The following is a 72089-nucleotide window of genomic DNA, read 5'->3' as shown; positions in this document are numbered from 1 at the left end:
TCTGCCTTCTATACTCTCCTGAAAATCATGTATCTTTTTAGCAGTCCCATATCCCTTCCTTATATCCTTGCTGATGAGAATGAGAAATGCTATTTTCAAGACATTAACACGAATATAATTTTTACATTAATTCCAAGGTACAAGAAAATGAATATCTTCAAAATATGCACTTTAATATACTTACTTAGTTTCTTTTTTGGAAATGGTCAGTGAATCAACCACTCCAGAGCTTGTCCTTCACAGAGGAGCTCTTCTCCCCTCAACAATGTCCCTTTTTGTCACAGACAGAATTATGACAGGCTGTTCGTTGATTATAAATGACTTTCTTACAGCCCTTACATTGTCTTTTCTCTTTGATGGATTTATCCATCTTCCGATTTGCCTCCTTATCCAGGAGGCAGGCTCAGTGTTTTTCACGAGCATCAATGCAGTTTTTGTGCAGGTTCATCTGAAAAGAAAAGACATCTCATCTCTCCCTGTGAGCTTCAGCAGTTGTCTTTGTGATGACCTTGCCATTGTTATCACACACCACCTCTCCCTTCTGGAAACACCTGGAAGTCACAAACTTCTTCCCCTTCACAGGATCGTCAGTGATGCTCAGGCCTTCCCAGATTTGATACTTTATCAACTTTTTAATTTGCATGTCATTTGGTGGCAGTCCTGTGTTGGGCTTCCAATTCTCTAGCACTTCGACACTGTTGATACATTGGCTGACCAGTCCATCTTCTTCGTCTCCTTTCACAGCTGCTGACCTGGGCATTACAGCGTAGTTTAGTGAAGTAAAGATGAAACGGCTGATAAAACACAAATAAAATGCAATTAAGGTACATTCCAGATTTTCTTAAATACTGTACATGATTGGAGCTATGCAGGTGGAGGTCTTTTGTTCGGTATTAACATGGATTTTAATTGGCTTCTATGAAAATTGGCCATGGTGTGAGTGAGTCCTGTGATGGACTGGTGTCACATTATGGGTGATACAGTACTTTGCATCCACTGCTTGCCAGGATGGTTCCAGTTCTACCACAACCCTGAATTGAGTGGATGGGTATATCAATGTAGCCATCAACTTGCATGTTCCCCTTCTTCACTAAATGTAAAGGAAGCCAGCTGCTGTTTTAGGTTTTGTGCTCTTTAACAGGAATTATGACCATTTTTGTGCCCACAACACTTTCTTTGCACCCATTTCTCGAAGTGTAATAGCGAGAAAATAAAAATGAATACACCAAACTGTAAAAATCCCATATATGTAATTTATTACTTTTGTTGTATGAAAGTATCCTTACTCTCATGTTCTTTACCACCCCTGGGTGCTGCAGGTGCTTCAGGTGGAGAAAGGCCTGCAGGTAATCCAGTACAAGAAGCTGCTCAGGCAAGGTGATGTCTTGCCCAGTCTGTGCAACACATCTCTCTTTGCAACCATCAACACCTTCCAGCAATCCTTCGTACTTGGTTCTGGACTCTGCAACTGTCTATATCTGTGGGAGAAATTCGTACTCATCAACTTTTTTTGTATTCAAATTAAAAGTACAACTGAAAGAAGTTTTATAATGAAAATGACCTAATTTTAGTAATCTCTTGGCAACATTCTTACTGTTCTTCTTCTGAATATCCTTTAGGATACTTTGGAAGTTGATGATGAGGTTAGCCAGGCTGGGATCCTCTACTTTCACACTGATATCATTTAGGATGTAGCCCGGAAAATGGTTTATGTTCTTAATATAATTAGCAATGATTTGGTGAGACAGTCCAGTGGTCTTCATTTGGTTACAATAATTGTTGTTTTGGATAGGCCCTTTACAAAGTTTAAGGAAGATGCAGATGGATCCATAAAAACAGGAATCTGGAAACATTTTCTACCTGATAAATGTAGAGTCACTATGTTTATGGCTGAGATTTCACATGGGTGAATTTTAAGCTAAGGAGTAAAAACATGTGCTATGGAAATATCACTGCTCAATTTTAAATGCCTTTAAAAAATAAATACCTCCTGAGAGCAATCTGCCACTCCAAGATCCTTGGTAAGGTCCTGTTTAAACCCAGCCAGGTGAGGAGCATCCAGGGAGTGCGTTCTGTCCAGTCCTGCCTGGGTCACCATCTTCCTGAAAGCCTGCTGATGGCTTTTAAGAACTGGGGGGACAGAAGGAATACAAAATACACATTTAAACATTTTTACTTCTAAGACAAACTAGAATACAAGTATAAAACAAAAGATACATTTGGAAAAAATAGAAAGTTCTCCAGAACTCACATCTTCCCCTTCCTCTTCCACTTCAGTCTCTGGCATCTCTTCCTCCTGGACAGCAGCCTCTTGCTCAGGGCATCTGGACCACTGGTATATCATTTTAACATACCCTTACATAAAGGTAAAGGTTAGAAATGAAACAGAAGAACCCTTATAAATTCTAAATATCTTACCTTGCTGATGTGTCTTCAAGATTCCACATAAAACAGTCCATGGACTCCGCCAGTCTCACATTCTCACCACACATGAGCCCTATGCTCTTGCAATCCCCGACCTGCCGATTCCTCAAGTAATTCAACAAGTCCTTCTTGGCCTGGAGTGAGACCTCACTGATCTCCTCTGCTGAGGCTCATTTCATACACACCCTCTTTAGGTGAAGAGGAAACTGGTCAAATGTCTTCAGGCAGGTCTTGCACACCAGAGGAATCCTCATGGGTCTCTTTTGAAAATAAATAACTTTTGTGTAAAGGAACAAGTCAAGACTGTTTCAGTTTCTTAACCGAGCCTTAATTTTCTCTCCAATAGCTTCACCATATTGTTTATTGTATTTTTATCAGAATTATACCTTGCTCTAAAATAATGACTTTATAAAACAACTTAACTCTTACTTGGTCTTGTTCGCAGTCTTTCCAGTAGAAGTCGTTGTAGAATTTAAAAACTGCTGTGATAATTTGATCTGCCCGAGTGTCCTTCCCTAACCCAGTATTGATAGTTTGTGTACTGTAGGGTCCAAAGGTGGTGTTCTGCAATTTCCTCCCATAATGTTTCTTTGATCAGTTGGAAGCAAGTGTGAAAGCTTCCTCCCAGTGGGGAAGCTCAAGATCCTCTAGTTGTATGACAGATTTTCGTCGTAGTGCTCTTCGAGGATCTGCAGTGTGGTGTGAAGCCAATTTTTGGCATTGCTTACCAGCTTCAGATATGTGAGTTTAGATGGCTTGGCAGGTTTTATGAGTTCCTCGGTCTTCCGTCGTAGGCTGGCGGGTGCTCGGTTCTCCCGTCCAATAAAACTGCTGTGTTTTGTAAATGGTGGACTGTTTGGATCATTTTGTAGATGATCCTGGTTCCTTGGTGGAAGGTATCCTGTCTGACATGTTTGTTGTGTAGGCAGTGTGGAGGGTGACCATACGGTTGCTTGCATTGTCAACTCTGGATTGATCCATACTTACCATTTAAATGCCTAAAGCTTCGTTGACACCGTTAGGTTTCCACTGTTAGGCAGCTTTAACTCTGTAGAATCTGTGGCTCCATAGGAAGACTATCTTGCCTTTCTGTGTGTCGCTATGTTTCTGCCTGGGTCTTCTTCAGGCATTGTTCTGGAACACTGTGTCCATGCTGGCTTGTTTTTATCCTGTTTTGTAAGGGGCAGTGTGTTGTAGTTCCTCCTAGGGGGCTAGTTTGTATCCTATGGTCTGTGTTCCTTCTGTACGTTTCTGTTTGAGTAGGTGCAGTTTCAGTTGGTGAATGGGTTTCTGCTTTCCCTGGTGGGGATTATGCATGGACCATTAACATCTCAATAGGCAATCAGGGTCTTTTGTTTTCCTCCCTAGTAGGACTGTGCAAGCTGTGTGAGTTTCCATAGCTGATTGGTTTCAGTTATTCTTCTGTTTGTTGCGTGTTAGTATGGTGAAGAGTTCCAGTCCCTGTAGGATCTGGCTAGTTAGGAGAGGGGAACAAAGCTCCTTCTCCCAGACTTTATCCGAGAGGGGACCATCTGGGACAAGGAGAGGACTCTCCTTCCAGCGACTAAAACCCTCCCGGTTTTTCTGATGTACAGGTCTTGTGTAAAGATAGTATTAAGTCTTTTGATCCACTCCCTTTCCTTTTTCTTTCTTTCTGTCTCTGTCCAGTTGGGGTTGCTTTCCAGTCCCGTGGTTCCTGATGTACCTGTGTTGTGTCAGCTGGGTTCGGATGGAGTTACCCGTTCCCCCCACATAGGTCACCCCGCACTTTTTGCACTGGATGCTGTAGATGGTGTTATTGATGTTTTCTGAGAGTGCCCTTTGCAACTGGAAGATTTCTTTAGTTTCTTTGTTTTGGATAGTTGTTTTCTGTTATGAAATGTTTGGCTCTTGGTGTATATGATCTGTTGTGTACAGGTTTTAGCTTGCTTTGGTCTAATTAATGCTAAAGGTTTTTGTTTTTTTCTGTGTGCAGATATGATTTTGTGCTCCCTCAGTATGTTTGTGTTTTCTAATATCATGGTTTTTGGTTGGTTTTTATGCTGAGTTGAAAATATGATGTGTTGAGGGGTATTTTTCTGTCATCTGGAGTTTTTCTATTTAGAAATGTTTGTGCCACATTTTTGAGGAAACTTTGTGTGTATCTTCTCTGGCATAAAGCTTGGAAGAGTGTTTATTTGGCTTCCTCAAAGTCTTGTTGTTGTGTACAGATTTTGTGGAAGTGTAGGAGTTGTGATTTTACCAGTCCTTTGAAAGTATGTTTTGGGTGGAAGCTATCCTTGTGCAGTAAGCCGTGTGAATGTGTCTTTGAAAAATACCTTGATGTCCAGTTTGTCTGTGTTGTTGAAGGAAGAAACTTTGTATGTGGTGGTGTCTAGGAAGTCTATCAGGCTACCATGCTTGGTGTATTTGAGTTTAATGGACCTGTGGTGTGTGTTGAGGGTGTTAATGATTTCTTGTAAGGCTTGATATGTGCTGCCTATATGTTTATTTTTTATATCTTTGCCCTGTGATGGACTGGTGTCCTTTCCAGGGTGTAGCCTGCCATGTGTCTATTTCTTGCCACATTTTAAAGTGGAGTTATAATCTTACTATTTTTACAGTTTTAAATTGACATTTACAAATGTATATTAAAGCAGCTACCCACCTGAACTAAACTATGTCAGCATGTGTAGTCTGCAAAGGAACAAGTAATAGGTTTATTCCATACTTAAAAGAGAATAGAGAAAACTCAACGTTTCGTCTGTGAAGCCTTCAGGTGTGAGAAAGACAGGGCAGGTTACAAAGATTAAATAGCACAGAAGAACAAAAGCTGGGAGAGGGGAGGAGGCAGGAGCGGCAGAGAGGCCACTCAGGAAGTGCAAAGTGGAGAGAGGTGAAGAAAGGTATGAAGTCAAGACCTGCAAGAGAATAGAGAAGATTACATTAAAATAAGTCAGTCATTGAGAGATCCTGGCCATTTGAGGTGAAAAGAAAAACTATGGGCTTGGAGAAATCTTTAACCTTCCCAGCCCTAATATGTTCTCTGAAGCATTCTCCTAGACTCCTTTCGGTTTCCCAAATGTAGATAGCTGGGCATTTTTTGCAAGCGATACAGTAAATGAGATACAGGATGTTGTCAGGGTTATCCAGAATTGTCCTGTGATGCCCTGAATGTCGTTAGATATGTATTTGCAAGTGATGCAGCGAGTGCTGTTGCAGGGGAAGGTGCCAAGTGCGAGGGAGCTGTGAACAAGAAGCTTATGTGGTGGTCAGCGATAAGAGATGATTGGGCGGTCGGGAAAAAAGAGTACCGATGGAAGGATCGTCCTGTAAAATGGAGTCATTGTTAATGATGGTCCTGGGGATAAAAATTGGGTTAGGGTGGTAGGAAAGCACCGAGGGAATGCGGTTGTGAGACCAGGAGTTCCAGATTGAGTTGATGAGCCGAGGGCTGTTTTTGGCCTGGGAGTAGAATAAAGTGACACCTTTCGTCAAACTTTTTGACAGGTACCACGCCCCCTTTTTCAGGCAATGGGAGGCCACCATGGGCAGATGTCCTGCCCCCTTTTTGGCTAATGGTGCATCATTACGAGTGGATGTCCCGCCCCCTCCAGAGCCAATGGTGTGTCATTATGAGTGTTGTTGTCCCGCCTTCCACTCCCTGGGCCTCAGGGTCCAAATACCCACCATTGCATCCCCCTCAATTTATAAAGTGTATGAAAGTGTATGAAAGCACGTATTAGCGATGAGGGTTGGAAGGTGATCAAGTCTGCCGTAGGTTTCAGCGCGCTCTATTATAACCCTAAGGAATCGGGGCGTTACGGCGGTGTGTGGGGAGTCTGGTGAGGGCCGCGAGTTCCCGGGGTGTAAGCGGCACCAGCCGCAGCCAGGTGTCAGACTGGTTGACCCTGATAGCATGTCTCAAAAAACATCAAGCGCGCGCGCGCGCGCACACACACACACACACACACACACTGAGTAAAGTGGGCCGCGAGATCCCGGGGTGTGGGCTGTTGCAGCCAGGGTCCGGTGACAGTGTGGTTGACCCTGACAGCAAGTCTCAAAATACAGCAAGGGCGTGTAAACACACACACACACATACACACACAAAGTCTCACGGAAAGAACTCGCAGGACAAATAACATGTGAAATGTGAACCACTTTACTTCATCAGTAGGTTTTCAAACACAGAAACATCAAAGGAAACATCCCAGTATACACTTTTGAACTTTTCACACACGTTACAGACTACTGCTTGCAATCACCAATTAAATGTTGGTGCAGAAAATCAGTTGTAGCTATCACCCCAACATTGTTCAGAAACTCAGCAGCATCTGAAAAAGCATTCATAAGGCCCTTTCCCTCGCCATTTCTATAGCCATGAACACCAAACTGGGCAACTCTGTCTAACAGATCAAATAAATTTGCCTGAGTGATCAGAGGGACGGTGTAACCACAGGTTCTATATAAAATACGTTGTATTTTGGAATACACACCGCTGAATCCGCCAGGCTTCAGTTTCTAATCTGAAAACATCAGAATCACAGTAATTTCACTCATGTTCTTTACAAACACATCTATCTCTTTAACAAATTCAAGGACATGAGCATTCTGTTTATTGATTTTAATTTCAAGCTTTGCAGAAAGAAGGGTGTAAAGAACTCTTTGTAAGAATTCTAACGTATATATTCGGAATTCTTCATTCTTTAGACGATGGCTCACCCGTCTCTAAAACACAGCCATGGTTTTACATAGATCTTTTTTTCTCTTGTGTAAAAATAAGTATAATGTTTCTTTTGCAATGCACCAAAAGTCACGTCTAGTATTTTTCCATCTACCTTTTCAAGTAAGGAGCGTACACACCCATATGGCGATCGGTTGTCAATTATGTTTCTCAGCAAGTGTTTTATACTCCGCTCAGTATGATTTGTAATGGTATAGGCACCCAGGCCCCTGGCGATGTACAGAACAGCCGATAAAATTTGGGCTAAACTGAGAGACGTATAAATTTCTAACGCAGCAAACGACACATCTTCGTACCCATCCGCGCACCCGTCAACCAGGCATGTGTGACCCCGTTGACCTGGATGATAAATCAAACAGGCCTCGCATTCATCAATCAGAACCCCCTTTAAACAATGGCTGAAGATGCAACATTCCACCGACTTTACAATCTGATCCATAGCATCAGGCTCATTAGAGCCATCATTAGCTAAACTAAGTTGAACATCATCATTATTAACATTTTGGCGAATACATATGCACAGACACGAAACATTCAAGCTCGATGGTAGTTAGAAGATTGATGCGTCGACCTCTTCGTTATTCTATTAAAGGAAAAAAGAAAAGGAAGGCTTAACAAAATAAATAGGCATGCTTTTTACCTAAACTATTTACCATTTTAATGCCTCTTGTGTGTTAGAGTTTTTCGTTTCCTCCAAACTGCCGCGGTTTAATATTGACTACTTGTAGCGACTCTTTATCATCAGTCGTTGACGGTTCACCAACACCAGATTCCCCGTAAGTGCTCACATGACAGCCACTGTCACACACCACTGAGTGCGGGGTCAGCTTTTGCTAAAAAGAAGACGAAGTGTTGAAAATGATATACGCTAAGCGCAGATTGAAACAACAATTCCATTATCAGAAAAAATATTTTAGCAACTTACCTCTTCAGTTTGCATAGCAGAGGAATCCGATGATTCACTACTCAAAGAAGCCATCTTCGCAGCAGTCAATATCGGGGCCTGACAGCTAAGGTGTCACATTTCAAAACCAGCAAGTCGGCTCATTTAAGCATAAACTCCAAATCCGTAACCATGCCTACATAGCTCAAGACAGTTTTCAAATGGTTGTGATGTTTTAGAATGCCCCACCATATCCCCCTGCCCCAAAATCACACGTGTTTTATCGAGAGCGAAAAGTAATCACGTTGAATTAAAATACGTAAGCTTAATTTTAATGAGAAATTCTCAACAGCTTTACAAAAGTTTGAAATACTTTTCCACATACCGTGAATGTAAAGTCTTTAAACCTTAAAAATATTCACATGCAACCCAAACCTCAAATGATGTGTGTTTGCCTAGAAAAGAAATTACATTGAATCAAAAAATGTAACTTATTTTATTTTTTGAGAAGAGCATTGTGGGGCTGGTCTTTATATTTTAGTGGATAGGTCATAAAAGTGTTAAAATAATTGAATAAGACACATTTAGCAGTGATAACTTTTAAGCACAAGCAAAAAATTGATATTTATAATGCATATAGATTTTAACAATATAACGGACTTTACTAAAATGTTTACTTTTAAAATAAATCCTCACCCAGGCATCTGCCGTTAAAGGTTATGGGATGTAGACCCACGGTATCCAAAGAGGAACAGCTCTTTCCAGGGCACCCCGTCAAGAACAGCTCCTCGGACAGCGCGAAACAGGCCATCCAGCAGATCCGTCAAGCACGCCCTCAAATCCTTCAATCCATCACAACTGAAAAAAAAGAGGTGCAGCAGCCCCTCCGTCCACTTCCTGCACACAGGGCAGAGGGAGTCCTCCTCAGCATGGAAGCGCTGCAGTACCATCTTGGTGAAAACGCAGTTGTGACGGATGAAGTCCAGCTGCTTGCATCTCTAGGGCAGGAAAGGCAGCCTCAGACATAACCAGATTCATGTCGGCTCGAGGTGGCAGAAGATCTTACCACAGAACTCCTCAGAGATTGGCACACTGAACCGTTTCGCCACCATCAGCCTGTAGAATATACTGGTGGTGCACTCCAGGAGGTCCACCCCACGGTCCCCCCATTTCACCCTCAGCTCCGGCCAGGCCGGGCCTGCTGCCCCGTCTTATGGACGGAGCTTCTCCAGCCAACTGTCCGGGAGACCGAGTTTGAGCTGCTCGTAATCCTGATGGATCTTACTGACAGGCAGCTTGTTGTCGACTTCTCGGACAGCGTCGACAATAGCCTGGGTGGGCAGAAAACTGTCCTTTACTTCATAAAGAAGATCCTTGACCTTGGATATGCCAGCCTCGTAGAGCCGCCTGTTCCATCGAGACCCCAGCAGGGGGTTGAGGAACAGAGGCTGCTCCAGAAGCTGGGCCCGGGTCTCCGGCGTGTAGGAGACATGCTGGGACATGAACTCCCCCCACGCCAGCAGGACCTCCCTGTAAAAGGGGGGCAGATGTTTTACCAGCCCCGGAGTCAGCCTCATCAGGAGGGTCTCCTGCCCCAAGCCCCCACAAGTCATCGAGGTAGCGTACCATTAAAAATCTTCCAAATGTCGACATTATCCAGGTCAAGGAATTTCTTCACTACTTTCAGCCTAAAGCTTTTCAGCTTCAGGCCTACATCACACAGCTTCAGCCCACCCCTGGAGATTTCCCCAATGAGGGTGTCATGAGCAACCCGTGGAGGCTTCCCCTCCCACACGAATCCCACCACAAGTTGCCTAATCTCGTTCTCTACCCATTCAGGAAGAGGCATTACAGACACTGGGTACCACAAGAGGCACAGGCACAGTGTGTTAACGAGCAGGACCCTTCCCTTTAGGGTCAGGGACCTGTGTCTCCACTGATTTAGCCTGGCCCTCATCTTAATGAGCTTCTCCTTCCACAGGAGAAGCCCAGTGGCCTGCTCATCAGCGCTAATGTAGACGCCAAGGACCTTCAGGTGACCCGTCTCCACCCTGAAAGGGTAGCCGAGGAGCGGGGCAGGGTCTGCCCTCCCCACTGGCATGACCTCAGACTTCTCCAAGTTTACCTTGGCGCCCGAGGCAGCGCAGGAGGCCTGCACCACCTCCAAAATGGCCGAGATCTCCGCCACCTCTGCCAACGTCAGTGTGGTGTCGTCAGCATATTGGTATATCAACGAGGTGGCGGTGCCCCCAGGCAAGGTGACACCGCACACCCCCTCCTTACTGGGGATCGCCAGACCCAGGGGCTAAGGAGTAGAGCAGAGCTGACAGAGGGCAGCCCTGCTGCACTGACCTGGTCACTGGAAAGAAGCTCGTGAGGGAACCGTTCACCTTGACACAGCTCATGATCCCCTTGTACACGAGCCTCACCCAGGAGATGAAGGCCTCGCCAAAGCCGAAGCTCTTCAAGACCTCAAACAGGAAGGAATGCTCCACACTGTCGAAGGCCATCTCCTGGTCCAGTTTCAGGACGTATCCGCCCTTCGGCTGCTCCCGCTTAAGGTCCACGACATCTCTGATGGAGCACACCGTGTCCGCGATGTCTCTCCCCTTGACGCAGTAGGTCTGCGAAGGCGACAGGATCCTGGGCAGAACCTTCCTGAGCCTGAGGGAGAGAACACGAGTTAGGATCTTATAGTCCGAGTTCAACAGGCTGATCGGGCGAAAGTTTTTCAAAAGGGAGGGATCCCCCTGCTTTTTGTAGACGAGAGATCACCCCCCTTCTCATAGATGGGGTCAGAGCGCCGGTCCTGGCAGTCTCCTGGAACACCTCCAGAAGGAGGGGCCCCTGGGACTGCTGAAAGTGTCTGTGGAGCTCGGAGGAGAGCCCGTCCCACCCTGGGCTCTTGTTAGGAGACGAGCCCCGAAGTGCCTCAAGCACTTCCTCCAAGTTCAGCGCACTGTCACAGAGCTCACGATCGCTCTGTGACAGGCGGGTACTCACCCACCCCTTCGGACCAGAACAAGGCGCTATAAAAAGAAAACACCTCATTCCTAACGGCCTCGGGGGCAGAGAGCCGCACACCGTCCTCTCCCACCAGCTCCTCGATGCACCGCGACACGGAGGGCCTCTCCTGCTCCAGGCCGAAGAAGAACCTCGTGCTCTTCTCGCCCTTGGCAAGATACTGGGCTCTGCTGCGCACCCTGGCTCCTCTCCACTCCTCCTCCAGGGCTTGCAGCTCACCCCTCAGCTCCAGCAAGAGTTCGCAGCCCCCGCCGTGATCTGCCAGGAGCCCGAGCTCTGAGGCGATCCGAGCCCGAAGCTCTCTCTCCCGCCTGGCCTTCTCCCGCCCCTGGGACAGGCCATACGAGATACTGAACTCTTTGATGCCGTACTTGAGATTATCCCACCTGACCAGCTTTTCTGACCTTATTAAAGCACCAGAGGCCGGGGCCCCGGTCCTCCTATGCCCCTGCTAGAGAGAAGTGAAGCACAGCATGGTCGCTCAGGGTCGTGAACACATAGTGCATCCGGCTCAGGCACGGGAAGAGACTCATGTGCCCCTGCAACAGGTCGATCCGGCTCTGTCTCAAGACACCTTTGACGACCTGCCGTCTAGAAAAGTCCCTCCGCGCACCATAAGCCTGACGCCACGCATCCACGAACCAGTGAGCTTCCGCACTGCGCTCCAGGAAGCTGCGAGCAGCGCTGCTCTTAAAGGTCATCCCAACCGCGACATCGAGCGCACTCAGTGCACAGTTAAAATCTCCGACGACCAGCCCTGGCTGCTGAAAGCAGCTCGCCTCCAGCTGCTTGAAGAAGGTGAGCCGCTCAGCTTCCCCATTGTGGGCGTAGATGTTGCTCAGCAGCACGGACTGTCCAGGAAACCCAAGACAGACCTGCAGGAGCCAGCCCTCCGTGTCGCGGTGCAGGAGCCTTACGCTCTCGTACACTCCCCTCCTCACCAGCACAGCCACCCCCCTCCTGCACAGGCTGGAGGCGTTGCTGTAAAACAGCTCCCAGTCCCACTGTGCTCGCACCTTCCGGACACACTCCTCGTCCCAGAAGGTCTCCTGGAGGCAGACAACATCCGTCTGCCCCAGCAGAGCTAACACTGCCCCCAGCTTTGCTCAGTCCCTCAGCCCGTTGGCGTTTAAAGAGGCGAAAGTTGCCATCACGCATGAAATTAATTTTCCGTCCCGCGCGACAGTTTCCCCGCCCTTTCTGCCACATTCTCATTGCCAACACTTGCCGCTTCCTCCCCACCTCCTGTCTCCGCCACCGCAGAGACATCAGGGATGAGTCTGCGGACAACTCTTGAACTGGGCTTCAGGTTGGGCTGAGGCCTGACGTGGTGCCACTGGATCCCAGCCTTCGAGGGCCCAGGCGGTTGTACCCCGGCTTGCCCACTCCCCTCCCCCTCCTCCCTGTCCTCCCTCTCCACCCCATCCATCTCCACCACCTCCCCTTCCCCCTCCATCTTCATGCCCTGTAATACCCCTCCTCCATCCCTGCCCCATCCATCTCCAGACACCCATCCTCCATTCCTACTTCCACCACTTCCCCTACCTCTCCTCCCACGACCATATCCAACTCCCCTTCCTCAGTCTCTGCCAACGGTGCCTGACCGAGTATTGAAGAGGCTCCCTCACCTGGCAGGCCGGTGTCTTGTGGCCGCTGCAGGGCAACCGGGCGCTTCCCCTCAGGCTCCTCTGGGTCCTCGGGCGTCTTTTCGTCTGGGCCTATGTCCACCTTGCCAGGGTCTTTTCGCCGTTGCCGCTACCGCTTGGTCACACGCCTCGCAGCAGCGCCTTTGCTGACCCCAGCAGGCTTCTCATGCCTGGACCCAGAAGAGGGCCCTGCTGGCTCACCGGTTAGCTGGGGAACTGCTGACGGTGATGGTGGTGGTGGTGGTGGTGCCGTCGCCTCCTCCCTCTGCCTCTCTCCCTGCACAGGCTGGGGTGTCAAAAGCCCACTGGTACGCTGAGGGGCCGCCTCTGGTGGTGGTGGTGTCCGTAGGATCTCAGCTGCACCACGCTGCACCGCCGCATGTTGTGGAGCAACCTCCCTCTGCTTCTCTTGCGGCACAGAGGTGCCACAGAGGGACGCAGCAGGATTGTTAGGGCAACGGGGCGCCTCTGCTGGTGGAGATGCTGGCTGGTCCCTGGCTCCTTTCTGCTGCGCTGTACCCAGGATTGGAGGGGCCTCCTCTGCCTCTCCCCCATCACCGGCTGGGGCGTTGCTGGCTCACTGGGGTCCTGGGGCGCCGCTGCTGGCAACTCTCCATGCTCAGCTGCAGCGGCCACTCGTAGTCCATCTTCAACCCCCTCAGCGTTGCGGGCAGCTGCTCCTGCGGCGGCTGGATCTTCCGGCTCCGGTTGCAGTTGCAGCTCATGAGCGCATGGAGTCAGTCCGGGCACTTGGCAGCGGTGCAGCACGGTGGCCTGGCTGTCTGCACTCATAGCAGAGGAACTCAGGGCAGTCCTGGGCGATGTGCCTTTGTTGCTGGTCGTGGAGGACCCTGAAGTACTGCTCCCCTTCTGCCGTGGCGAAGCGGGTGCTGTATGGCAACGAGGCTACATGCTCGGGAAAGCGAATCCGAACAAACCTCGTGCCATCAGCAATGGTGGTCCCGGGGTAGTGGCGCATCCTGATGTCCGAAATCACTCTCACCCCCCAGCTACTCAGCTTCTCCTTGATAGTCTCGTCTGAGATATATGCCGGGAGGTGGAGGAAGGACACCACTACCTCCTTCCGCTCCAGCCAGCGGCAGTAGCAGGGTGTGCCCTGCACATCCAGCCCCACAGCCACCGCGTCCGCATGTTCTTTTGAGTCCAGAGTCAGTTCAAACTCTTTTGGTGTCCGGGGGTGGCAGGCAAAAAGAGAGCCCTCCCCACAGACGCCGTGCACAGCTGCGATAATAGCACCCGCAGACGGTTTCTCCACGCCACGGTTTCTCCACACCGCTCACATCCACCACAACAGTATGCGCCCTTGCAAAAACCCGCCGGGGGAGTCGGTCCGAATTCCTCATCCTTCTCTTTCCTACACCACTCTCCTCCTCCACTACAATAACATTCTCTGCCTCCATGTTTTTTCCTTCCATTAAAACACAAACAGGACTCAGAAAGCAACAAAAAAGCAACAAAAAAAAACAAAAAAAACAGAGCTAGGCTGAAGGGGAGGGCTTCAAAAATCAACCAAAAACACCAAAAAAATCAAAGTCTTACTTAAGACAAATCCTCTGTTCCTCTTCTTCTTCTCCTTCTTATAGAGAGGACAGCTCCGTCACCTCTTTTACGACGCTGCTTTTTTTCCCTTGCGTTTTTCTCTTCTTCCCACGTTCTCTCTCTTCACTGCCTTCGTCCCCGCTCTATTTCACTTCAGCCTTTCACTCTTGCTTCCTTCCAATGAGGACGGAGCTGCGGGAGAAAGGGCGCTATAGAGGATCGCTGTGGAGAGCTGCTGCTGTGCTTTGACATCTGAGCTCTGTGGAAAACGATCTCAATACAATTCTGAAAAACGCGACTCTCCGAACGCCAGCCGAACAAGTCTCCACAGCCAAAGCGCTGTGTCTCTTTTCAGCTGGCGATAAACCTTTCCTCGATCCTTTGCGGACTTGTAAAACTGTTCCTGATCAGAATAAAAAACGCTCACGCTAATACACAAGCACCCGCGTCTCGCCAAAGCTGACAAATAAACAGACGGACAAGCCGCACTGCACGTGTGAACAGGGGAATGAGCGAGCGAGCGGGGATAGGGCGCCTCCTGCGCTTAAAAGCTTACAGCACCTGGTATTCCCAGGCGGTCTCCCATCCAAGTACTAACCAGGCCCATCCCTGTTTAGCTTCCGAGATCAGACGAGATCAGGTGTGCTCAAGGGGGTGTGGCCGTAAGCGAGAGCAAGGCTCGCTGGCACCCTTCTTATTGAGAGGACAGCTCCGTCACCTCTTTTACAACGCTGCTTTTTTTCCCTTGCGTTTTTCTCTTCTTCCCACGTTCTCTCTCTTCACTGCCTTCGTCCCCGCTCTATTTCACTTCAGCCTTTCACTCTTGCTTCCTTCCAATGAGGACGGAGCTGCGGGAGAAAGGGCGCTATAGAGGATCGCTGTGGAGAGCTGCTGCTGTGCTTTGACATCTGAGCTCTGTGGAAAACGATCTCAATACAATTCTGGAAAACGCGACTCCCCGAACGCCAGCCGAACAAGTCTTGAAGTGGAAATCTAATAAGTAAATTGATTCTTAAAATGTAGAGAGCTTTGCAAAAAAATATATTGGGGCTTTTAGATAATATATTTCAAGGATGTAATTGCTGTGCTACAGTACGTGCAGAATTTTAGAAAACAGTGCGTCAACAAAGTACACTGTTTAGGTTACTTTAGAAGAGAATGTACCAAAACAATATATGCTGTCTGGGTCGTTAGAATTAGCTGAAAGTAACTGATAAGCTTTGAATAACATATCTAGTGCTTCTTCTTTCGCTTTTTGATGTAATCTGTTTTCTCTTAGGGAAAGGGGAAGTTTTAGAAGGGACAAAGCGCTGAGCTTTTTTACAGCGCAACGTCTAATAAAAACCCTGTACTGCTTGTAACAAATTGAGTCTCTGGTTGCACTTTGCGAAGTGGCAGCAGGGGTCCCAATATTGCAATATTGAAATAAAAATCTTACTCAGGTGAGAACTCTCTCTTGTGGCTTCCTTGATAGTTATATTTCCATGACACCGGTTTTAATGTCTGTAGATTGTATCTTATTTTTATTTTTTGTTTTGTTTCATGTTCATATTATGTGTTTTCACCCAGTTGACTCCAGTTCATAACAGTTCACCCAGTTAATAGCCACTTTTTATGCGCGAAAAACGGGTGATCTTTCTATCCCGTGATCAGCTTAGTATCTTTCTGTAAGTGTTTTTCTTCTTAATTAAACGTTTAAAATACATGAATTTCATAAAGACAACACACGTTTCGAACAGAAAAAAATCATATTCTGTTCTCTTCCTGGTATGTATAACAGATCAGCAGGTCTTATTTTCCCAATTGCTTTTTTCCACTGTATTTACATATTGGCTAGCCAATGTCCTCTCTTAGCTAGGTAATGTTACTTGTGGATGTGCTTCTGCGTTGCGTAGAAGCACATGTATCCATAGAAAGTGTATTATACTACTATTTGAGCTACAGTACATAAAAATAATTATATCGTTATTAATTTCTTTAGGTACGTGATTCCATATTATATTCCCTATTAATCAAATTCTAAAAGTATGCTTTTGTTTACTCCGATAACGAGCACATTCACAGAAAATGTTAATATCTTATGACTTTTCACAAAGTATATAAACTTAAGATGGTCAGAAGGAGCATGTAAAAACGTTTCCGAAACGTGGTAAAATCTTACTACATGTAAGACTTTGATGCTTAAAATGTTTAGGAAGAAAGTGGAATACTGGTGTGTATTTTTTCTTTAAACTACCAATACCAGCCATATACAGTTTACACTATATGTTTATGTTCCTAAATTAATATAGTTTATGGTGGTGTATCGTGGTTGTAGAGGTTTGATGGGTTTACTGTGACAATTATTAATTGTAGCAGTAATCACGAGGTTGTTCGCTGTGGCTTTTAGAAAATCAATCGTCAGAACAACTAACAACGCACACACACGGGTTCAATACACGAGATACATTTATTCATATAAATTGTGCACCAAACATATACTAGTCTGCCTGGATACGAGCGGCAGACCTTACTGTGAGGGTTATCAATATACAAGGTATATAATCTCGAAGAGATGCCAACACAAAGAGATACACAACAGAGAATATATGTCAATATATATCGTTCGTTTACCAAATCGCTAATCAGTGTTATTACCCACTGTTACTCTAAACTCGGAAGTAAATACATTACTCATGAATTAAATTGATAACAAGTTGTGTTGAGGTACAATTGAATTCTCGAGACACAATGTAGAACATGGGGTTTACTTATCCACTGTGTATGGATTTGGAATTTCCCGGCACGAACACCAAACCAGCTGACAGGCTCTGTTGCAGCCTCTGTTCCAGCGGTTGTCCAATGGGCGTTGTCCCGGCGTCCTCTGGCTACCGGCCAACCAGTTGAGGTACAGCTCGGAGCAGGACGGGCAGAGGAATCTGACTGCGGTGCGCAGGGCAGTCGTTGCTCCGAGGAGATCTACCAGCAGTCCGGCTGGCTAGTAGAAAGTCTCTATGCACAGAGTGTGACCGCGAGTCCTCACAAGTCACTCTTTTGCCTGGGAAGAAGCTGGTTCGTTCCCGGTCCAGCGCTGCTTCTGAATAAGCTATTCAGGTTGTCGACGAGGGTCCAACTGTAGGCTGCCGTTGATCAAGCGGAGCATTCACGTTGGTAGAATTCTGAGTACGTACGGGATCCTCGGCCTTGCGCTTAGAACAAAGTCCAAGTCCCTTTGCAGACAACAGCAGTTGTCACATGATTGTCTCTGAGGATGCGCGAAAATGGCCAAGGAGAGCCCCGATCTGAGCTTGCGCTCCCTTTTTGACCAAGACACAGATGTGTGCTGATTGGTTGAGAGTTTGGCGGGAATTGGAGACCCACGTGGTATTACCACGCCCTGCCAGTCCCTGATTGGTTGATCAAGGTGAGATATGAGTCACTTACTCTTGACACTTAGGAATGCAGTCCAGATGTCCATTTGGCACTCCCTAGACAGATAGGCGCCAATGGATGACCATTGATCATGATAGCCAGGCTTAGCTAAGTGCATCCCCATCTGGGAGCTGTCCCTTATCAAAAGAAAACATCTTAAATCAGCCTGCATGAATACTTTCTCTGTGGCTGCACCACAGAGATGGAAGGTGAGATGGGGCCTCATTTAGGACAGCATACCACCGCTTAATTCTGTCTTATTAACAAGCATTGCCACTACAACGGCATCTCTCCTGTCAAACTTCCTCCTGACTTGTTTGACAGGATCTGGGCCGTGGTGAACAGTGGGAAAGACGCCCTGTGGAGAGTGAGGAACATGGGGCTGTTAAAAAGGCATCGAGGTCCCAGTCAAGGCAGCAGGTAGCCTGGCCCTGTTCATCACCCGAGAGAACTATTACCTCAGAGATCTGTGGAGAGAAGGGAGGGAGGAAGCAGAAAATCTGTGAAAAATAGAGAGCATAGGTCAATATCTCAAGAAACTGTGAAAAACATTATCATGTTTAAGTAAAGAATGTGATTTACACGAGAAATAAAGAAATTGTTGCTATGTAACTGGTACCGTGTCAAAATGTAATGAGATGTGATCATATATACTGTTTTAAGTATGTATATTAATGTAAAGCTTTCTAATTTGTGATGTCCTGTATTTTTTTGTGAAAAGAAAATAAAGTTCTTAAAAAATCGATTCACCCAGGGCGAGGCTCGGCCATTGCACTCTGGCTGTGCTGACCCCTGCGAATTCCCCAAATGTGGGAATCTCGACTGCATAATTTCTGGTAGTGGGGGACTGCGTTCGCGCTCTCCCCTGATGTGCTTGGTCCAATATCGGATACGGAAGAGTTACGACACCACGAGCTGCGATAGGATCCCAGTTCGAAAGCCACTGCTGGGTCCCGGTTTCTTTTAGTTAGAGGTCCGGAGAAGCATTTCAAGCTGGTTACACTACTCCTTCCGGACATTCATTCCCTTTTCAAAGTCAGTCGTTTTGCTGTAGTCTGCATTATTAAAGCCAATTTATTTGGCCATGGGGGCCTCGGTACTGTATGCTAATTCTCAAGACAGTTTCACCCGTTTTCTGATTGCTAGGTTCTGTACCAGTGCAGACATGTCAAACAGTGAATGGCTGTACCTCTATTGTATCTGTGCTCAATGAATGAAATCAGTAATAAATTAATATATGTATAGTTATACGAAAAACAAGTGGTTTATCGACTCATCTTCATTTGCAGATTTAGAGGCAGCTTCGATATTCGTTTTACAAACTGTTTTTTTTTTCATATGGGTCACACACATGCCATAGCAACAAAACATCTCTAGAGATGAGGCTATAGATCACCTTTCCATCCTCCAGGTTTTCCTCCAAAAGCCTAAGGCACCAACGGTGACCCCTGCTGGCCGAGAGAGCAAAAGCTTGCAGCACCTGGTATTCCCAGGAAGTCTCCCATCCAAGTACTAACCAGGCCCAACCCTGCTTAGCGTCTAAGATCAGACGAGATCGGCCACATTCAGGGAGGTGTGGCCGCAAGCGAAAGCCATGGCGCCTAACTCGCTACTTGAAGCTGTGTATGGCTGGGGCTCTGTGCCACCCAAGCGGGACTGAAGGATCGTTCGTGTGCAACTCTTTGGAAAGGAGCCTCTTTCCAAATCGCATTGCATACCTGGATGTTGGCGAATGTGCTCCCTTGTGTTGGCTTGTCCCGCACTGGAGGAGAACAAACAAACTGCACGGAGGAGCACAAGGCAAGTCTTCACAAGACAAAAACCTTCAGTGCACAGCACTCTGAAAAAATTTCTGGGCTGTCGCGTGTTTATTTCAGCACATAAAGCGCACCAGTCCAACACGTCGGCCGGGCGCGCGGCGCCTCCACCCTCTTGTGGCCTTGCCGCATCAGAGCAAGAGGCTCCTTCTCGCTGCCTTTCCGCTGTGTTGCAGAGCCCCGAGAGGGAACCTGGAGCGCACACTTTGTGGGGGGCGGGGGACCGCGTTCGCGCTCTGCCCCCGGTCTCTTGCGCGAGTACTAAATTTCACAGCGCCAGCCAGCGGCCAGGAGACAAGTACAATATCGCGGGACAGGGGGGCCTCGTCATTGATTGTTACATAAGAGACGGGGATTAGGAGGAGACCCCGACTGATTGGTAAAGGGGAACACTAACACCAGAGTGACACCCGCGGCGTCTCTTTTTGAGAGACGCCCTGGGATTTCTTAATGGCCAAGGAGGGTCGGGACCTCGGTTTTATGCCTCCCCCGAAGGACGGCGCCTGTTTGTGCAGCAGAGTGTCGCCATCAGGATGCTGGGGCATAAGAAAGCCACACAGACCGCAGGGTGAGCACTCCCTACTGGTCCCAGTCACACCTCTTGCAGGAGCAGCAGCAACCTGAGCTTTTCCAGGGGGAATCTCCCATCCAGGTGCCGGCTAGGCTCACACCTGCCGGGCTGCCATGGGTGAGCCCAGTCGAGAGTCGCAGGGTGAGATCTAGTCACCGGGGAGAAACGATACAAGCGAAGGATTACTCGGCTCCCAGCACTTGAGAAGACCGACAAATGACTCGTTCCCGCAGGAGCTGAATGTACCTGCATGTGTCGTGTTGTCTTCTTCCCCCGCCCCGCTGTGTTTGCTGTATTGTCTTTGAAGCCGGCCCCCGAGACGAGACGGGCTGTTCCTGTGCCCCAATTAACACTTTACAGGTGCCATTTCCCGGCATTGTGGCCATTGTCGGTGGTCACACGCGATAAGATAAGGTGGAGGAGAGCGGGGCATGCCCAGCACCAGACATTCAAGGAGGGGGCTGTGCGAGGTGAAGTGAGGTGCGACACACCGGAGCCCCGACGCTGCTAATGCGGAGCACTTGTTGAACTGGCATTGAAAGGACGTGTGCACACGGAGCGAGCCTTCCCTGCGGCGGAGCGTGGAAACTTTCTCCCCGCGCTGCAGGAGTTGTGTGCGCTGCAGCGGTGCCGAGAGAACAGCACAAAAGGCAGCAGGCTCTGGAGAGCGGGTAAGAGACGGAGCCTTGTTGGCAGGCGAGCAGGCCCGTTTTTTGGAAATTGCTGAAAAGGCTCCGGTGTTTGTTCGGTGTGTGGCAGGTGCACGACACAAGCTTGCGTAGCGATCTGCCGGTCTGGTGTTATGCAAATGAGGCCGAATTGCATCCCGGGACATGCTGCGAATGCGCAATGGCGACTGCAGATGTGTAGGAAACGGCGCGCTCGTTTTCTCGTTTTGCCCACCCTTTTGAGTGTTAGTGTGGCGTGTGAGTGTGCGAAAGAGTGGGCCCAGCAGGAGGCGGTGGTGTGCGGGGCGAGGAGCTGGCATAGGCTGCGCGATTTGTGCTGTGATTTGTGCCCCTCTCGGCTCAACATCGGAGTCGACAGGGGGTACCTTCACTACCCCAGGATAGGCCACAAGGAGAACACGTGTGACATTGTCAGATGACACAACTGTAACAAAGAGGGGCACCTGGCAAAAACCTGCCGGGCAGCCAAAAAGTGCAATGGATGCTGCGCCGAGGGACACCTCCTTCACTAATGCAAGGTAAGCAAACCTTCATCTGCGCAGGTGGTGGAAGCCGGCCGGCAGAAACCGGTCTCAAGACAAAGGGAGAGAGGTGAGAACAAAGAACCAGCACCTCCCCCGCAGAGAACCGAAACTGCCGAGGCCACACCCCCAGCTGCACCAGTGCCACAAGATGGCCGCCAGGACAACGGACAAAATGGCTGACCGGAGGAAGGCCCCTGGATAAAATCCCAGCAAGAAGGGAAAGAGGATCCACTTTCAGAAGGACAAAAGAAAAGAGTGGTAAGGGAGAATCATTTCCTCGTCCTAGAGGAAACGGAACTTTCTTCCCCCGAGGCCCAGGAACAACCGGAGGAGGCAGCCCAGGAAATGAAAACCCTCCCCCCTGAGGCCCAAAGATGACAGGAAGTGACAGCCCAGTAAACGGAACCCCCCTCCCCCGAGTCCCACGGACAACAGGAGGAGGCAGCCCAGGAAGAGGTTACCCCCTCCCCCGAGGCCCAGGGGCAACAGGAAGAGGCAGCCCAGGAAGTCGGAACCCCCTCCCCTGAGGCCCAGGAACAACAGGAAGAAGCAGCCCAGGAAGTGGAGCCCCCCTCCCCCAAGGCCCAGGAGCAAATGGAGGTCCCCAAAACTCCTGGAGAAAGGGAAGAAAAAAGCCTTCCCGAAGCGGTGGCGTAGAGTATCCTCGAGGAAGACGAGGATTACTTTGAAGCTGCCCTGGAGCCGGGACTGATGGTAGGGCTGGACCTGTCCAGCATGTTTACCTTTCAGTCCCCAGCAAGACCTGGAGGGAGCCCAGCATATTCCCCCCAGGACCCAAACGAGAGGAGTTACATCTAGGCTAAACAGTGCGCAGATGTAGACTCCCAAGTTTTCCACTGTAAGCACAAAGAGAGGAGGTTCAACTTTCACTTGTTTAATCATGACTGTGAAACTTATCTTTCTAACAACTAACGTGAGAGGGCTAAGAGACCCGGTGAAAAGACGGCGAGTCTTTCATGATCTGGCCTCAAAGTCTTTCTCAGTTTGTTTCTTACAGGAGGTCCACCTGAAGGATGAACGCGAAAAGCTGACATTCACCAGGGAATGGACGAAGGGAGAATCATGCTGGAGCGTAGGAGGGGTCCACACTTCCGGAGTGGGAATCCTCCTCGGACGACTTCAAGGCACTGTTCCGTAAAGACTACGCGAGCTGGGTCGATCCGAGAGACGGCTACAGCTCCATGGTTGAATGGTGGGAGTCGGTGAAGGACAGGACCCGAACCCTGGTGCAGATGTACTGCAGACGGAATGCGGCCAGGAAGAGGAAGGAAGCTGCATGACTCCAGAGACAACTAGAGGAGGAGTACAGCTCGGCTAACGGGGGAGGAGCCTTCAATTCAGCCCGGGTACGGGACCTGAAGGAGAGGCTCCGCAAACTCAATCAGGTCCGAGGAGCCCAGAAAAAGAGGTTGATCCACGGCCTGAGACGGGGAGATGGAGAGGAACTGCTGGGCGAGAGCGACAAGGTAGAAGCGGCCACCGCTTTCTACATGGAGCTCTTTTCAGAAAAGCAGACGGAGGTGGAGGCAGGCGATGCTTTTCTGGAGGAGCTGAAGGCACGAGTACCGGAGGAGCTGAAGGCGGCGCTCTTGTCCATGGAGAATGGCAAGGTGCCGGGGCCGGACGGACTCCCCAAGGAATTCTACACCTGCTTCTGGGACACACTGGTGGCAGATCTGGTGGAAGTGGCGCAGGAGATCTTCTGCCGGGGGAAACTCGGAGACACCATGAGGGAGGGCATCATCTCCCTGCTCTTCAAGAGCCCTTAGCAGAGATGGTGAGATGGGACCCTGTCATCGACGGCCTGGAGATACCGGGAGGCGCGGGGGAAACCCTGAAGATCTCCCAGTACGCCGACGACACAACGCTGTTCCTGAGGTCGGACAGGGGGTTGAGGAGGGCCCTGCAGGTCATGGAGCAATACTCCAGAGCCTCGGGGTCGAAACTCAACCACCGAAAGAGCAAACTGAAGTTCTTCGGGCCCTGGAAGCACAGGACGACGGCGCCGGAGGGTCTCGAGCTCTGCACGGCTTCGGCTTCGTCTGGGGCGGCAAGTACGAGTACATCACGAGAAACTGGATGTGTCAACCGGTCGAGGAAGGGGGTCGAGATGTCCCACATTTTCCCCTGAAACTCAACTGCATCTTCTACTGCAACCTCTGTCGGGCGCTCGGGAGCCCATCGGCCCTCAGGAGGAGGACGAAGCGCCTAGTCGCCAAATGGGGTTTCCCCACAGCGAGGGAGCGCTGGAAAGGACTTTGGGCCCTATACAGGGATTAAAGGACAATAGCGAGTGGTAGGTTTGGAGGGACTCTCTTAATTGCGCAAATCCGCCCCCACTTGCAAAGATTGATAACGGACAATCAATCGCCATTGTTTTTTATTACATGGAGTGTTAATATGTGTGAGATGTTCCTTTTGAGATGTTTTTTTTTGCGGAATAAAGTATATTTTGTAGAACAAAAAAAATCTTATGACAAGGTTTACAAGTTATCTGTTGAACTACATTCTAATAGGTATGGTCACAGTCCAGGTCATTTGTTTACGTTTTTGTTTCTGGAGCAACTGTTAGATGAAATGTGCTAATATGTAACCTAACTCCAGTGTGAATAACTAGAAGAGGGGAGCAGCTCCATTCCAGACCAAGGGAGCTTTGAGATTGGCTGGGCCAGATCTCTCATTTGCATATCTGATTTGGAAATACAACACTAAACCCCCTTCTTGCATGGATTTAACTTGCAACCAAGAGTCCCCTACTGTGTATTGCTACTTATTTTTTTATGATAAGTTGTGATTAGCAGTTGACAGGTTTTATTTGTTGAATTATAAATGGTTCTGTATTATCACCCTGAATGGCCTGTACTCAAGGTTTGGTAGGGTATGTGTTTTCATTTCATTTACCAAATGGAATTTTTGCTCTTTTAGTATTTGTCTAGAAGGCTTTCTGAAGTCAGGAAGCCCATTTATTTGGTGAAAAAAGATTCTGTATTAATATTAATATTTCTCATACAACATAAATAGGGTCTTTTAGGAATAAAATGATCTTGCACTTGGAAATCTTAATAAAGCTCTGTGCTTCCATACACTCGAGCAGTTTTGATTCCTAATATTTGACCTTAGGTGTGGGAACGGGTCTTTTTTGCCATTTGATTTCCAATTGATCAGCACAGTATAGAAAATAGACCCATAAAGCAACCTCAGCAGTGACAAATGTGCAAAAAGTGATCACTTGTTTTCGCCCGCTTTCAAACTGAAACCCTTTGGTGTGTTAAGAGAATATGATAACCACTACACTGCGCAAGGTGGGAATGGGTGACTTGCAGAGAGTGTTGAAATTCGAGAAAGGACTTCTCTCAGGAATATATTTCCACATTCTGAAGAGGAGATTTACTCCATTTCTGTAGTCTGACTTCCTCTTTTGCTAGAGAGCTGTAGAATGTGGAGTCACCTATCCAGCTCTGGGAGCAGTGTGTAGATAACAGGTTTGTTACAGCCAGATGAGCACAGTAAATTAATACAGCAGAATAAACACACTGAGTATTTGAAGGGAATTAACAATCTTTTACGTCTCGCCATGTTCAATGCTGCTGTCATTTCTGTAATATTGTGATTATCACGTTCATCACACATGCGCAAGATCCCCTGTTTGAAATTGGGCAGAAACAGGTGTCTTTTTATCTTCTCACATTTTGCACTCCTGCCAGTGTTTTATGGATCTTGTTTTGTCTTATTGCAAGAATTCGAATTTCCTGTGTCATTCATCACATCACATCAAACAGCCAGCAGATCATGTCACCTTTCAGATAGTCACTCTTCTGCTTCCTAAATTTCCTAGAGACGGGTCTTTTCAGCAGAACTGACAAACGTGGCAAAGCAACCTGATAAGACCAGGTCCTAGAAGTCACTACTCAGTCAGTTACTACTGCCGAAATGCAAGCCCTTCCTCCAGCCTGAAGAAGTTGATCCTACATTACTCAGGAAGAAGATGTATCTACCAAACCTCAGAGAGCTGAGTTGGATCACTCCCCTTCTGAATGATGTAACACTCTACCACTCCTCTTCATGCACTCATGCTGGAACTTTGGGAGGCTACTGCAGACAGCAGAGGTTGGATCATACACAGAGGTTGAAATAGCTCAGCTGAGAAAGCCTTAGAATGATGCTCTAAAGGTCCCTGGTTCAATCTGGGGTTTTGGCATTTTGTTTCGTTGCGCCATTTGTTCCTCTCTGCAATGCCCTGTGTCCAAAGTCACACTTCCCTTTCTCAGCCTGAATCCCAAACTAGAGTCTTTGTGTCCTTGAGTCCCTCTTTTACCGACACTGATGAAGTACAGAAATAACTTAACATGTTTTACACTCCTTATGGTGTTTTATGGTGGGACCTTTATTTCTCTATGAATTTCCTTAGTGACAGCCCATTTGTTTTCAATATATTTCTGGTGAAGTTATTACATCGGTCTCCCCTGGTGGCTTGTTTTCATATCCCACTTCTGACAATGACTTTTCTTATGTCACTTTGATGGGAGTACAATTGGAAAAAAAAACTAAAATGTGTGTAGTTGTTTCCATATCAAACCTGTCTTCCATTTTATACAGTATTCCACAGGAGTGAATCAATTCCTTGTTTAATTTTGCAAATGATCCTGCTGTCAAAAAAACTAAATTCCCATGTAGCCAAGGAGTTGCTGAAAAGCAACTTCACTTTGATGTTTTGTGTTGTTATAACTAATTCATCTCCTTTTTAAAAAATAGATTTCTGTAGAAGAAAGGTGTCTCACACTACAGTTTAAATTGTAAACAGGTCATAGAAAAAGCTCCTTAGCTCCCTGTCAGGAATCAAACCCCACTCTCCTGTATGACAGGCAGGGATTCTCACCATGGTTAAATTGCAACCGTAATAATATTGACAACATTAATAAATGCATATATAATTGAAATTGAAAACACATCTAACACAGCATCTTTTCTGGTTATATACCACAATGCATTGCTGATATTTGTTGTTTGCCATTTAGGTTAAATACTGTCATGTTTTTCTCAGCAATCGTCTTTTGATGCGTAAGTATAAATAATGATAATACTATTTGAATACATACAGGTCTTAATATTATTTTGATTAAAAATAGTACGTTAATAAGCAATAAATGGCATATAAAATAGTGTGAAGGTGAAGATCACACAAAATCAACTACAAATGTGGGAATTTTACATTTTTAGGATTATAAATTGCATGTAGCACATTAGCAACACTACAGTAATGCTAATATAACAATAGTGTAAAAAAAATCCTGACCTAATTCCTTACAAATGCTGATACAAAATGTGAATGATTTCAGAGTTTCGGGGATTGGGTCTCCTGATAGAGATCAGAGATGAACTGAGGCATGTGGGAAAGTGTACAGAACTGGTGAACTCCCAATTCCACATCAAGAGGCTGAGCACAATGGAAGAGTCCTGTACACACAAGTGAGTCCTTGACAACATGGACAATCAAAACCTACTGGTATGATATTATATTCTCTCTGTGGTGTAGAAAATATTCACTACTAGTATTCTAGGTTACAGATAGGTCATTATATGACAGCTTACATCTGATTAATAGGATCCATCTCTGGCATACATTCTTATTTTTAGTTTATAATGTATAATCTTGCTAATGTTTTAATGCCAAAATAAAGTGTTTTATAAAAAGCTTCATGTTCTAAGAAATTACTACAACTTTTGAACTTTTAAATATTGCCACTTTGTATTCTAGGACTTAGCAAATACTGCAGAAAAGTGGAGTTAAAATGTGAAAATGTGTAATGGGTATGTCTGATTAGTTGATTAGTGAAGATCCAGTAGTAAAAATAGCTTCTAATATTATTTCTAATATAGTATTATTTCCAGATCAACCAACTTTGGAGAGTAGGCAACAGTGATTTCAAAGAAAGTGTGTTCACAGTGTTGTTAAGGTATTGCTTATAGATTTTTTAAATGTTTTTACATTACATTTTTACTTTGATCAAGTTAAAATATCCACAAAATTTAGCTTAAAGATACCTTGGTAACCACTGAATTTGCAAGGTGTAAAACTGCTAAATTGTCTTTTAAAATATAAGGATTACAGTAGTACATTTGATACTAAATATTTGAGTAAATAAACATTGAGTGAAAACTCGCTTGAGAAATGTCTAAGCTCAGGCATAATTTGGTTTTCAGACTTAAGACAAATTAACTGATGATGGAATTCAACTTCGCTGGCACAAACCAGAAAGATCAAAGACAAAAGAGGTGCCTGGGAGACACAAATCTTTTTAGAGCAATTAAAGTTAAGAACTTTAATTAAGAACTCTTATTCTATGTTGTACTTTCAAACTTTGGGTACTCTTTAATTAGGACAGACTTTATTGCTCAATTACTATGATGCAAGCTAAACTTAATACACTGATTAAGCTTTGATCTTAGTAAACCTTAATGGTTCTTTTTGAGATTATATTCAAGAAGAGATTAATCATCATTTGTCGATCATTTGTTCATTTGTTGGAGAACTTGACAATCTTTGACAATTATTATTAAATGAGCATTATACAAATGTGCGTTGATATTTTTAATATGTACCTTAATTGTAATATATATAAACACAATTGGTTTGATATGGATGTTCATTTGAAGGATTTGAGGAAACTATCAAGGATCGCAGAACAACCAAAGATACATTTGGGTCTCTGCTATTGGTAAAGATGAAAGAGTACCGTAAGTGTGAAGCTTGCATACACACGAGAGAAAAAACAGTTTTAATGCACTTCATTAAACTGATGGTGTGCTTATCAATCGTGCATAAAAAAATACATAGCAGAGGATGGTTTCGCTCCATCGACCTCTGGGTTATGGGCCCAGCACGCTTCCGCTGCGCCACTCTGCTGACAGCTGTCACAGTGTGACTCAACACAACTGCTCTATCTTTGCTTTCTAAAAGTGCGCCCGAGATGAAAAGTTTCAACGGCAAACGCAGACGTCACTTTGAGCACTTGGTCTTTTATAGTACAAATATCACACGCTGCACTACATGGGCGTGTCTTCAAGATCGTTGAGAACCAAACCTTCTGCTTTCCGAGGGAACTGATTCTTTCCTTGTTAATTCACAAATCTTCAATGAGAATCAGTGAAACGAAAACCAAACACATGTACACACTCGCGTCTTAGCCTGAAAGAAAAATGATGGAAGCATTTGAGGAATAACAAGAGTAGTCTGAACAGCTCCAGTCTATCAACTGCTCTACAAAGTGATCGCTACTTCCACACCCAGTTTATAACACTGAAAATGATTCAGGAAGCACAGCACAGTTCTAAAAGCAGTGGTTACAAAGCGTCTAGATACATAAAATGACAATTTCTCAAAAGTAAAATCTCCAGCTTTTAAATATTGTCATCCATATATTTTCGTTTTTCTCTTTTTTACATAACACGCTTTCGAGAAATAGACTGTCTTGTAATGAAGGCTGCATTAGAACGTGTATCTACATTAAAATCGGGTTTATGACTTTTGCGTTATTCAGCTTTCTTAGCGCTTGGGTCTCGATTCAGATATCGCAATAAAAGCAACAGGGGAGTAAGTTTTCCTTTTCTAAATCAAAGGTGATCTGCTCACAAGGAAGTATAAAAACTTCAGCGTTTACTTTTTGAAGACCGCAAATTGTCGAAACACTATTGCTTCATAAGCTAATAAGTAAGGTTTCTGAGCACGCATTGTATTACTAATGCTGTTATTAATTAAAAAAAGCTTAAATTCACATAATGGAATTTGGACGGCTCAAAGTAGTCTATTCTTTGGACAACTTTACTTGCCCGCTGAGTAGAGTTTAAAGCAACGACAGCAGTAGCAGTAGCAGTAATAGCAACAACGTGGTTAGAGTGTCACAATACACTCTATGAAATTATTGCGGCTTCAGATCCTTTTGTTCTGTTGAAGCTGCCTACAGGCTCTGAATTGCTGACATTGGCTGTGATCTTTTTTCAGGTTTCATGAAATTCTTCACATATTTGAAATTTTTAATTCGGGTTCGCCTAATACACGGTACCTGCAGCAGAATGCTGTGGCACATGAAGCCGTTTTGTTTATCGGTTGTAAGGATTTAGGAGCGTACTACAAATCGAGCAAGCGAAAAGAAAATTTAACAGGAGTCACTTTTTGGATTGCTAATTCATTGTGCTCTGCTCGTCTAGGTTCAAATCCCATCCTTGTCATGGTTAAGGCCTGAGACGTGTGTGTTTTTTCTTAACGGTGTTTGCATTTGTTTCCTCTTTTACTCCTGTAAACTCAGGATTTTTTTTCCTTGGTGGCAACAATACGCTTCTGCAATACAGTAAATGGTAGACTCTGCTTTCAAATTAGCTGCACCGGGATTTAAAATTCAGGAATATGAATGGCCAATTGCTTACAGCTAGGGTTTTTACGTTTTCTTATTTAGCGATTTGTGTATCAATCTTTTAACAATTCATTAAAATGCTAACAATATGTAAAATCAAAACAACAGCACCGTTAAATGCTGGGGAGACAGGTAGTTGTTTTTTTCATCAGATGCCAATCTCTAATGCTGTGTGTGAGAGCTTACGTACCTTTCCTTTTCTCACATTTTCTGACAACTATTCCAAAGGGGCACCCTGTCAGCTCCTAATACTTTTTAAAAGTCTGCCTGCATGTTTGATTATTGTCGTTTTATTTAGATAGAGTTCAATATTGATCATAACTAAAGAAAATTAGGATCACGAATAAAAAAAGGGCTGAAGATGCGAGTCGCTCTTGAATCAGAGCTGGGCGACACGGGCTTCTGTTCTGATATGATTGTACGAGAAGCAGGAGGAATCTCTTCTCTCCTATGGAGCATGAGCTGAATCAGGAGTGAGACATTTCGTATGCTCGTGCATATGTCAACGCCTGACCTACATCGTAAAACTAAATTAAAAACTAACATTAAGTTGTCAAAGACATTCATTTATATACAAACAAGAGACAGACATAGTAATGATTCTACATTAACTTGTTCTGCACTGATCAGACTAATTGAAATGTATGAAAGCCCGTTTCCGCCAGTGAGTTACAAAAAAACGAGCTATGGTATCGCAGAATTCCGGCTAAGTAACTCAGAATTGCGACTTAGTAACTCACAAGATGTTGGATGTGAACAATTTTAATAGGGTGGAGAAAACCATCTTAAATTTAGGAAAGAGTATAAATAATTACAGATGAAGATCTGAAGAAATTTGCTGATGTATGTGATTATAAAATTTACTGTATACAGATGCAGCCATTCAAAACGAGCAGGCGATACCTCATTATTTTGCGGTGCACTTGACGCAGCCTACCACGAGTTACCATAAATTCTCGTATAGTACCTCATAATACCACGTGGTACCTTAAGTAAAATAATAGTATCCGGAATTTCCGCAAGGTGGAGCTAATAAAGCTCAACCTCTCATGTTTGAGTTGTCGCCATCAAAGTCTTGATCTTAATCTTGTGTTCATCTGTACAGAGACTAGAAACTGGGGATTTTACCACCAAGGAAAACAAATCCTGAGTTTACAGGAGTAAAAGAGGAAACAAATGCAAACACCGTTTAGAAAAAACACACACGTCTCAGGCCTTAACCATGACAAGGATGGGATTTGAACCTAGACGAGCAGAGCACAATGAATTAGCAATCCAAAAAGTGACTCCTGTTTAATTTTCTTTTCGCTTGCTCGATTTGTAGTACGCTCCTAAATCCTTACAACCGATAAACAAAACGGCTTCATGTGCCACAGCATTCTGCTGCAGGTACCGTGTATTAGGCGAACCCGAATTAAATATTTCAAATATGTGAAGAATTTCATGAAACCTGAAAAAAGATCACAGCCAATGTCAGCAATTCAGAGCCTGTAGGCAGCTTCAACAGAACAAAACGATCTGAAGCCGCAATAATTTCATGGAGTGTATTGTGACACTCTAACCACGTTGTTGCTATTACTGTTACTTCTGCTGCCGTTGCTTTAAACTCTACTCAGCGGGCAAGTAAAGTTGTCCAAAGAATAGACTACTTTGAGCCGTCCAAATTCCATTATGTGAATTTAAGCTTTTTGTTTATTAATAACAGCATTAGTAAAACAATGCGTGCTCAGAAACCTTACTTATTAGCTCATGAAGCAATAGTGTTTCAACAATTTGAGGTCTTCAAAAAGTAAACGCTGAAGTTTTTATACTTCATTATACTTCATTATACATTATATACTTTTTTATACTTCACCTGAAGAAGGCTCCACGGCCGAAACGTTGTGTTCTCTTTCTTCTTTTTTTCAGCATGGAATAAACCTATTACTTGTTCCTTTGAAGTTTTTATACTTCCTTGTGAGCAGATCACCTTTGATTTAGAAAAGGAAAACTTACTCCCCTGTTGCTTTTATTGCGATATCTGAATCGAGACCCAAGCGCTAAGAAAGCTGAATAACGCAAAAGTCATAAACCCGATTTTAATGTAGATACACGTTCTAATGCAGCCTTCATTACAAGACAGTCTATTTCTCGAAAGCGTGTTATGTAAAAAAGAGAAAAACGAAAATATATGGATGACAATATTTAAAAGCTGGAAATTTTACTTTTGAGAAATTGTCATTTTATGTATCTAGACGCTTTGTAACCACTGCTTTTAGAACTGTGCTGTGCTTCCTGAATCATTTTCAGTGTTATAAACTGGGTGTGGAAGTAGCGATCACTTTGTAGAGCAGTTGATAGACTGGAGCTGTTCAGACTACTCTTGTTATTCCTCAAATGCTTCCATCATTTTTCTTTCAGGCTAAGACGCGAGTGTGTACATGTGTTTGGTTTTCGTTTCACTGATTCTCATTGAAGATTTGTGAATTAACAAGGAAAGAATCAGTTCCCTCGGAAAGCAGAAGGTTTGGTTCTCACTGATCTTGAAGACACACCCATGTAGAGCAGCGTGTGATGATTCGTACTATAAAAGACCAAGTGCTCAAAGTGACGTCTGCGTTTGCCGTTGAAACTTTTCATCTCGGGCGCACTTTTAGAAAGCAAAGATAGAGCAGTTGTGTTGAATCACACTATGACAGCTGTCAGCAGAGTGGCGCAGCGGAAGCGTGCTGGGCCCATAACCCAGAGGTCGATGGATCGAAACCATCCTCTGCTATGTATTTTTTTATGCACACCATCAGTTTAATGAAGTGCATTAAAACTGATTTTTCTCTCGTGTGTATGCAAGCTTCACACTTACGGTACTCTTTCATCTTTACCAATAGCAGAGACCCAAATGTATCTTTGGTTGTTCTGCGATCCTTGATATCCTCAAATCCTTCAAATGAACATCCATATCAAACCAATTGTGTTTATATATATTACAATTAAGGTACATGTTAAAAATATCAACGCACATTTGTATAATGCTCATTTAATAATTGTCAAAGATTGTCAAGTTCTCCAACAAATGAACAAATGATCGACAAATGATGATTAATAATCTAAAAAAAGAACCATTAAGGTTTACTAAGATCAAAACTTAATCAGTGTATTAAGTTTAGCTTGCATCATAGTAATTGAGCAATAAAGTCTGTCCTAATTAAAGAGTACCCAAAGTTTGAAAGTACAACATAGAATAAAAGTACCTTTAATTGCTCTAAAAAGATTTGTGTCTCCCAGGCACCTCTTTTGTCTTTGATCTTTCTGGTTTGTGCCAGCAAAGTTGAATTCCATCATCAGTTAATTTGTCTTAAGTCTGAAAACCAAATTATGACTGAGCTTAGACATTTCTCAAGCGAGTTTTCACTCAACGTTTATTTACTCAAATATTTAGTATCAAATGTACTACTGTAATCCTTAGATTTTAAAAGACAATTTAGCAGTTTTACACCTTGCAAATTCAGTGGTTAACAAGGTATCTTTAAGCTAAATTTTGTGGATATTTTAACTTGATCAAAGTAAAAATGTAATGTAAAAACATTAAAAAAATCTATAAGCAATACCTTAACAACACTGTGAACACACTTTCTTTGAAATCACTGTTGCCTACTCTCCAAAGTTGGTTTATCTGGAAATAATATTATATTAGAAATAATATTAGAAGCTATTTTTACTACTGGATCTTCACTAATCAACTAATCAGACATACCCATTACACAATTTTTCACATTTTAACTCCACTTTTCTGCAGTATTTGCTAAGTCCTAGAATACAAAGTGGCAATATTTCAAAGTTCAAAAGTTGTAGTAATTTCTTAGAACATGAAGCTTTTTATAAAACACTTTATTTTGGCATTAAGAAATTAGCAAGATTATACATTATAAACTAAAAATAAGAATGTATGCCAGAGATGGATCCTATTAATCAGATGTAAGCTGTCATATAATGACCTATCTGTAACCTAGAATACTAGTAGTGAATATTTTCTACACCACAGAGAGAATATAATATCATACCAGTAGGTTTTGATTGTCCATGTTGTCAAGGACTCACTTGTGTGTACAGGACTCTTCCATTGTGCTCAGCCTCTTGATGTGGAATTGGGAGTTCACCAGTTCTGTACACTTTCCCACATGCCTCAGTTCATCTCTGATCTCTATCCAGAGACCCAATACCCGAAACTCTGAAATCATTCCCATTTTGTATCAGCATTTGTAAGGAATTAGGTCAGGATTTTTTTTACACTATTGTTATATTAGCATTACTGTAGTGTTGCTAATGTGCTACATGCAATTTATAATCCTAAAAATGTAAAATTCCCACATTTGTAGTTGATTTTGTGTGATCTTCACCTTCACACTATTTTATATGCCATTTATTGCTTATTAACGTACTATTTTTAATCAAAATAATATTAAGACCTGTATGTATTCAAATAGTATTATCATTATTTATACTTACGCATCAAAAGACGATTGCTGAGAAAAACATGACAGTATTTAACCTAAATGGCAAACAACAAATATCAGCAATGCATTGTGGTATATAACCAGAAAAGATGCTGTGTTAGATATGTTTTCAATTTCAATTATATATGCATTTATTAATGTTGTCAATATTATTACGGTTGCAATTTAACCATGGTGAGAATCCCTGCCTGTCATACAGGAGAGTGGGTTTGATTCCTGACAGGGAGCTAAGGAGCTTTTTCTATGACCTGTTTACAATTTAAACTGTAGTGTGAGACACCTTTCTTCTACAGAAATCTATTTTTTAAAAAGGAGATGAATTAGTTATAACAACACAAAATATCAAAGTGAAGTTGCTTTTCAGCAACTCCTTGGCTACATGGGAATTTAGTTTTTTTGACAGCAGGGTCATTTGCAAAATTAAACAAGGAATTGATTCACTCCTGTGGAATACTGTATAAAATGGAAGACAGGTTTGATATGGAAACAACTACACACATTTTAGTTTTTTTTTCCAATTGTACTCCCATCAAAGTGACATAAGAAAGTCATTGTCAGAAGTGGGATATGAAAACAAGCCACCAGGGGAGACCGATGTAATAACTTCACCAGAAATATATTGAAAACAAATGGGCTATGTTAAGTTTCTGTACTTCATCAGTGTCGGTAAAAGAGGGACTCAAGGACACAAAGACTCTAGTTTGGGATTCAGGCTGAGAAAGGGAAGTGTGACTTTGGACACAGGGCATTGCATAGAGGAACAAATGGCGCAACGAAACAAAATGCCAAAACCCCAGATTGAACCAGGGACCTTTAGAGCATCAGTATAAAGCTTTCTCAGCTGAGGTATTTCAACCTCTGTGTACGATCTAACCTCTGCTGTCTGCAGTAGCCTCCCAAAGTTCGAGCATGAGTGCACGAAGAGGAGTGGTAGAGTGTTACGTCATTCAGAAGGGGAGTAATCCAGCTCAGCTCTCTGAGGTTTGGTAGATACATCTTCTTCCTGAGTAATGTAGGATCAACTTCTTCAGGCTGGAGGAAGGGCTTGCATTTCGGCAGTAGTAACTGACTGAGTAGTGACTTCTAGGACCTGGTCTTATCAGGTTGCTTTGCCACGTTTGTCAGTTCTGCTGAAAAGACCCGTCTCTAGGAAATTTAGGAAGCAGAAGAATGACTATCTGAAAGGTGACATGATCTGCTGGCTGTTTGATGTGATGTGATGAATGACACAGGAAATTCGAATTCTTGCAATAAGACAAAACAAGATCCATAAAACACTGGCAGGAGTGCAAAATATGAGAAGATAAAAAGACACCTGTTTCTGCCCAATTTCAAACAGGGGATCTTGCGCATGTGTGATGAACGTGATAATCACAATATTACAGAAATGACAGCAGCATTGAACATGGCGAGACGTAAAAGATTGTTAATTCCCTTCAAATACTCGCAGTGTGTTTATTCTGCTGTATTAATTTACTGTGCTCATCTGGCAGTAACAAACCTATCTAGACACTGCTCCCAGAGCTGGATAGGTGACTCCACATTCTACAGCTCTCTAGCAAAAGAGGAAGTCAGACTACAGAAATGGAGAAAATCTCCTCTTCAGAATGTGGAAATATATTCCTGAGAGAAGTCCTTTCTCAAAGTTCAACACTCTCTGCAAGTCACCCATTCCCACCTTGCGCAGTGTAGTGGTTATCACATTCTCTTAACACACCAAAGGGTTTCAGTTTGAAAGCGGGCGAAAACAAGTGATCACTTTTTGCACATTTGTCACTGCTGATGTTGCTTTATGGGTCTATTTTCTATACTGTGCTGATCAATTGGAAATCAAATGGCAAAAAAGACCCGTTCCTACACCTAAGGTCAAATATTAGGAATCAAAACTGCTCGAGTGTATGGAAGCACAGAGCTTTATTAAGATTTCCAAGTGCAAGATCTTTTTATTCATAAAAGACCCTATTTATGTTGTATGAGAAATATTAATATTAATACAGAGTCTTTTTTCAACAAATAAATGGGCTTCCTGACTTCAGAAAGCCTTCTAGAACAATACTAAAAGAGCAAAAATTCTATTTGGTAAATGAAATGAAAACACATACCCTACCAAACCTTGAGTACAGGCCATTCAGGGTGATAATACAGAACCATTTATAATTCAACAAATAAAACCTGTCAACTGCTAATCACAACTTATCATATAAAAATAAGTAGCAATACACAGTAGGGGTCTCTTGGGTGCAAGTTAAATCCATGCAAGAAGGGGGTTTAGTGTTGTATTTCCAAATCAGATATGCAAATGAGAGATCTGGCCCAGCCAATCTCAAAGCTCCCTTGGTCTGGAATGGAGCTGCTCCCCTCTTCTAGTTATTCACACTGGAGTTAGGTTACATATTAGCACATTTCATCTAACAGTTGCTCCAGAAACAAAAACGTAAACAAATGACCTGGAATGTGACCACACCTATTAGAATGTAGTTCAACAGATAACTTGTAAACCTTGTCATAAGATTTTTTTTGTTCTACAAAATATACTTTATTCCACAAAAAAAAACATCTCAAAAGGAACATCTCACACATATTAACACTCCATGTAATAAAAAACAATGGCGGAACGGAGATTGATCAATCTTTGCAAGTGGGGGCGGATTTGCGCAATTAAGATAGTCCCTCCAAACCTACCACTTGCTATTGTCCTTTAATCCCTGTATAGGGTCCAAAGTCCATTCCAGCACTCCCTCGCCGTGGGGAAACCCCATTTGGCGACGTGGTGCTTCGTCCTCCTCCTGAGGTCCGCCAGGATCCTCTCCTCCAGCTCCCTCGCCCCCCACTTTATGTTGTGCCGGATGAGAGTGTTCCTCGCCTTCCACAGTCCTTGTTTTGTGAGGGACAGCAGCAGCCCCCGCAGGTCCTGTGTCCCCTTGTCCAGTCTGGTGGGTGCCAGCCCCCAGCAGAATGTACTGGTAACTGAGCACCACACCCGTTCCCAGGAGTTGCATAATGTTGTCCATTCTGCCCCACACCGCCTTGGCGAAGGGGCAGCTCCAGAACACGTGCTCCTGAGTCTCCTCGACAAAACACGTGTCCCGGGGGCAATGCGGATTCCTGGAGATCGAGTGTCTGTAGAGGACCTTTCTGGTAGCCAGTCTCTTGTGTACAGCCATCCAGTTGAGGTCCTTCAGTTGGTTGTCAAGTTCTTTGGGCTGTGTCCTTTCCCAGACTTGTCTGGGAACCTGCAGCCTTTCGTCAGTGACCAAATGCCCCCTCACCTCTTTGTACAGGGCTCTGTGGTTGGTGCAGAGCTCTGGCTGTCTCGTGGCCTCGTACCTCCTGCTCCACTTGACAGCGTGAATGTAGAACTCCGGTTGCATCTCTGCCTTGGGCCCAGTGTTTGACCACTGGACCAAGTGCCTCATCGGGACGGAGAGCCACAGCCTGACAAAGTACTGGTACTTGTGGCCAATGGGCTCCCGCAGCGCCCGACAGACCTTGCAGTAGATGATGCAGTCGAGTTTCAGGGGGAAATGTGGGACCCCCTTCCTCGACCGGCTGACACAACCGGTTTCTCATGATGTACTCGTACTTGCCACCCCAGACGAAGCCGAAGATCATCCCTTGCAGCGCTCGTCTGAGTCTGGCCGGCAGCGGGTACACCACCACCAGGTAAACCAAAGCCAGCAGGATGTCTGCTTTCAACACCATCACTTTCCCTGCGTAGGACAGCGACCGTGTTTTCCACAGACCCAGCATCGCATTCACCTTGGCGATCCTCTCGGTCCAGTTGATGGTCTCATTTTCCTGGCTCTGGAAGGAAACCCCCAGTATTTTGAGAGGCTCTGTGCAGAGCTCGAGACCCTCCGGCTCCGTCGTCCTGTGCTTCCAGGGCCCGAAGAACTTCAGTTTGCTCTTTCGGCGGTTGAGTTTCGACCCCGAGGCTCTGGAGTATTGCTCCATGACCTGCAGGGCCCTCCTCAGCCCCCTGTCCGACCTCAGGAACAGCGTTGTGTCGTCAGCGTACTGGGAGATCTTCAGGGTTTCCCCCGCGCCTCCCGGTATCTCCAGGTGGTTGATGACAGGGTTCCGTCTCACCGCCTCTGCTAGGGGCTCTGTGAAAAGAACATAGAGAAGGGGTGAAAGGGGGCAGCCTTGTCATACTCCGGATTCCTGGGGAATGAAATCCCCCAGGTTTCCGTTTACGATGACTCTGCTGCCTATGTCAGAGTACAGTATCTTAATCCAGAGGCTGAAACTCTCTCCGAAACCGAAGCGTTCCAGCACCCTGAACAGATAGCTATGGTTCACTCTGTCGAAGGCTTTCTCCTGGTCCAGGCTGACCACCATCATGTGCATATTCCGGTCCTTGCCCCAGGCGCTGGTGTCTCTGGTCAGCTGGAGGGTCCAGCTGACGGATCGCCCTTCCACCCCACACGTCTGGTCGCTGTGGATGATGTGGGGAAGGGCGGTTCTCAGTCTGGCGGTCAGAAGCTTGGACAGGATCTTTACGTCCATGCAGAGCATCGTGATCGGCCTCCAGTTTTTGAGGTCGTCGGCATCTCCTCCCTTGAAGAGCAGGGAGATGACACCCTTCCTCATGGTGTTTCCGAGTTTCCCCCGCGGAAGATCTCCTGGACCACTTTCACCAGATCTGCCGCCAGGGTGTCCCAGAAGCAGGTGTAGAATTCCTTGGGGAGTCCATCCGGCCCTGGCACCTTGCCATTCTCCATGGACAAGAGCGCAGCCTTCAGCTCCTCGGCCGTGATCGGACCCTCCAAGTCCTCCCTCACCTCCTCTGGTACTCGTGCCTTCAGCCCCTCCAGAAAAGCATCACCTGCCTCCACCTCTGTCTGCTTTTCTGAAAAGAGCTCCTTGTAGAAAGTGGTGGTCGCTTCTATCTTGTCGCTCTCGTCCAGCACTTCCTCTCCATCTCCCCCGTCTCAGGCTGTAGATCACCCTCTTTTTCTGAGCTTCTCGGACCTGATTGAAGAAATAAGAGGAACAGGTTTCATTATTTTCATAATGCTCCCTTTGTGCCTTGACCAGGAAAGCCTTGGCTTTCTCGGTGTGCAGCTTGCGGAGCCTTTCCTTCAGGTCCCATGCCCAGGCTGATTTGAAGGCTCCTCCCCTGTTAGCCGAGCTGTACTCCTCCTCTAGTTGTCTCTGGAGTCGTGCAGCTTCCTTCTTCTCCCTGGCCGCCTTCCGTCTGCAGTACGTCTGCGCCAGGGTTCGGGTCCTGTCTTTCACCGACTCCCACCATTCCACCATGGAGCTGTAGCCGTCTCTCAGATCGACCCAGCTCGCGTAGTCTTTACGGAACAGTGCCTTGAAGTCGTCTTCCTCCAGTATCTCCCGGTTCAGCTTCCAGTACCCACGACCGAATGCCGGCAGGTTGGTGTTAGCCACCACCGTCAAGCGCTCGTGGCTGGAATACCACTCCGGGGACACCGTCGCCGACTCCAGGGAGCAGGTCGTGTGCAGAAAGATGTAGTCCAGGCGGCTGCACACTCCCCGGGAGTTTCTCCACTTCGTTCCGGCATCGTTTGGGCGGCACCGTCTGAAGCCGTCCACCAGGGAGAACTGCTTGAGTAGTTCCCCTTCTCCCAGTCGACGCTGAAGTCCCCGCCGAGTACCACCTGTCTGTTGGTGGTGCAGCAGCTGGCCAGGTCAGCAAACACTTCCTTCCGGATAGAGGGTTCCGTCGGAGCATAGACGTTAATTGCTCTCAACTTCTGCCCCCTCCAGTCGATGTCTGCGACCAGGATCCGACCCTGCACCACCGAGAAGGAGGAAACCAGCGTCATTTCTGTGTTTCCGAGGAGGATTCCCACTCCGGAAGAGTGGACCCCTCCTACGCTCCAGCATGATTCTCCCTTCGTCCATTCCCTGGTGAATGTCAGCTTGTTGCTTTCATCCTTCAGGTGGACCCCCTGTAAGAAACAAACTGAGAAAGACTTTGAGGTCAGATCTTAAAAGTCTCCCTGTCTTTTCACGGGGTCTCTCACATTTGATGTCAGAAAGGTAAGTTTCACAGTCATGATTAAGCAAATGAAAGTTTAACTTCCTCTCTGTGTACTTACAGTGGAAACTGGGGAGTCTACATCTGGGCACTGTTTAGCCTAGATGTAACTCCTCTCATTCGGGTCCTGGGGGGAATATGCTGGGCTCCCTCCAGGTCTTGTTGGGGACTGAAAATTATAGATGCTGGAAAGGTCCAGCCCTACCATCAGAACCTGGCTCCAGGGCGGCTTCAAAGTAATCCTCGTCTTCCTCGAGGGAACTCTCCTCCACCGCTTCGGGAAGGCTCTTTTCTTCCCTTTCTCCAGTTGTTTCGGGGACCTCCAGTTGCTCCTGGACCTCAGGGGAGGGGGTCCCCACTTCCTGGGCTGCCTCCTCCTGTTGCCCTTGGGCCTCTGTGGAGGGGGGTTCTGCTTCCTGGGCTGCCTCCTCCTGTTGCCCTTGGGCTTCGGGGGGGAGGGTTTCCATTTCCTGGGCTGCCTTCTCTGGTTGTTCCTGGGCCTCTGGGGAGGGATGTTCCATGTTCCGTTGGCACATAGGGATTGTATGTGTGGACTGTGATGGTCATCTGGTTTATCCTCCTCATCGGCTCCGGCCTGATATCAGAGAAACCAGTGTGCTTACCTTTCTCTGTGATTAGTTTTGTTGCCTTCTCGTATGAGGAGTCCGTGGCCATATAGGCCTCCATGTATTTCTCTGCCTTGTTGTCTTGAAGGCAGTAGAGATCTCCAGCCACCAATTGCAGGATCCCTCTCAGGAAGGTCATGAAGAAGGTTTTTGCAGTTGGCATCGTCTCTCCTTTTCTGGTCCAGTGGAACCAGATCAGTTTCCTCTTGTCTGCCATCTTCTCTTTTTCCTGGAACAAAGAAGAAGGGAAAAAGGGAGAGAAAGAGAGAAAGCAAAGGCCCTGTGGGGAGCAGCCAGGGATCCCTGGCCTTTGTCCTTGTGGGCAAAGCCCAGCTAGGTGCAGGCATAGGAGGAGGCCTTCGCTGGTCTCGAGGAGGGAGACAGGTTGTTGTGGTGAGCCACACGTACTCGGTCCCTGCTGAGAGGCAGGAGAGGCAGAGAGAGAGGAGAGCTGAAAGTGCTCTCGAGGGTCTCGAGGAGAGACTGAGTTCCGCGGGCAGGCCACGTACACCCACTCTCAGCCGAGAGGCCAAGGAGGCAGAGAGAGAGGGAGCGGATAGCGCTTCCGAGTCTCAAGGAGAAAGCAAGCGCCGCGGGCAGGCCACGAGCACCTACTCCCAGCCAAGAGACCAAGGAAACAGAGAGAGAGAGAAGAGAGAGAGTAGAGAGAGGAGAGGAAAGCACTGGTTCCCACCCAGCTCAGCTGCTACTTGGCCTTAACCCCCTGGGCTCAACCTAGAGCGATACCAGCTCAAGCACTCTTCAGGATCTTCGATCGCCTTCTAGACCTTTGGAAAGACAAGAACTGCGGGCATGCCATTTGAACTTGATCTTAGCCAAAAGGCCGAGAAGCAACCTTCTGGTCTAAAGACCCTGGTCTTTACCCATCATGGTCCCCTAATAACCCCTCTCTCTGAACTAGCTTCATCACTCTGCTCTCTTCCCCACTGAGAGCTGCTGTGTGCTGAGCGGACTGGAGCATCATCCAGGTGGGGCTGCACACTGGTGGGGCTGGCGGGGATCCCCATTAACCTGTAAAGCGCTTTGAGTGGAGTGTCCAGGAAAGCCCTATAAAAATGTAAGGGATTATTATTAATTATTATTATTAAGCAGTAAAACATGGCAACACACTTCAGGCATGCGGAACATGAATGCTGGCCATGAATATTAATAAGCTCTGCATTCAATGACAACACCACAGAGCAAGAACACGTTTGAGCTGAAAGATTTATGTTTCACATTGAAACTGCAGGAAGTCTGATTACAGTGTAATTATGTGGTGAATGTTTTTACTACCAGGGGGGTTGTTAAAATGTTTTTTAAAACTCTGTTCACTTTTGGACATCCACATTGTAGGAAGTGATTTAGCTCCAGTTTGCCTTTTATTTTATTTTTGAGTAAATAAACATAGAAATTGGCCTGTCTCATTATTATCCAGTGCTTCAGATTAAGGAGCTAGAATTGTGTTAAGGAGCCTCTGAGATTCCTTATTTGATATATATGGAGCATTTGGGTGACAGCTCTATGGATCAGTAGTTTTGCTTGGCTGCCTCATACTGCAGGTGCCCCTGGTTCAAGTCCAGACCCAGAGTGGTGTCGGTATGGAGTTTGCATGTTCTTCTGTGTACGTGTGTCGCTTATTGGACTAGCAAGGTACGCCACTATCCATCCTGGATGCATGCATATGACCTAGCAAAAGACTTGAACCTTGTGCTTCCATAGGATAACAGAGTAGCTACGAACACAATGATACACAGTACCTAGTTTGGGCGATGTCTTACACCCATGAAAGTCCCCTGCAGTTCCATCCTCAGATATTGACCAGATATATTCCAGATTTATTCAACCCTGACAGCCTCGATCCTTTCTTGACAGCCTTGTTAGGAGCAAAGCCAATTACTGCTGCGTTTAATTACTCTGGTGACCGACACCAAGCTGCATGGTCACTATAATCCAGTATTTATTCCCTACATGCCAGCGTGATTAAGTAGCACTATAACCCTGAGTATGCACAGATATATACAGTATGTCTCCTTCAAGAAGTTTCTTGAAGTATGTTCCTTTTAAATCATTAATACTACGCGTTTTTATATAGATAAAATTAAATGGTCTGAGACCCATGTTTAAAAGTTTAAAACAGACGTTATCTACAATACAGTATTTCTAAATGTAAGAATGTGAAAGCTGTGTGGACCTGATCTTTTTTTACCTTGTTTAGTCTTTTTTTTTGTCAAGTGCAACTGTATTACAGATTGTAGCCCCTGAATGTGTTATTGGTGTTATATGTTATATGTATTATTGTTTGTACTGTATGAATTATTGTTGTTGCAATAAAAAAACGAAAGTCGTGCATAGCAACGGTCACTAAGGAAGTGCGGCTTAACCCGGAATTCCAGTGTCCATGCAGTCCCGTCTGCTCTCACAGTGGATCAGCTGTCACCCTGCTCACAGACTCCACAGCGCCAGCAGTACCGCCTGCAGCCACAAGAGGGAGACACTCTCACAGTGGATCAGCTGTCACACTGCTCACATGGGGGTGAAGGGGATCCCCATTAACCTGTTAAGAGCTTTGAGTGGAGAGTCCACAAAAGCGCTATATAAGTGTAAGCAATTATTATTATTTATAACAAATCAAATTACTTAAGAACATATGAAAAGGTAATGATACCAATAGACAATTCAGCTTATTAGAGCTCTGTGTTTGTCCTATACACATGTACTTACAATACATGGAATAATTTACAAAGATCCCACTGTGTCCCCCCGTGTAGAATAGATGTTCATAATCTGTTTAGTCTATTCTTAGTCTCTAAGCCGTCAACATTGAAAATCTGACGTTTAATCATATTCCACTTACTGTAAGTCCACCTGTTCTGATCTGTGGCTTCAATGTCATCCACCATCAACCGACCAACCATTTTCATTCTCTTTAAAACTTTGAAACCCAACTTTTCAGCAGCTGGTCAGAAAGTCAAGTTGTCCAGTAAGGTTTATCAAATGTTCCCTTCCAAACATACGCAAGAGAAAAAAACACCAAAGCAAACAATTCTCAAATAGTATTTCCTTGGACTTTAATAATACTACTACATTTAAATGTGATAATATATATATATACATTCATTAAACAACTCTCAATGAATTTTCACTGTACTGAGACCAGACCTTCATGTTTAAGAATCACTTATAAAGAAAATATTAAAATACATATCCATATATATTGAACCTTAATATAAATGCTACGGTATTTGAAGTTTGATGTCGGTCTGTCGCCAGTGGCGTTTTGTGTAGACCAGTGTTTCACACTGCCCAGAGGAATCCTGTGCAGACTGATCTTCTGACACTCAGTCTCCCATGGGGTGGCACTGCCCTGCGGAGCAAACGCATCACTGATGAACTACCCGGCTTTCAGAACGCACGACGGCAAGGCTGTGCTGCTTAAGCATCTCACCGTCTTCCTCCTCTTTCGAGAACACCACGCCGTTGTCCTCCTGGTGCCAGCGCAGGCTGGTGTTTCTCAGCTCGGTGTGCTTGGACAGCTCTCTCGTCAGCTGCGGAGGGAACAGCACCACAGCGCCCGGGTCAGAAATCGGGCTCGGTATGTCTTCCTGAATGAGAGCTGCAGTCTTTTTGCGGTGGGGAGGAAGCAATCGCTGGGCGAAACAGGGAAGCAGCAGCAGACAGCGCCTGTGGTGGGTGATAGTGGTCTGTAGTGGGAGGTGGCAGCTGGAGTGAGCGCTCTGGAAAACGTGGGACGTAGTGGGATTCAAAGTCGCAGAACGAAGCAGGGAGGCAGCCAGAGAGGTGACGTCGAAAGCAAGCAAAGCCCGGAGCCGATAGATACCCAAGCGAAGCAGCTAAGAGACGAGGTCGAGGCGAGAAATCTTCGACGCCAAGGAGCAAACACAAGGGCAATCCAAGAGCAAGGTTGAGGGAAACGGGGTCAAAGCATCAAGGAAAACTTGACTAAGGAACACCAAGGCTCAAGCCTGAACTCCTTAACAGTGAGCTAGTGGGGGGCTGATTGTCAATTCCCTTGGATAAGGAGGCAGGTGGTGGCTAACTGTGAGCAGGTGGAACTGATCTTCCACCCGATTGAACTGTCATGGCAACCAGGTGACTGACAGGTGGCCACGTCGGTTGCTGTGGTTACTCGGAAGGGTCTTCGAGCAATCCAACGTGAGCAGGCATGATACAATAAACAAAGCCAGCAAGGGAAAGGTCAGCGCTTCGATATAACCGCAACTATGATCTCCAGTATTCTCTCTCTTATATTCTAGTTTAAAGCCCTTATTAACTCTATTACTCTACCCTGAACTTTTGGGCCTATTCATATGTTCCCTTAATTCAAATAGCCAAAAGGAAGATAATAGTAATTTCTTCTGTTTGTTTTGTATTGTGTTTATTAATCACTTCCACACCCCAGTTTATAAATACTCCCAGTCTGTCCACAGCTCTGCGCTCATCTTCTCTTGCTCCCCTCCCTCCATCCTATCTTGACCCTTGCAACTGCCTCCCTGGCTCATTCTTCACAAATGATTTCCCCAGCCAGGTGAGGTAACACTACAATAATAAGTACACTATCCCTTTATATTCATCTGATTGTTTCCTGAATTCCTAAAATGCTGCTTTTTAACCAAAGAAAATCCCCAATAATGATTCATATTGGTAGGAACCCACTGCGTGTAATGTGTGACAAACATTTTGATTGAGTGCATTTCTGATTTCTGTATAACGTAGCAATGTGTGGCTCATTATGCATAGCATTGACTGGATGATCTTTTTTGTCTACTGCAGCTCCAACAGTATGATTTGCTTAGTTTCTTCTTTACGAGGAGCCTGGAATATCGCAAGCTACCTATGCACACTGACACAGTCTAGTAGTCGATTTCCTATACCTGGACCAGAAGCCACTCTTTAACATCTGGGTCATTAGGATTCAATTCCGAGTCCATTAATATCCTCACTCTCAGCACCACTCTCTTCCCTGTGGAGGAAAGGATGAAAACAGCGTAGAAGACAATAAAAGAGGCAAACCCCATTCTGAAGGAGCATTCTGAAGTGATTCAACCTGCCTGGTCTGAGGGACAGTTATATGGTCAAGGACGTCAAGACATCACTTACAATATTACAAAAGACTGGTGCTCCGGAGGTGGCTCCAGAGTCTATCCCAGCAAGCAAAGTGTGCAAGGCAGGGTTAACCCTGGCAGTAATGCCAGTCCATCACAGGGCACACACCACAGCTCATTTTCCCAGGAGCCCATTCAAAACCTACCAGCATGTCTTTGGACTGCAGGAGGCAACCCACGCAAAAACAAGGAGAACATTCAAACTCCATGCAGACTGAACCCAGAGCTCAGGCAATACGAGGCAGCAATGCTAACCACTGCACCCAGTGCACCCTGGGACCGACTCTGGGCCACCACAAGTGCAAACTGGACAAGCGGTCGCAGAGAGCGAAGTGCCGGTGACGTTCCCCGCATGTTTACCCCCATAAGGCTGTCGAAGTGGCCCCGCAATAACTTACCACTGTAGCAGAAGAACGCGTAGGTGGTATTGCAATAATAGTCATTCCAGGAGCCTCTCGCGCTCCCCTGCAGATTCACAGCGCCACAGCTCTCAATGCCGCCATAATTGTTGGGCTCCCCCTCGTACCAGGGGCGGAAAGTGGAGACGTCCCCATCGGACCACTTCCAGGGCTCGGTGAACAGCCCGATCCAGACCTCCCTGCCTCCGGCCGTGACTCTTACTAACTCATTCTCGCTCTGGCTCCTCACCCGGGTCAGGTCGGTGTAATGTTCTCTGCAAAACGTCAGGGCTTCTGTCCAGTTCTTGGCCTCAGCCACCAGGAAGTATTGATCGGCTGTGCCTTCCCCCCCTGAAGAAGTGAACCCCAGTCAGTAGTCTGGTTGAGGGCCACGGAGCAGCCTCAGCAAGCAACAGGCAGGATACCACCTGGATGGGACGCCAGTCCACCGCACGCAGACACAAGCCCTAGGGTCAGACATTCCCAGCAGCCAATTCACCCACCAGAGCGTCGGACTGTGGGGGACACTGGAGCACCTGGAGGAAACCCCCGCGAACATGGTGCCGCGAGGAAGTGACGCTAACCGCTCCTTATATAGCGCTTATCTAAACTCCACTCAATGCGCTTTAGCGGTAATGGGGACTCCCCTCCACCAACACCAATGTGCAGCCTCACCTGGATGATGCGACGGCAGCCATAGTTTGCCATAACGCTCCACACACATCAGCTCTCAGTGGGGAGGAGAGCAGAGCAATGAAGCCAATTCATAGATGGGGAGAATTAGGAGGCCATGATTGGTAAGAGCTAATGGGAAATTTGGCCAGGACGCTGGGGTTACAAACCTACTCTTTTCAAGAAATGCCCAGGGATTTTTAATGACCACAGAGAGTCAGGACCTCCGTTTTACATCTCATCTGAAGGACGGTGCCTGTTTACAGTATAGTGTCCCCGTCACTAAACTGGGGCATCAGGACCCACATGGACCGCAGGGTGAGAGCCCCCTGCTGGCCCCACTAACACCTCTTCCAGCAGCAACCTTAGTTTTTCCCAGGAGGTCATCCAGGTACTGACCAGACTCACACCTGTTTAGCTTCAGTGGGTTGCCAGTTGTGAGTTGCAGGGTGATATGGCTACACATTCAGTATTCGTGCGAGAAAGACCGTAAAAGACTCATGGGACATTTACCTTGATAGCAAACGGAATAACTCGTGAAAGTGCAAGAGTGATCAGCCCACAACCCGCTGCTGATCATCGCCACGCAGTTCTCCTTGCCGCCGTAGTTGTTCGGTTCTCCTGCGTACCAGCTGGTGAAAGCAGACCTCCCCGCGCCATAGAGGTAGCCCCCCCCAAGAGACCACTGCCACAGGTCCCAGACGTAGTACAAGCCGATCCAGGCGAAGCCGGTGGCCGGCTCGGTGGTGGAGAGGAGCTGCTCCAGGTCGGCTGGCCTGCTCACGGTAGCCATGTCCGTGTACTGGCCCCTGCAGTACGCCCGAGCCCCCACCCACGTCCTGCGCTTGCTCACAAAGTGGTAGCGGTGAGGTGAGGCCAACGCCAAGAGGCCTGAAACGCGGGAGGCAGGGTTGAGGCTTAGGAGCAGGGGGTGATCAGCTCGCGATGCCTGGCTAAGCCAGCCCACGATGGGCCAACACATTGGAGAAGCAAATCTGGTCAGGGATTGGCCCGGCACTTCTCAACCCGACATTTGTGGCTGTCGTTTTGAGTGGTTTCCTCTTCCCTGGGGGAGGATTTCAAATGGGTCTGCCCATGCACTGTGAAGTGGCACAGGGGCTAGAGCACTGCAGTTTTTCAGCACTGGGACGCTGGGTTCAGCTCTGCTTCTGGTCTGGTTTGTATATTCGACACTGTGCTCACACTGGGTTTCCTCTGGGTGCTCCAGTCTCCTCCCCAGTTGAAAGGCATGCTGGTATATTCACTGACGTCTGGGAGAGTTAGTGTGGGTGTGAGTCTGTGTGCCCTGTGATGGAGTACCACTCCTTGTGCCTGCTGTTTACTGGAATAAGCTCTGGCTGTGCCACCACCCTGAACTGGATGAGGTGGAACAGGTGGGAGGATGGAATATCATATAATCAAGAGCAACTCTGATATAAATGTCGGATGGAACGATAAATTGACACAAAGCAACGGCATCAACAAGACCAGATGATAATCGGTCTAAGGAGGTACAACCTCCAAGTTGATAGGCTGGTGGCCACAGGTTTCTTGATGAGCAATCGGCCCCTCGGTTATTTCTGTACTTCGCTCAGGTCCAGATGAGCGGACCAGTCCAGACCGCAGATGATTGCAGGCGATACAGAGGGATTAGCAGAGGCCAAGAAGCAGGCAGCAAATGAAATTCAAATGATTTAAACCAGAAACACCTGACAGATGACGTCTAACTGCAGGGTTCTGGCGTGCAGGCAGGGAAAACAAACTTCTGATGCAAAACTCAGGGAGGCGAGTCAGGGAAAAGACTGAGGTGTTTATGCTGATGAGTCGTTTGCATCCTCAAAACAATGTGGGCGAGCCTTAAGCAACAGGCACAAGGCAGAACAGATGAATGACTACGTTAACACAGGGACACCAGCCCATTGCAGGGCACAGATACGCCCACACTCACATCAGGGCCAATTTTCCCAGAAGCCAATTGACCCTCCAGCATGTCTCTGGACTGTGGGAGGAAACTGGGGCAAACCTATAAGAAACACACATGAACTGGAGGGACATACCACCTCCAGACAGCAGACAGCCGAACTGAACCCAGGGTTCAACCACTCCAGTCATTATACATCGAATGAAACCCAGTTAACTGACTGAAATGGATCTATCCAGGTGAGCCAAGTGCTTATGAAAGGTTAGCCATCTTGATCCTGCAGAAAGAGACTGTACCCCCAACAGAAAAAGTCTTGAACAGGTGTGCATGTGCAAAACTCTTTGCAGAAACTCCAAACTCTCCTCGCAAAGCATATAATCAAAGGACATATCGATGTCCTTTCCTGGACTCTTAATGGCTTGAATACACTCTTCATGTAATTAGACTCGATTGGCGCTGTTACAAGGCTCTCACTCATATAATTTTACCTGTCATGCTCCAGGACCAGGAGTAAATCACAGTGCTTTGATCAATTAATAAAGGCCTGGATCACCTTGACTACGAGCAATAAAACAGGTGAACTGTTGAATTAAGTAACTGAGGAATCATTGGGAACAAACATAAATAAAACCGGTGATTCAGGGTGACCTATAAGATTCACTAGACCTGAGCTCTCCCTGGGTCAGGATCAGAGAGCCTTGTACTGACTGGACCAGAGTCACAGACCCCTGGACTAACTGTACCAGAGTCACAGACCCCTGGACTGACTGGACCGAGGCACTGGCCCTTTCAACACCGAAGTTCAGAGGTCTGAATAAACCTCTTTTTATCTTCCATCTCCGCCGGTCCAAATTGGAAAGGAGAGAAAAAGCCCACATGAGGAGATTACAATACATGTACTGTATATAATCAATTTTTTTAAAACCAGCCATAAATTAACTTTGGCAAACTGTCTACAACCGTTCACCGTTTTTTTTCCCTACGACACTATATAAATTTGTGACCAATTCTAAATAAAATAAACAAGTAGCCAGGAGCTAACGGTGTATTTGAATGAAGCTGCACACATATTTCTTTGCCTCTTTACTGGAGAACTCCAAAAAGGTGCTCCAGGAAATCCTTACAGGCCATCATGGACATCTCCCATCTCCCCACTATAACACGCTTGTGAGAATGAAGAGCACGTTCAGCAACAGGCTGATCCAACCGCGGTGCGACAGGGGGCGCTACAGGAGGTCATTCGTGCCTTCTGCCACCAGACTGTACCACTCATCCACTATGTGCCTGGGATGGAGTCACTGACTCTGACCTGGTTTTGGACTAAACAGTAAACACTGAACAGTAAACTCTCTGCTTCCATCAGGTTTTTTCCCCGTTTACAATTGTTTTTTGTGCAATACATGCCAGGGACTTTTGCAATATATTTATATTGTGCAATACAACTTTTTTGTGTACTGTTCTGGCTTGCTCTTTGTATATTCTGGACTGTGAGCGACTCTTCTTAGTGCACTTCTCACTGACTGTACTGATTGGATTGTGTTGTTGTATTGTTGTATCATTTCGTTACACTGTCGCTGTGTTGACAGTGCTGCTGTCGCACTGCAATTTCCCCTCACGGGATCAATAAAGTATCTGTCGATAAGTAACCGTTGTTGTGTTTCAGATAGTTACAGAGAGCTGGTGACACAGTTCTGTTCACATACTGGAGTTGCCCTCCCATCTATACAGGACATTTATGACAGACGGTGCTTGAGGAAAGCTCTAAGCATCATCAAAGACCCCACACACCCCAGCTACAAACTGTATGACCCTCTACCATCTGGAAAACGGTACCGGAGCATTCGGGCCCGGGCTACCAGACTCAGAGACAGTTTTTACCCCCGCACTATCAAACTATTAAACTCCCAGCCTCTCTCATTCTCACCTCACCTCTCACCTATGATCTGAACCTCACAGTGCCTTCTTTCCTACCAAAACCTCAAACACACATTGAAATCTACCTCTACCTTACATGTCAAAAAGCTCACTCCCCATAATTTCTATCCTTTTATTTCATTCTGTTGATGCATGTCTTAACACATCTGACGTTGTTTTGCACATTACCTGTTACCTTTTGTTGTTTTGCACATTGCCTGTTGTTGTTTTTGCACACTGCCTGTTGTCTCTTTATTATACAATTATATTGTTGTTTTTTTTGTATTACTTATCGTCTGAGAGCTAGCTTAATAGCTTTTCGTTCTACCATATACCTGTATATGAGTATTATGACAATGAACTTGAACTTGAATACTGTGCAGTAATGCAACATCATCCATCCAAACAGAGGTTCAGGGTTAGTAAACACAAGTGAAAAAAGGACACACTAACCTGAGACGATCAAGGTGAGGCATGCCTTCTTAGCCATCACTGCGGGTCGGCGAGCTGCAATCAGAGAAACACTTAAGAGCTCCTTTCAGATTTCTCCGATTTTCATTTAGATGTAGTTTCCAATCAGCTTTCGGCCCTTAGTGGCCCAGATGGGAACTTGGCTTTGTTGGACAGACATAATAAAGACATAATACGTGATCAATTTACCAAGACCTGTGATAAAGTGGCGTCCTGTCCAGGATGTAGCCTGCCTAGTGCCCTTTGCTTGCCAGAATAGGTCCTGTGGCCCTGAAATGATAAGATCAGATCACTTTTATTGGCCATATTCAATTTCTTGCATGAGGAATTTTTCTTTTCGCAGACCCCAGTTTGCTCTCCATGAGACACACAGACAGGGAAAGAGAAGCTGGGGGTCAGAGCGCAGGGTCGGCCATTTATACGGCACCCCTGGAGCAGCTGGGGTTCAGGGCCTTGCTCAGGGGACCAAATGAGTAGGATACCTCTGCCGGCTGCGGGACTTGAACAGACAAACCCTTCCAGCCCCAGGCGCAGAGCCTGAGCCACAGAGACACTGATTTTGTTTTCACTGGATAAGCAGTGACTTAAAGCAAGGTGTTGTAATGTAAATAAAGGAGAAGCTGATCATTTATCATCTTTCTCATCAGGTTCTCCCTGGGTCAACATCGCTTGACCGGTACACTTTCACTTAAGGCAGAGCCTGGCTTTGGAGTCGCCAATTACTCAAATAAAGCAACTGACCACTCCCTCTTCAAAACAGGTCGCACTGCGGGCTACAGTGAAATAAACACTCTTTTTGAGCCCTGTCGGTACGCTGGGTACCCTACCCGCTAAAACGTTCCCAGACTCTCAAATGAACAAGGCTTACATTTCTCGCAGGTTTGGACATTTACAATCTTTAAAATGTCCTGAAACTTCCCTATAACCGTTAAAAGCTCCCTCCACACCCTGAAACAATAACATCGGGATTTCCTAACAGGTCACTCATTCTTACACAGTGTTTCTGAAACTTTGCACTTCTGTAATTCTTTGTCGATTTGCGTTGCTCCCCGACATTTTTTTTCCCCTCTAGTTTAGTCACCACTCACCGTTCTTCTCCCCTCTGGATGCGGGGTTGTCTCCGACCCGCCCGGGACGCTGGGTAGACGCGGACTGTTTCCAGGCCTGTACAGCCCTCGGTCTCTCCTCGGATCACCTAGCTGCGGTCCCCATGGAAACCATTCGGGCTTAGCGAGGCCCAATCTAATTGGTTCTCTGCAAGGACAATATTCAAATCGGACTCCCCCCATCCCGTGCCAGGTGCCTAGGCAAATCAGTCTCTCTGCTTTGCTTTGGGATCATTTTAATTTTAATCCCTGGCAAATCAATTTCATCTGCTGCCTGAGGTTTGGATTTCTATCCACTGGGGGGGGGGTAAATGTGTTTTCTTACGGTCAGGGACCAGCAAAACCAATACGACAAAGACAAAACATTGTCAACAAAGAAGGTTTTGCAACAAAGTTTCAGCCGATTATTTCAGAAAATTAGTTTACACTGTTTAGAAGTCAGACGGTGGCACGGTTTTGGTACAGTGGTTAGTACCCTTTGATGGCCTGGTACCCCGTCCATCAAAGGTACACTGACAGGCTGAAAGTACTCTTTAGTCTGAAGGAACTGAGTCTCTTCAGTCTGAAGGGAGTGTCTCACACTGACAGATTGAAGAAACTGAGTCTCTTTCGTCTGAAGGGAGTGTCTCACACTGACAGATTGAAGAAACTGAGTCTCTTTCGTCTGAAGGGAGTGAACCCAGGTGCCCTGTGCTGAGCCAGGATCAGGGTGGAGAGGCGATTGCCATGATCCGGCGAGCACAAAGCTTCATCAGCTGCCCTTTGCCACAGGAGGTAAGAGGATGTACAGTGATGACGCATTTCCCTGTCCGTCGTGGCAGTTAACAGGTACTGGTTACAGGATCTCTAAAAAAGGAAATAAAGACTGAAATCAGATCCGACCGACCATGCTGCCACGGCGACGGTGCACTGCCCAGTGAAAGTGGCAGCCTGTCCCTGGACTGTGGGTGGAAACTGGAGCACCTGGAGGAAACCCCCACAGACCAGGGAGAGAACATGCAAACTCCACACAGACAGCACCCACACCCCAGGTCCAGCACTGTGAAACATGCCCGACGATGCGGAAGGGCTTTTACAAATGAGTGTGTAACTCACACTGGTGCCCAGGATGGCCTGCTACCGGAACACAACCTAATTTTCTTAATGCAGTTTGTTCGAAGCGGTTTGCAGGAGCTGGAGGTGAGGACTGAGCTGGGGTCCAGTGTGCGAGAGTGACTACTGATGTCGTGTGTGTGTGTGTGTGTGTGTGTGTGTGTGTGTGTGTCTGGATCATTGTGAGCGCCGTCAGGTTTGTGTATTTGTTTAAACAAGAGGACGTGTCTGTGCGGGTCTGACTCTGTGTGAGGGTGCAGCTCTAACTGTTCGCGCGCGGGCGTGTCTATCTCTCTACAATGCATGAGGGGCTAAATCTGCCTCTGAGAAACTGACTTTTCAGAAGAAAAATCTATGAAAAGGCACGGCCTGGCCCTCTTCTCTTGCTCCCGACGTATAACACACTGGGGGATGAAGCTGGTGTCTTCAGCTGTAACCCTAGCTATTTATGCAAACAGCTCTTTTATGAAAAGCAGATCTAGGCCTAGACAAGAGGAACAGATTAAACAAATCTTGGATTTATGGCTTATTCAAAGCAGACTGAGCGCTGCTATACTGTATGTAGGAGCCAGAGATGAAGAATGAGCTATTTAAGGAAATCAGGAGTGTGAGAGAGGGAGTGTGTGTTTTTCCTCCCAATAGAGAAGGCTTGTGGTTCTTTATGCTTTTCTGCAGAGGCTGCCAACGTGAGTACGTGTTGGGTTCTTGGTTTGAATGCTTGAGTTGTCAGGCTGGCGTTTTTTGTTCCTGTTGGAGCCCATAATTGTGAACAAGGCGCTTGAGGACGTCTCTGTGCGGGTGTGCGTTTGTAATGACGTGTGTGTGCCTCTCTGTTTCAGTATAAAAAATGCATTTAAGACATTCAGGCTTTTCATGTTCCTAATATTCTTTCCTTCTCGACAATAATAACTAAGGTGGCTGCTGGAAGAGGTGTTAATGGGGCCAGCAGGGGGTGCTCACCCTGCGGTCTGTGTGGGTCCTAATGCCCCAGTATAGTGATGGGGACACTGGACTGTAAACTGGCGCCGTCCTTCGGATGAGACGTAAAACTGAGGTCCTGACTCTCTGTGGTCATTAAAAATCCCAGGGTGTTTCTCGAAAAGAGTAGGGGTTTTACCCCAGTGTCCTGGCCAAATTTCCCATTGACCCTTACCAATCATGGCCTCCTAATAACCCCCATTTATGAATTGGCTTCATTACTCTGCTCTCCTCCCCACTGATAGCTGGTGTGTGGGGAGCGTTCTGGCGCACTATGGCTGCCGTCGCATCATCCAGGTGGATGCTGCACATTGGTGGTGGTGGAGGGGAGTCCCCATGTCCTGCAAAGCGTTTTGAGTGGAGTGTCCAGAAAAGCACTATATAAGTGTAAGCAATTATTATTCATTATAATGTAATAAGTCCATTATTTCTCACCCCTCCATTGCAAGGCATACACAACACAAACACCAGGAACAATTTTCTCAGAAGCCAGTTAACCTCCCAGAAGAAATAAAAGGTGTTAAAAGTAAGTATCTCCTTTAGGTGAGGACAGACTGGATCAAACAAAAACAACATTTGAAGTGAATTGCAAATGTATTGAGTTGTGATGCAACTGTAACTTGAACCTAACATGACTGGGGCGTGCATTTTTGAAATTGCATTTTCACAGCTGAAATACAAAATGAAGCTGATCGCAGTCCAAACTCAAGGTATTGTTGTAAAACTAAATATTCAACATGTTTCTACCTGTCCCTTTTCAGCTCACTCAGAAGTCCATAGCCTGCAGCCTGGTGCCTCTCTGTCTCTCTCCCTCCACACTGCTGGTCCAGTGGAGGTGCTGTTTGATCCTGCAGGATCTGTCCAGTCTCGTATAGTCTTACTGAGCAGTGCAGGGCTCCCTGGCCCCAGGTACGAACAGTGAGTGTCAGTGCAGAACAGCTCTCTGACACTCCGCTCCCTCACTCCAGCTGATCAGGGCAACTACACAGTGAGGGACCTTAAGGGAAGCAGTATCAGCACTGTGATCGTCACTGTGGGTGGTAAGCAGGTCTACAGTAGGGTCACTAGAGGGCTCTATATTCTTGACAGAGTGTGTTCTTATATCATCCTCTGTCCTGATTGTCTTTGAGCTCACAGAGACACTGTCACCCTGCAGCTTGAAGCCTCTCTGTCTGTCCCTCTGTTCACTGGAGAGCCAGTGGAGGTGCTGTTTGATCCTGCAGGAGGTGGAAACTGGACCTCAGTGTGTTCTGTCCAGAACAGCACAGCCAGCTGTGTCCCCCAGTACAGTTTTTTTTAATTTTTGATGATTAGCCATATGTTGATTACAATATTGTACATAATGTATAATTTGAACTCGATATTTTTCAGGACTGAATGATTGTATATTTTCAGAATAAATTTCGAAACCAAATTATTGTCCCTCGATCTCTGTCTCTCTCTCACCCTGCTGTCTGTCTGTCCCTGCCTCTCTGTCTCTCTCTTTCAGCCCCGTCTGTCAGTCTGTCTGTCCCTCGATCTCTGTCTCTCTCTCTCTCCTTCCTCTCTCTCTCTCGGTTTGTTTGTCCCTCAATCTCAATCTTTCTCTTTGCCCGCTGTCTTTCTGTGCCTTCATCTTTGTCTCTCTCTCTCCTTCCTTTCTGTCTGTCACTCTGTCTGTCCTGCGTTGTCCCAGCTGGGCCTGTGTCCCCGGCTCTCTGCCTTCAACTCTGTTCGCCGATGTCCCACCAGCCCGTCTCTCTCTCAGCCTGTCTCTTGACTTGCAGGAGGAAGAGGAGGTGGAGACAGCTCCTCTGGCAGGAGAGAGGAAGGAGGTCAGTGCTGGTCCCACCCTGCCTCCTGTCCTGTCTGTGGTGGAGTTTCGCCGTCTTGTCTGTCCCTCGATCTCTGTCTCTCTCTCTCTCTTTCCTCTCTCTCTCGGTTTGTTTGTCCCTCAATCTCAATCTTTCTCTTTGCCTGCTGTCTTTCTGTGCCTTCATCTTTGTCTCTCTCTCTACTTCCTTTCTGTCTCTCTCTGTCTTGTGGTGTCCAGTCAGTGTGTCTCTCTCTTCCTCCTCTCTGTCGTGTGGTGTCCAGTCAGTGTCTCTCTCCTCCTCCTCTCTGTCCTGTGGTGTCCAGTCAGTGTGTCTCTCTCCTCCTCCTCCTCCTCTCTGTCCTGTGGTGTCCAGTGGGTCAGTATTAGTGGGCTACACCCAGGTCACTCACTGCGAGTGTGATCCCAGCAGAGTCTCTGTGCTCTTGGGACACTTTACTCACCTGTCTCTCTCTTTCTCTCCCTGTGCTGTCCCTCTCCTGCCCCCTCTCTCCCTCCTCGGACTCCAGCTGGAGGAGGTCCAATCACCACCTCCTGTGAGACAGAAGAAAAAGAAGGTGGGTAATGCTCTGATCCTCTCTTTACTCCTGTCCAGTGTCCAGTCAGTGTCCAGTCAGGGTGTCTGTATGAACCCCTCTCTCTCTCAGTGCAGTGTTCATGTCCTGGAGTGTCTAGTCAGTGTGTCTGTATGAACCCCTCTCTCTCTCAGTGCAGTGTTCATGTCCTGGAGTGTCCAGTCCGACTCTTAAAGTGACTCTCCTGTCTCTGCTTCAGAAGCGCTGTTGCGTCTTTTTGAAGTCCCTGAGCTGTGTGTCAGTGGAGACAGAAGATCAGGACGAGCCGATGGAGGCGGCGGAGACCGTAGCTCAGGAGAGGAAGAGCGAGGGAGAGGAGGAGCAGGCTGCCGGGAAGGACAAGAAGAGGAAGAGGAGGTGCAGGTGAGCAGACAGGGGGGCGCCGGCCGGTCATGTCTGTGATTCAAGGAGGAGTCTCCTCTTGCTGTTTGATGTCATGGTGATGTCTGTGTCTGTGTCCCTCACACCTGCAATAACAATATTCTTTCCAGGTTCCTTTCCTGGTTCTGTGCCTGCTAAGATCTGGACTGGACTGGACTGGACTGCACTGGACTGGACCGGAGCTGAGAGACACCAGACGACGGGACTGGAGCCTAGGGACAATAGGCTGGACTTGACCGGAGCTGAGAGACACCAGACTGGACTGGACAGGAGCTGAGGGACCCCAGACTGTGCTGGACCGAAGCTGAGGGACCCCAGTCTGGACTGAAGCTGAGGGACCCCAGTCTGTGCTGGACCGAAGCTGAGGGACTCCAGTCTGTGCTGGGCCGAAGCTGAGGGACAACAGACTGTGCTGGACCAAAGCTGAGGGACCCCAGTCTGTGCTGGACTGAAGCTGAGGGACCCCAGACTGTGCGGGACTGAAGCTGAGGGACCCCAGACTGGACTGGACCGAAGCTGAGGGACACCAGACTGGACTGGACTGGAGCTGAGGTGCCCCAGACTGGACTGGACTGAAGCTGAGGGACCCCAGACTGTGCTGGACCGAAGCTGAGGGACCCCAGTCTGGACTGCACTGGAGCTGAGGGGCCCCAGTCTGGACTGCACTGGAGCTGAGGGACACCAGACTGGATTGGACTGGAGCTGAGGGACACCAGACTGGACTGGAGCTGAGGGGCCCCAGACTGGACTGGACTGGAGCTGAGGGACACCAGACTGGACTGGACTGGAGCTGAGGGACACCAAACTGGATTGGACTGGAGCTGAGGGACACCAGACTGGACTGGACTTTTGTAAAGCATCAATAAAATTTTTTTTAAAAAAATCTGTTTAGCTTTTGGTTTTTTCCCTCCCCCCCCCCCCAGGGTTGCTGCTGGGAGAGGTGTGAGTGGGGCCAGCAGGGGGCGCTCTCACCCTGCGGTCTGTGTGGGTCCTGATGCCCCAGTATAGTGAAGGGGGATACTGGACTGTAAACAGGCGCCGTCCTTCGGATGAGACGTCAAACCGAGGTCCTGATTCTCTGTGCTCATTAACAATCCCGGGGTGTTTCTGGAGAAGAGTAGGGGTGTTACCCCAGTGTCCTGGCCTGATTCCCCCCCTGGTCTTGACCCATCATGGCCTCCTTATCACCCCCCCTCTCTGAACTGGCTCCATCCCTCTGCTCTCCTCCCCACTGAGAGCTGCTGTGTGCTGAGCGCACTGGAGCATCATCCAGGTGGGGGCTGCACACTGGGGGGGCTGGAGGGGATCCCCCTGACCTGGGAAGAGCTCTGAGGGGAGGGTCCAGACTTATTAATTATTATTATTATTCGTGCTGCACTGGGCTCCTGTCCTGGCAGTGAGAGGGGGACTCTGTGATCAGTACAGATACTTATGACTGTATAATAATACACGATAGAAATGGAAAACAGGGTAGCGCTGTAGTCTCTTCGAACGTTTTGAACTGCCAGAAGAAGTTTTCACAACCCGGACTCGTGAAGGTACAGGTCTTCTCTCTTCATCCGGAGCAAGGTGAGAGGCCACCCCCTCGGGGTGCAGTATCCCCGATGCACCCCCCCCACCACCCAAAACGACACACACTTCTGTGACGATTGGGAGACCCCGGTTTGACCAGCCCCTGCGGTGGAGGAAACGACCCGCTGGAGAGAACACGCAGACTCCACACAGAAGGGTCACCTCGGCATTTATTCCAACAGCAAAACAACACCAGAGAGAAACGGTCTCCGAAAGAGAAGCGCACACCGGGAAAAACACGACGGGGTCATTACAAATGGGAATAGGAGTTCTTTTTTTCTTTTCCGGACGTCAGTTGGATCGTGTCCTGGTGATTTCTCCCATTTCGAACGGAGTTTAATGTCGCGTTTCTACTTTATTAGAGAGAGGCACTGAACTTTGGGGAACATGACATCCACCCAGTATTACTAATAGGTTGATAAATATAAATGTTCTTTCCCCCCCCCGTATTATACCTCGCGAAATATAACGATGGCCAACTCCTTAAGTCGAAATTTAAACCCTTCTCACGCTACAAGACAGTCCGTCAACATCGCCGCGGCCCGAAGCGCGACCTTCGGTATGACGTTGGCGGAAGGGGGTAGGGTAAGTACGTCACAGCCGGGGGAAGCCCCTATCACGTGAGAGGGGTGCGGCGGGCGACGAGCCCCCGGGGGCGAAGAGAAGTTGATTTGCGTGGGGTGTGGAAACACTACACGACCGGGCAAGCGAGCCGTTTTTGTTTTGTTTTGTTTTTTCCGGAACATCAGAACAACCGCAGAGATGACCATCGATCCACCTCCGGACATTTCCTTTTTTGTCCTCTTTGGCCTCCAAAATAAAAAAAAAACTGGGATCCATCGTGGCGTTGCCAAATTAAAACGTCAACCACTTTTCGGGCTTTCGTGCTGTCCATGATGAAACCGTCATGGTTGTGTAAGCATACGTTACGTCACAGACCGGCGGCGCTCGGACGTGAGGAGTGTCGTTACGTTTTTGAAACGGGCGCGTCAGACAAGATGTCTGACAAGATCTCCGAAAAACCCAAACCTGTAAGATTCAATTTCAATTCAGTTTTTTTATATAGCGCCTTTCACAACAAGAATGCCCCAAGGCCCCGAACAAAGGAGTTGTTCCACACCCCCGCCACCCTCTGTGTACAGTAGAGCCTCCTGTCCTGACTGGAGGAGCTCACCCAGCTGTGTCTGGAGAGAAGCCGGGGTATCGGCTTCAACCACAGGGCTGGGCAGCTTGTTCCCCACCCCCACCCCCCTCTGTGTACAGTAGAGCCTCCTGTCCTGACTGGAGGAGCTCACCCAGCTGTGTCTGGAGAGAAGCCGGGGTATCGGCTTCAACCACAGGGCTGGGCAGCTTGTTCCCCACCCCCACCCCCCTCTGTGTACAGTAGAGCCTCCTGTCCTGACTGGAGGAGCTCACCCAGCTGTGTCTGGAGAGGAGCCAGGGTATCGGCTTCAACCACACGGACTGGGCGGCTTGTTCCCCACCCCCACCCCCCTCTGCGTAAAGTATTGTTTGCAATGCAGTTTCCTTTGCGGACTCCCGGCGCTCCCTGCGTCCTACCACAGGGATGGCCGTCCAGAGTCACCAGTGGAACTGATGGAGGGCCTGCGGCCTTGCAGCGGGTTCGAAGTCCTCTCTTCAGCTCTGAGGCCTTATCATCACTCAGGCTGCTGCGACAGCGGTGACTGCGGTTTCCTGAGTTTATCTCCGAGTCTCACTGGGAGAGAACTGTTTGTCCCTCTGCACACACACACACTGACCGCTACGTGCTTCTTTCTGCACTGCTTTCATCTCAAGTCTGAATTGCTTCGAGGGGACAGCGACGACAACACTGGCCTCACTGGCCCAACGCTGACGACGGCTCCCTGTATGTACAGCCGGCAGCCATCTCACCCTGCAGCTCCCAGCTGGCAGCCCCCCCACTGGAGCTCAGCAGGAGTGAGCCTGGCCAGTACCTGGAGGGGAGACTCCTGGGAAAAACTAAGGCTGCTGCTGGAAGAGGTGTTAGTGGGGCCAGCAGGGGGCGCTCTCACCCTGCAGTCTGTGTGGGTCCTGATGCCCCAGTATAGTGACGGGGGACACTGGACTGTAAAGAGGCGCCGTCCTTCTGATGAGACGTAAAACCGAGGTCCTGACTCTCTGTGGTCATTAACAATCCTGGGGTGTTTCTCGAAAAGAGTAGGGGTGTTACCCCGGCGTCCTAGCCAAATTTCCCGTTGGCCCTTACCAATCATGGCCTCCTAATAAACCCCCTCTCTGAACTGGCTTCATCCCTCTGCTCTCCTCCCCACTGAGAGCTGGTGTGTGGGGAGTGTTCTGGTGCACTATGGCTGCCGTCGCATCATCCAGGTGGGGGCTGTACATTGGTGGCGGTAGAGGGATTCCCCATTCCCTGTGCAGCGCTTTGAGTGGAGTGTCCAGAAAAGCGCTATATAAGTGTAAGCAATTATTATTATTTGCAAATCACTACTTATGTACTTTCTCTGTTTTTTTCTTAAGAAATGTGTTATGCACTTCAGCAGGTCCTCAGGCGTGTTCTTTCCGTGTCGTGTTTCTCTGGAAATAAGAATCCGGCCTCTTCAGACCAGCTCATCCGCTTGAACAGGTCCTACAGTTGTGAAAATCTGCTCGGTGCTGCTCTGCTTTTGTTTTCTGTGGGTGTGGCTTCAGTGCAGCCGCTACAGGTGTAGACACAGACACACACTCACACACCCTGGACAGAACACCAGTCCATCACAGGACACACACACACCCTGGACAGGACACCAGTCCATCACAGGACACACACACACACACACACTCACACCATGGACAGGACACCAGACCATCACAGGACACAAACACACTCAGACACCCTGGACAGGACACCAGTCCATCACAGGACACACACACTGTGAGCAGTGTGACAGCTGATCCGCTTTGAGAGCGGACAGGAGTGTCTCCCTCTGGTGGCTGCAGGCGGTACTGCTGGCGCTGTGGAGTCTGCACCAGTAACCCCCCCTGGGAGACGCACAGAGATCATTCTGCACCAGCAGCCCGACCTGGGAGACGCACAGTGATCATTCTGCACCAGTAACCCCACCTGGGAGACACACAGTGATCATTCTGCACCAGTTACCCCACCTGGGAGACTCATAGTGATCGTTCTGCACCAGCAACACACCACAAACACCCAGATCACACTGTAGAATACACACAATGCACAAAAAACACATCAGGAGGTGTCACACTGTCCCCCCAGTCTGTGGAGGAAATGCAGAGGGCAAACAGAGGTTGTGACCTCTGACCTGAGTGACTCTCCCAGGGCGCTTGGTGCTGCTGCAGGATTCATCTCTGGGGGAGACACTGGGCTGCGTGTCAGTTCACAACACCGCAGAGCCATTAACCCTGCTGGAGAACAACCTGCAGCTGAACACACCCCAACACTCACGTTTCCACAGATGCAAACTCGAGTGGAATGGCATCCAGACACTTCACTGCTGGACTTTTAACAAGCTTCAAGTCAGAAAACCACCCAGAACGTCCTCTCGCTCAGTGTGACAGGTGCTTTTGAACTTGAACTTGAACTTGAACTTGAACTTGAACTTGAACTTTATTGCCATATGTAACCGGTACTGGTACAATGGAATTCTTACTTACAGAAAGTCTCTCGATTGTAAAACAAGTGTAAAAACAAAACAAAGTGCAAACAGTGCATCAAGACAATGTGCAAACAATAGACAATGTGCAAGTAAACATGCAGGCAGTTTGAATGTAAACAATACAGACATGTAAACAATGACTGGAGACGTACAATAAATAAATTACAATGAGGTAGATGGTGATGGTGTGGGTGTGGTCCGAGGGGGATGGCTAAATGTGTTCGCCAGTCTCACTGCTTGTGGATAGAAGCTATTGAAGAATCTAGTGGTAAGTGTCCGTATGCTCTTATATCTCTTGCCTGAGGGCAGTGGGGTGAAGAGCTCATGCCCGGGGTGGTGACTGTCCTCTGTGATGGCCAGAATTCTACCACGGCAGCGGTCCTCATAGAGCTGTTTAATCTCGGTGAGACCGCAGCCAATGATCTTCTGGGCCATATTGACCATTCTCTGCAGTGCCTTTCTTTCTCGCGAAGAGGTGTTGCCATACCACACGGTGATCCCGTTGGTGAGGACGCTCTCGATAGTGCAGCGGTAGAAGTTCACCAACACATGTGTTGGCATCCCCCATCGCTTGAGGCACCTTAAGAAATAAAGGCGCTGCTGAGCCTTCTTCATGATAGAGTCAGTGTTCACAGTCTGTGAACAGTTCTGTTTCCGGCGCCGGAAAGATGGCGACGGTTTACAGAAAGCTCTCTCGTTGTTTGTCTGTTTTAATGTTTATTTATACGTTAATACTCTTGTTTTGTGTTGGACGCTCAATGTCTGCCATTACTTATGATAGACAAACGCTTTTAAACCTGAGGATAGACTCCTTAATGTCATCAAACAACTTTTTTCACGTACCGGACCCCACCTGCTGGATCGGTCAAAGATGCGGCGAACAACAACAACAGGTGGGCAGCAGACGCCGGGGAAGACGAGGCGGCGTACTAGCGCGACTACGAAGGCGTCCGCACAGACCACCGCTGCCGTCTATTTTGTTAGCTAATGTTCAGTCACTGGACAACAAGATAGATGAGCTACATTGTCGGATCAACGCGGAAAGGGACCTGAGGGATTGCTGTGTTTATGCCTTCACTGAAACCTGGCTGAATGCATGCGTCCCGGACACCGCCATCCAGCCAAAGGGGTTCACCGTTTACCGCATGGACAGAAACCACCAAGCAACCGGCAAACACAAAGGCGGAGGCGTTTGCTTCCTGGTCAACAGCAAGTGGTGCACCGACGTGAAGGTAATCTCTAAATCCTGCTCGCCGAATCTAGAACACCTGACCATAAAATGTCGACCCTTTTATTTGCCGAGGGAGTTTTCCGCCACTATTATCACAATCGTTTACATTCAACCTCAAGCCTGCGTGGAAGCAGCACACAGCGAACTCCACTACATTATCAACAAGCACGAAAACTCCCACCCAGAAGCCGTCTCAATTGTAGTTGGGGACTTCAACCACTGCAATCTGAGGAAAGTTCTGCAAAAATACATTCAGCATGTCACTGTACCGACAAGAGGAGGAAATATTTTAGACCACTGCTACACAACAATAAAAGGGGCATACAAAGCGCTTCCCAAACCGAGTTTCGGTAAGTCGGACCACATCGCTCTCCTGTTGCTTCCTGAGTACAAACAGAAGCTGAAGACCTCCCCCACTGCGAACAGGTCAGTGCGTTGTTGGTCTGAGGAGGCGGAAAGCAAGTTAAAAGACTGCTTTGATAGTACAGACTGGGACGCATTCAGAGCTCCCGACACAGATTTAAATGACTATACGGACGCGGTCACCAGCTATATTAAATACTGCACCGACGCTTGTGTACCAGAAATGAAAATTAGGTCATTTCCCAATCAGAAACCGTGGTTCAACCACGACATTCGCAATAAAATAAAAGATAGATCCACCGCGTTCAAATCGGGGGACAAAGAGCTGTACAAGAAATCACGGTATGCATTAGAAGAAGCCATAAAATGCTACAGAGAGCGGCTCGAAATGCAGTGCGCTGACACCCGGAGGCTGTGGCAGGGATTACAGTCAATCACAGGCTACAGGGGCTGCAGCCAGGAGATTGACACGAACAACGCATCCCTGCCTGACGAGCTGAACCACTTCTATGCACGCTTTGATGCTCTGAACACGGGCACTGCTGAGAAGACCCCAAGTGTGCAGGGCGAGTTTGTTCTGAAACTCTCAGAGCAGGACGTGCAGAAGACTCTGAGCAGGGTGAAAACCCGTAAGGCTGCAGGGCCTGATGGGATACCACCTCGCGTCCTGAGGACATGTGCAGCCCAGCTGACCACAGTGTTTACAAACATCTTTAACTCCTCCCTGTCACAGTCCATGGTCCCCACTTGCTTTAAAATAACCACTATTGTTCCAACCCCCAAAAAGACAAAAGTGACATGCCTGAATGATTACCGCCCAGTAGCATTAACATCTGAGGTGATGAAATGCCTGGAGAAGCTGGTGTTGTCACACATCAACTCCTCCATCACAGAGTCCCTGGACCCCCTGCAGTTCGCCTACCAGAACAACAGATCAGTGGATGATGCTGTCTCCCTGGCTCTGCATACAGCCTTGGAACACCTGGACACTAAGAACTCGTATGTGAGAATGCTGTTTGTGGACTACAGTTCAGCATTCAATTCCATCATACCCAGTCAACTGGTGACAAAGCTCAGGGGATTAGGTCTGTGCAACTCTGTCTGCAACTGGCTGCTGGACTTTCTTATCGAGAGACCACAGGTGGTGCGGATAGGCAATAAAACATCAACACCACTCACCCTGAGCACTGGAACCCCACAAGGCTGCTGTCTGAGTCCAAGGTTGTACTCCCTATTTACTCACGACTGCACAGCAAGACACAGCAATAACCGCATCATCAAGTTTGCCGATGACACCACTATAATAGGACTGATCAGTGATGATGACGAGTCCACTTACAGGGATGAAGTTGTACAGCTGCTTAGGTGGTGTCATAGCAATAACCTGGACTTGAACATAAAGAAAACGAAAGAGCTAATAGTGGACTTTCGGAGACACAGGCCACACACTCACAGCCCACTCAGTATTCCCTTCTTTCTTTTATTAGAAAGAAGGGAACCTGACATCTTTTTAACTTGACGTCTTTTTACCTTGACATCTTTTTATAAGCGCAGTGAATTCTGTGCCGTACAGAAGTACAGAATGTGAGTCAGTTCAACAGCAGTTTTATCAGGATGTTGATGAAATAACATGTTCATGCTGCTGAACTTCTGTAGTTTCTCTAAATGCAGTATAATGAAAGCAAATGAGATCTAAAAGAAAGACCATGTTTGACAGGTGCAGTATCACTCGAAGCCCACAGAGTTGTGTGAAGAAGGCTAGAGTCTCCGAGCAGTCCCACACTGCCTGGACTGGACACTTTGCTGTCAGACTGGCTCCGAGTCTAAACTGGACACACACTGGTCTGTGGACAAAACACACGACAGCAGAGTTAGACACTCAGAGCAGAGATAGAGCTGGACATCACCCACACCCACACACTGGACTGACAGAGCTGGACACCACACACACACACATACACTGTAGTGACACCACACGCACACTGTACTGACAGAGCTGGACATCACACACACACACACACGCACACTGTACTGACGGAGCTGGACACCACACACACTATATAGGCCACAGGGGTCTGTGCAGGAGCTCATGGCAGCGACAACAGGTCCTGTCAGAAGCAGCAGATCACGTCTCAGGCAGCGAGTCCTGTCTTGGGCAGGAGGGTCCTGTCTCGGGCGGGAGGGTCCTGTCTCGGGCGGGAGGGTCTCAGACTCACCTCCTCCCACTTCTGCCGGGCAGAAAACCCGTCCGTCCGGCTGCTCCCTCCAGCGCAGGGTGTGGTTCCCCAGGAGACCCTGCTGGGCCAACAGGTCATCCATCTGCAGACACAGACGGACTGAGCTGTGTGCAGTGACTCAACACTCAGGCATGCGGCACTGTAGGACAGCTCACACAGCGGCAGCGTGCGCCTCAGACACAGCGCTAACACCCCTGGATTCGAGCAACACGGGTTCGAGCTGTGAAACATCGTGTCGCAGAGCAGATCTGCTCCGTCTCTCCTGCTGAGCCCTTGATCTGAATCCCTGAGGATCAGGGACAGGAAGGTTCCCTTTATAGCCCACCTGTCGACATCTGGAACAGTCTGGCTCGTCGCGGACGCCCTCCTCGGAGTCTGAAACGCTCCCTTCCTGGGGGAACCCCAGTCACACACCAGACACACTCAGCTCCCAGAAGGGGCTCCCGCCTACCTGCTCCAGGAGTCTGTGTTTCGTCTCGGCGTCGTTCTGAATCTGCTGTCTGCTCCCGGCGATCTTCAGCCTCAGGATGGTCCTCTTCCCCGTCCTCCTCTGTGGATCTGGGGTGACAGGCGTTGCAGGACAGAGAGACACCCGAGAGAGAGGGAGACAGAGAATGAGCGCTGTTGCCCCAGTTTGAAAATTGAATCAACGTTTGCCACCACATTTGACTTGCAGTCCAGAGCGGTCCCTCAACACTGGTATTCACCAGCCGTGCCCACTGGTTCACCCCTGATGCAGGTGTGAGAGGGGGAGAGGAGGGGGGCCGGCCTGCAGTCGGGGGGTGTGGGGTCACTAACAAGGCCGACAGTCTCCTGGTTCTACACTGGAGTGTGAGATCGAGCGCAGATCTCTCCTCGCTCAGCGGTCAAGCGAGAGGCCTGGTCTGAGAGCAGACGGCTCTGCTGTCGCCACCTGCTGGTCAAACACGTGCAGAACAGGGAGTCGCCCTCCGTACCTCTGGAGCAGAGGAAACTCAGCTGCTCCTCACAGCTGCGGTTAGTCCAGAGCCCCCTCTGTCTCTGTCCAGGGCTCCACAGGGGATGGAAGCAGGCCAGCCCGGGGCTCCCCCTGCGCCCCAATTCTGATAGACCAGGGGAGCCTCGTTCGCCCAGAACCAGGACCCCGAGACTCGGTTCTGCCTCAGGCCCAGCAAGACCAGAGTGGACTCAGCAGACTGGGCCTCTTCAGCAGCGTAGCTCTGCTCCTGGTGTGACTGGATATATGCCAGGCCAGTGTGGTGAGTCTGACAGTGATCCAGGGCCTCAGCCCAGGACTTCTCCTCTCTCACCAGGACGAGCTCTCTGCTGTCTGGAAGAGAGAGATACAAATTCTGAATCTGTGTCTCTGTAGGGTCCCCAGACGCCCCTTCCGGACACGAACCCAAGTGGAAAATGGAGCCGTCCTCACCCCAGTGACAGAAGAAGGGTCTGATCTCACTGCAGTCTGTCTCTGTCCATCTGCCTCTCGGGCTGCCCTGCAGGTCCACCTGCGCACATCTCTGTCCATCTGCTGACCCAGGCTGCCCTCCTGCCCAGTTCCTGAAGCTGGACGCCCCCTGGTCTGAACACTTCCAGGGCTCGTTGTACAGGCCTATCCACACCCTGTGACCCCGCGCTGACCTCCAAACCTCCTCATTCTCACTCTGGCTCCTCACACTGACCAGCTCTGTGTGCTTCTGTCTGCAGAGACTCTGGGCTTCAGTCCAGGTCTGGTTGAGTTCAATCAGGGTGACGTCACTGCGCTCTGAGCAGACAAGAAAATGTATCAGTGAGTCAAAATGTCAGTGAGATACTGGTGTGATGGACTGTCCTCTTACCTGTGTTGAGTGACACTGGTGAAGTGTGTCTCTGATTCAGAGCAGAGAGACGTCAGTGAGATACTGGTGTGATGGACTGTCCTCTTACCTGTGTCGAGTGACAGTGGTGAAGCGTGTCTCTGATTCAGAGCAGAGAGACGTCAGTGAGACACTGGAGTGATGGACTGTCCTCTTACCTGTGTTGTTGAGACACATGAAGTAGTTTCTCTCCTGACAGTCTCTTCCCATCCTCCCTCAGAGTCCATCAGCACACCGACGCGCCCCTGGGTTTGAGTGTAGGGGCTCCCTGCAGCTCCCCCAGACCCTGGGTCACTCTGTGTGCTGTTATACAGACCAATCCAGGCTCCGTCTGCTTCACCAGTGTTTGTGAGGCTGAGAAGTTGCCTCTGCTGCTCCTCAGTGAACACAGTGACCAGGTCTGTGTGATTGTACCAGCAGTATTCCTGAGCTCGAACCCATGTCAGTTTATAGCGTATGAAGTGGTACTGCTCAGAGGAGTCTGTAGCTGTAAATAAAATACATATAGAAATAAGATTTCTGTACATTCTGAAATTGTCGTTTACTTGATGTTCTGTCTCCAAATTCATTATTGGCTCCTGATGTAGTTCTATGCTGCTGCTGGGAGACCAAGGTCAGACGAGGGAGATACAGCTCTCTGCTGCTGTTCTCTCAAGCTGGATTCTCCTGAGACAAACTCAGCCCCCTGAGCTACTGCCTGGGGCTCTGGGACAGTCTGTCAGGGCTGGACTCACCAGTGTAGCAGAAGAAGGGGCTGGGATATGTTCCACCTGCATCGTTCCAGCCACCTCTTTTATTATTATTTTTATTTACGTTATCTTTTAAATAGATCTCCATGTACAAGGCTCCTCCTCCATTGTGCTGCCAAGGACTCCAGTTGCGAAACCCAGAGCGCCTCCCGTCAGACCACTCCCAGCCGTCCTGGAGCAGAGCAATCCAGACAGCGTGTCCCTGCGCCGTCGTCCTGATCTGTTTAGACTCTCCCACACTGTCCACCAGGGGCAGGTCGGAGCAGCTCTCTCTGCTGTGCCTCTGGGCTGCAGCGAAGGTCTTGTTTTCCCTGATCAGGCTGTACTGCTGGGCCCCACCTGCGAAGACAAAGATCAGGTGTAACGGTGTGTACAGCTGTGAGACTACAAATCCCATAGTGCTTTGCACACCACCATTTCCTGTTTCCTGTTCATTCCGGTGTATAGTTAAATAGGTAGAGGTTTATTCCTGAAAAGAGAAGACAAGAAACACGTTTCAGCTGTGATGCCTTCAGCTGTGTGTACCAGCAGAATTCCTGAGCTCGAACCCATGACAGTTCATCATGTATAAAGTGATACCAGTCAGATGAATTTGTAGCTTGAATTTTGTTTTTATTTCAAACTACTCTTTATCGCATGCCTTTGTTTGTTTCAGGACAATAACATTCTCTGTGATTTGGAGAGATCTTTGTGGTGAGTTTATGTTTTCTGATGCTGTATGATGTTTGTGATCACTGCTCTATCACGCCAAGAGGCGTTAGTAGTGACAGCTTACTGTAATAAAGAAAATAAGATTAATAGATACATTCCAAGAAAAGGGGCCTGGATAGGTCTTTTCCCATGACGTGATGATCCCAGGGAAAAGGTAGTGTTGAAGTCCGTGCATTTTGACTTTGGCGTGTATGTGAGTGTATATAATTTAGGACTACGTTTCCCAAGATACAATGCTCATCGCATAATGACTGCAAAGTGAGATGAGACTACAGGTACCAGAATGCCCATGCAACCCAGCTCTTCCTGCTTCCTGTTCTTTTCTGTCTATACCTAAAGACAGATCTCAGATTGAGCCCTGCGTGCAGTGTCATCTCACCTTGACTCTCACATATGAAGTAGACCTCCTCGCTGCAGTCTCTCTCCTCCCAGAATCCCGCTGCGTTGAGAACAGCACAGGGGAGCTGACTCCTCCAGTGGGTGAAGGTCACGACCTCTCCGCCAGACCACCGCCAGCTCTCTCTGCAGTCTCGGTACAGGCCTATCCAGGCTGTGCCACTGGGCAGGTTAGTGGTGTTGAGGACTGTGTCCATGTCTGCTGTGCTGTTGACGGAGGCCAGGTCAGGGGTGAGTCCACAAAGTAGAACTTCCTGATGAGACCGGATCCAGGAGAACAGAGCACTGGGAACACAGAATTATGGGTTGTGTAAGTTTCTCAAATCCATCTGTATTGCAGTTCAAAGGGTCTGTACGCTCCAGAGTCAGGTTGTTTAAATCTATTGTGAGACACAGTAGCACCACAGTCCTGCTGTCCTCCACCCGAAACTCACTCGTCACCCCGCCGGTGAGACAGGTGACCCCCCCTATCTGTAACGGACAAGTCTGTGGGTGACCGAGTCCTCTCTGTGGTGATGTGAACCAGCTCTGGCAGTGTGGTCAGCCCATCCATTATCTAATGTGCTTTGGCAACACTGATTCTACCCATCGGTCATGCTAATAAAGCACCTCGAATTGAATTGAATAGAACGTCGCTTTATCAACCCTTTACAATTTCTTGCATTAGGAATTTATCTTTTCATGAATAGTGAGCTGAATCTGCAGTCACTGGGGAAGAGTGCAGGTGAGAGAACACAGCCCTTTGGCAGTAGCAGCAGTAGAAGGAATAATGCTTCCTTACAGTTCTAGAGCTCTTTCCTGGACTCTCCCCTCAGAGCTCTTCCCAGGTCAGGGGGATCCCCTCCAGCCCCCCCCCCCCCCCTAGTGTGCAGCCCCCACCTGGATGATGCTCCAGTCCGCTCAGCACACGGCAGCTCTCAGTGGGGAGGAGAGCAGAGGGATGGAGCTAGTTCAGAGAGGGGCCATGACGGGTAAAGACCAGGGAGGGAATCAGGCCAGGACACTGGGGTAACACCCCTACTCTTCTCCAGAAACACCCCGGGATTGTTAATGAGCACAGAGAGTCAGGACCTCGGTTTTACGTCTCATCCGAAGGACGGCGCCTGTTTACAGTCTAGTGTCCCCGTCACTATACTGGGGCTTCAGGACCCACACAGACCTGCTGCAGGTTCTCTGACCTGGGAGCAGAGTCACAGGCCCACCTGTCAGGAAGAGAAGCACCAGCCCCTTCCTCTCCATCCCGGCAGATCCGCTCAGAGGCAAAGGCGCGGCGTGGCTCCTGGCTTCGGGTTCGAATCCTCCTGCGTGACACAGCACAGGCGCGTCTGACACAGCTCCTACAGGTCTCTGGCGGAGCTCGGGTCTCGCTCATGGGCTCAGTGAGATCTGAATTAACTCAGCCCTGCTGGGCTGCTACCGATCCCCCTGGCTGGTGTGGATCAGTCACTAGTGGAGACTGGGGGAGACGCAGGAATCTGGAGAGGGGCAGGACCCCCCTCTCCCACTCAGAAACATGGGATCCGGACTGCTGGGAGAGATTCCCGACTGGATCCATCAGTCTCCTCCTGCTGTCCTGCTCTCCCTGCTGATAGCATCAAGGAAACGCTGCTGCTGTCTGTGGCTCTTCCTCTCCTTCTCCCTTCTCTACATTCTCTCCACTCTCCTTTCTCCTCTCCTTCTCCCATTCACAGTTTCTCTCCTCTCTCTTGTGCCTCCTCTCTCTGCTGATAGCATCAAGGAAACACTCCTGCTGTCTGTGGCTCTTCCTCTCCTTCTCCTCTCTCTACTCTCTCCACTCTCCTTTCTCCTCTCCTTCTCCCATTCACAGTTTCTCTCCTCTCTCTTGTGTCTCCTCTCTATGCTCTCTCCTCTCCACTCTCTCTACCCTCTCCCCTCTCTCTCTCCTCTCTCTGTGATCCACAGTATCTGTCCTGTCTCCTCTCTCCTCTCTCTGCTCTCTCTCCTCTCCACTCTCTCCCCTCTCTCCTTTCTCCTCTCTCTATGATCCACAGTTTCTCTCCTCTCTCTTGTGCCTCCTCTCTCTGCTGATAGCATCACGGAAACACTCCTGTTG

General features: G+C 47.7%; 4 non-coding genes and 1 pseudogene across 4 annotated transcripts; 2 read left to right on the top strand and 3 right to left on the bottom strand.

The window, feature by feature from the left end:
- Positions 1-14812: 14812 nt before the first annotated feature.
- Positions 14813-14931, bottom strand: LOC138245338 (5S ribosomal RNA). Its single transcript, XR_011193948.1, has one exon. It is a non-coding gene; the product is annotated as a 5S ribosomal RNA (ribosomal RNA).
- Positions 14932-18377: 3446 nt separating this feature from the next.
- On the top strand, positions 18378-18542 carry LOC138243545 (U1 spliceosomal RNA). Its single transcript, XR_011192200.1, has one exon. It is a non-coding gene; the product is annotated as a U1 spliceosomal RNA (small nuclear RNA).
- Positions 18543-19142: 600 nt separating this feature from the next.
- LOC138217824 (5S ribosomal RNA) lies at positions 19143-19261 on the bottom strand (annotated as a pseudogene).
- A 4940-nt stretch (positions 19262-24201) lies between these two features.
- LOC138243739 (U7 small nuclear RNA) lies at positions 24202-24259 on the top strand. The gene has a single exon (XR_011192357.1). It is a non-coding gene; the product is annotated as a U7 small nuclear RNA (small nuclear RNA).
- An 11952-nt stretch (positions 24260-36211) lies between these two features.
- Positions 36212-36269, bottom strand: LOC138243853 (U7 small nuclear RNA). Its single transcript, XR_011192471.1, has one exon. It is a non-coding gene; the product is annotated as a U7 small nuclear RNA (small nuclear RNA).
- Positions 36270-72089: the final 35820 nt, after the last annotated feature.

The sequence above is a fragment of the Lepisosteus oculatus genome, chromosome 14 (assembly GCF_040954835.1).
Source record: "Lepisosteus oculatus isolate fLepOcu1 chromosome 14, fLepOcu1.hap2, whole genome shotgun sequence".
In the NCBI taxonomy this organism is placed as follows: domain Eukaryota; kingdom Metazoa; phylum Chordata; class Actinopteri; order Semionotiformes; family Lepisosteidae; genus Lepisosteus; species Lepisosteus oculatus.
This window is presented reverse-complemented; position numbering and strand designations above follow the sequence as displayed.